At 40.1% G+C, this 72,089-nt stretch overlaps 1 protein-coding gene across 2 annotated transcripts; it reads left to right on the top strand.

Moving 5' to 3' along the window:
- Positions 1-19,259: 19,259 nt before the first annotated feature.
- On the top strand, positions 19,260-66,706 carry LIN7A (lin-7 homolog A, crumbs cell polarity complex component). Of its 2 annotated transcripts, none has more exons than XM_030480389.1 (6): positions 19,260-19,744; positions 38,816-38,934; positions 54,630-54,701; positions 57,086-57,295; positions 62,996-63,208; positions 64,567-66,706. In XM_030480389.1, the coding sequence occupies exons 3-5, from the start codon at positions 54,642-54,644 to the stop codon at positions 63,206-63,208; spliced, it is 483 nt and encodes a 160-aa protein (XP_030336249.1). In that variant the 5' UTR covers positions 19,260-19,744; positions 38,816-38,934; positions 54,630-54,641; the 3' UTR covers positions 64,567-66,706. The 2 variants fall into 2 exon arrangements, with proteins under 2 accessions (XP_030336249.1, XP_030336247.1); XM_030480387.1 differs by having other exon boundaries at positions 19,276-19,744; positions 62,996-63,204.
- Positions 66,707-72,089: the final 5,383 nt, after the last annotated feature.

Below are 72,089 nucleotides of genomic sequence, written 5' to 3'. Positions count from 1 at the left end.
TGTCTTATCAGAAAATTCCCTGTTGTCAGAAGGTTTTCTTCAGATGTTTGCTGCTTTGATTTGATTTTATTAATAACTTTAAAACCCACTCATTATTAATATTATAATAAAATCTGCCAGGAAATTATCAGGCAGGATCTGAATGCTAAATACAGACAGCATACAGATGTTTTATATTACAAGTTTCTTTACTTTTAAAAATTAAAAACTTTGGTAATAGAATAGTTTAAAGCATTCATCTGAAATACCCGAGATTAAAAACACCACAGTAATTAATACAACTACTTGTTATGAGGAATATAAATAGGACCAATAAGGAGATGACGTTTTGTTCCCTCATAACAAGAACTGTATCACTGATCAGGATTTAGAGGGACCTATACCTCAAGAATACAGAAAAAGTAAAGCTATCAAACTTCTATTTCCAGAATTGATAATAAAAGGAAAAGCAGTAATGGCAATCTTAAAAGTAAGTCATATTGACAGATGAGGAAAAATTAGTAAGCATTAAAAATGAAATATGTTATTATTTTAATAAATATATTTTCATGAAAAAATGACATTTGAAAGACAAAGAGAACCAATTACAGTCATTTGTACTTTGCTTTACCATTTCAGAAAGAACACATTAACCTGCAAAACTACAACCAATGTACCATTGAACTTTTAGTTTGAGCCTCATGCAAGATCCACCTTACACTGTGAAATAATACCCCAATGCACTGTGCATTTTATGACCCAGGCATTTTAGGATAGCTGCGATCTTTGTTATAAAAGCCTTCTACAATCAGGGAAGAAGTTTACAAATGACAGATTAAATGTGACTTAAAACCATGCAAGCATCAGGTGCATATATGCAATCCTGTAACATACAGAAAGCTATGCAGTCAGACCTCCGCACATCCTAAACTGGATTTTCTCATCTGTCTTTGACTTGACACCCAATATGGTAGATATTCTCAAAACACACATGCAGAACTGCACCTGGGAAAGTGTGAGGTCGACCCACACCTGAGCTGAGATCCCTCTCAGGTCTCAGGTGTGTTCTGAGCAGCCAGGCAGCACAAGCACACATATAGCCATGTTCAGGTAACAAGTAGAGGCTTGGGTACCCAAAAGGTTCATGGAGCTGGGACTTCAAGCATTTCATGATGCACAAATACCACTTTTACATTCCTGGAGCAGCATGTGATTTCCTTGTGGCTCTATTCTCAACTTCTGAGAGAGATCTGAAGCCCTGTAGTCCATGAAATATGGGATTCTTCCTGCTTGCAGACTACAGTCATCACACTAAGCTACCAACACAGATCTCAGATCTTGTGAGGCTTTGGTCTTGTCCTGGGCAATCTGGAGCCATGGTTTAGTTTGTTTAGCTGTAACAGAAATTACTGAACAACCAGGTGGCTACTATTCTTTAGTTTTTGCTAAGATTTCATAGAATCATAGAATCATTCATGTTGGAAACGACCCTTAAGATCAAGTCCAACCATTAAATGAACTTTGCCAAGTCCACCACTTAACCATGCCCCTAAATGCCACATCTACATGTCTTTTACATACCTCCAGGGATGGTGACTCAACCACTTCCCTGGGCAGCCTGTTCCAGTGCTTGACAACCCTTTTGGTGAAGAAATTTTTCTTAGTATCCAAACTAAACGTCCCCTGGCACAACATTTATAAAATTGTGTGCTGAAATACTCTCATATATTTCTGTAACTAATAGATGACAATAACAAATTGTTACTGTAGGGGGTGAACTACTTTTTATAAAAAAATAATGTAGTATGGAGGAGTACAAGCATGAGATGACAGCAGGGACCTTGAAAGTGTGGGCACAGATGATACTGGAAGCCTCAAGGCTATAAACAACTCACCAACAGTCAACTACTGGTTACTGAAGGAATGCAACCTTGGGAGCTGTGCAAAACCAGCATTAGGCTTAAAAAAACCTTATGCATACCCAGCATATGTAAACCACAACATATATTGCAAACTCAGATGTAAGGCCACATTGCAGATTCATGAAGAAAAAGCAAGGTGTAGCAGGTGCTGGCAAATGCATGAAAATGAGCCCAGGAGTGAGGAGAAAGAAGCCATTAATGTCTCAAAATACCTGAGATGCCAATACCTTGCTGATTTGACTGTTAAGACTTCTATTAGATTAACAATAAATTCTTCTTGATTTTGCATATGAGGTCCTCCCTTTTTCCTGTAACAAGAATTTGAGTGTAACAAGTTGGTGGGACTTCAAGCACCTGCTCTATAACACAAACGCAACAGACTTGGAACAGATTGAGACAGTTTAAGATTGCAAAGGGATGAATGGCTGGAAGAAAGATAGATTGCATCCATGCACCATCACAGATTAAAAGGAAGAGTAGAGCTGCGATTTTCAAACTTACAGAAATAACTTTTATTCTTTGTATAAATATATTTTAAGGAAATTTATATATATGCCTATATTAATCGGGAAGACATTGTTATATGCCAAAGTAACAAATACCCTTTTCTTCAAGATCTGGAGACAGCCTGCTCTGCCAATCACCAAGAACAGCACCAAGCAAGGAGAACTGATTACAGGCAGTAAAAGATAAGGACAAAGAGTTTGCTGGAATTCCTTACTTCACAGATGCTGAATATTTATGTTAACTTATCACTGCAGTTCATATACTCCAAATGCAATCCATAAATTATTCTGTGTGTTACTGAAAAATAAATGGCATTTTCTTTGTAGTGAGTTATTCTGGACACAGTAAGGTAAATTATGGTTAAATAATTGATCTTTGTTGCTGTCTTTTCCTGTGAGTGGTTACTGTGAGCTGTGACTTCAATTTCCCATTTTGATGGATCTCTCTTGCCTGCAGAAGACAGATCAGAGCATGAAACACACCAATTCGGGTAGCTGCTGTGACAAGCTGCATGTAAGATGATATCATCCAGTGCTAAAAGGCTACAAACATGAAATATGCTTTAAAGGTGCATATACCCAAACACCGTCTGCTGTTGCCTGAGATTAGGAACATATGTATGTTGCTTATAGACACTCCAAAGAACATATGTGTGTTGCTTATAGACACTCCAAGGATAATTAGAGAAAGCCCCACAAGTGTTTCCTTGCAATTTTTGCTGTAAACAGGTTACGAGATACTTCTCTTTTTTCCTGGGAGACTTCAGAAATTATTCAGACACTTTCAGAATGAACCCTGAGCAGCCCCTTCACTTCCAAAGCTGTCATCCACACAGTTTAAGTCTTTGCTCAAGTTTTCCCCAAACAGTCCCACGTTTTTTGAACCTTGTTGGACTGCTGACAGGATGAAATATATAGCAGTTCACATAGACATTCCTTGCTTCCCATAAGCTATGTGAAGACAGCAGTATAATTCATGTTTCTTGATACATCCTGAAGTCTGACAGTCTCGAATGTTACAGCAGTTGGCTAAAGCTGAAGTTTCACCTCGTTCAGAGACAAGCAAAAGCAGAGGGAATAGTTCTGCAGAATTTGCTTCCTCTGAAACATCCTCCACTATTGATCTCTCCTGTTATATTTTAAGTCTGTCTGCACCTAAGAAAATCCTTTTGGACTCATTCAGTCTTTCTGGATCCCCAAATATCAGTCAGGGAAAAAAAAAAACCAAAACAAAACAACAAACTATGAGTAATCATAGGATCATAGAATGGTTTGGGTTGGAAGGGACCTTGAAGATCACCTAGTTCCAATCCCTTGCTATAGGCAGCGACACCTTCCACTAGACCAGGTTGCTCAAAGCCCCATTCAACCTGGCCTTGAACACTGCCAGAGACTGGAGAGCCACAGCTTCTCTGGGCAACCTGTTCTAGTGTCTCACTACCTTCACTGCGAAGATAATCTAATATATAAAATAATATCTTAATCAGAAGGTTATAATCAAGTGTGAGCTGTCACTGACACAATGATGCCAACAGTCAAGATAATCAAGCCTCATCCCTGCAACCCAGATAGAAACAAAGGCCCAAAGCAAGCAACTCATCTTGGTACAGCTGCTTCATTCATTTGCTAGTGATCTGCCCCCTGCAGCAATGCTTTCCTGTAACTAGATAGTCATGGCACTCTGTTGGACTGCTGAGTGACCAACGATGGATGCTTACAGGAAGCCCTATGGGATTGGAGAGACATGCTAGATCCAGATATTGCAGGAAAACTTAGCGCAGCTTGAATGTGACCTCTAGGCCTAACACTGACCAGTCCAAAGCAGAAAGCTGATATTTATAATTTCTGAAATCTCTGGCCATCTGTTCTCTAAACCTTTACAATATTTAATTTCTGCACGTCTAAGCAACAAGGCCAGCTTTGTAGCTGAGTCATAATCTCACTCCCTGAAATTACTTTATATTAGGAAAGTAGTCAATAAAAATGGGGACGGGAACCCTTTCCTTTTCAAATTTCTACATCTAACATCTGGAACGTGCCCATCTTTCTTTATGCTGTTCTATATGACTGAAACCAAGTCTGTAATGAATATTGTTTAATGCCTGCAGTGTCCTGAGATTGCACTGGTAGAAATATTTAAATTCCCGTTTTTGAGATAATTAAAGCTTGGCTTAAACAGTCTCCACAACATTCATTTTGTTCTGAACAAAACAATCATTTTTCTCTTTTTTTTTATCTCTCAGTGATGCAAAGCTAAAATGCTTTCCACTGCCAGCCATGTTTTGTTTGGGGGTTAGTGAAAAATGAAGTAATGCCTTTAAAATGCTTAACAGCTGGTAATGAAAGCCCCATCCAGGAGATTCTCAAAACCTGCAGTTCTGCTTTGCCCTAAAGTATTGACCACTTCTGTATTGGAATATTTACTAACTTGCTAATGGGCAGAACACATCTTTGCTTTGCCTAGTCTCTTGGATTTCTTCAGTTCTTCTTCTGTCCTCGTGAATGCTAATAATCCAATCTATTACTAATAACATCAACCCTATAAACTAATGAACGCAATTGATAAATTATGTGTCAAATAGCAGTTGCTATGCTCAGCATAAATGCTAACTGGTCTTTAGTTGTCCACAATGCTGTTTTGTTTAGCTAGCCAGTAAAATAAGGCCTGTGGTATTTTCTTTAGCTGCACTCCATGTAATTTTTATTTGCATGAGGGAACAAGAGGAGTGGCTCTGAATAATAAAAGTCCAAAGCCCAAGAGTTATCCGTGGAAGCATTCCCATACTCAACTTTCCAGGGAATTAGCACAGCTCAATATCTTGCAGCACTAGATCCTAAAACATCCTTCATGCCTCACTGCAATTCATTTGTTGAGTATACACGTACACAGAGTCTCAGCTCCTGCATGTGCCACTTAAAGTGGTTTTAGACTCAATTTCTCAGGGGTTGAATGCCATAGAAACACAGTTGAAAAGCATTTTCTGCACTTACTATTAACAAAGTCCCTTAGCAGGCCAGTCTCATAGCACAAAATCCATTTAAATACACTATTGAAAACACTGTAGTAGATTTATGGATGTAAATAGCCTTTAGCTTTTATCAGAAATACCAACACAGGCATTAAGAATGGTAGCAGTGAGATCTCTAGGTATATCAAACATGGCATCTTAACTGAAGTGGGGGAGCAAGGAATAAAAGCATGACTAGCAATGAAATGGGGGTGGGGGGAATATCAAACTTTCGTAGTCTCTCTCCAGAGACATAATCATAGAATTGAATAGTTTAGGTTGAAAAAAACCTTTAAGATCATCGGATCCAACTGTTCACACACCACTGCCAAATCCACTAAACCATGTCCCTAAATGCCGTATCTATACACCTTTTAAATACCTGCAGGGATGGTGACTCAACCACTTCCCTGGGCAGCTTGTTCCAATGCTTGAAACCCTTTTGGTGAAGAAATTATTCCTAATATCCAGCCTAAGCGTCCCCTGGCACAACTTGAGGCTGTTTCCTCTTGTCCTATCACTTGCTACTTAGGAGAAGAGACTGACCCCCACCTCACTACAACCTCCTTTCAGGTAGCTGTAGAGAGAGATATGGTCCCCATGAGCTTCGTTTTCTCCAGGCCAAACAACCCCAGTTCCCTCAGCCACTCCCCATCACACTTGTGCTCCAGACCCTTCACCAGCGTTGTTGCCCTTCTCTAGACCCATGCCAGCACCTCAATGTCTTTCTTGTAGTGAGGGGCCCAGAACTGAACACAGTGTTCGAGGTGCAGCCTCACCAGTGCTGAGTACAGGCCCAGTCCTACTGGCTACGCTATTTCTGATACAAGCCAGGATGCTCTTGGCCTTCTTGGCCACCTGGGCACAAGCTGGCTCATGTTCAGCTGGTTGTTGAACACCCCCAGGTCCTTTTCTGCCAAGCAGCTTTCCAACCACTCTTACCCAAGCCTGGAGCTTTGCATGGGGTTGTTGTGGCCCAAATGTAGGACCCAGCACTTTGCCTTGTTGAACCTCATACCATTGGCCTCAGCCCATTGATCCAGCCTGGCCAGATCCCTCTGCAGAGCCTTCCTATCCTTTAGCAGATCAACACTCTTGCCCAGCTTGGTGCCGTCTGCAAATTTACTGAGGGTGCACTCAATCCCCTCGTCCAGATCATTGGTAGAGATGTTAAACAGAACTGGCCCCAATACTGAGCCCTGGGGAACACTGCTTGAGACCAGCTGCCAACTGGATTTAACTCCATTCACCAGCACTCTTTGGGCTCAGCCATCCAGCCAGTTTTTTACCCAGGGAACAGTACACCTGTCCAAGCCGTGAGCAGCCAGTTTCTCAAGAAGAATGCTGTGGGAAATGTGTCAAAGGCTTTACTGAAGTGTAGATTGACAACATCCACAGCCTTTCCTTCACCCATTAAGCGGGTCACCTTGTCATAGGAGGAGATCAGGTTAGCAAGCAGACCTGCCTTTCATGAACCTATGTTGACTGGGCCTGATCACCCGGTTGCGTGCTGAGCGATGGCACTCAAGATGATCTGCTCCATAACCTTTCCTGGCACAGAAGTCAGACTGGCAGGTCTGTAGTTCCCTGGATCCTCCTTCTGGCCCTTCTTGTAGACAGGCATCACATTTGCACTCTTACAGCACCAAGTCATGAGACCTGACAGAGCTAGCCAAGCGATATTTATTGAGACACAAAAACAGATTAAAAACTTATTTCTTTATAAGAAAGTGCTTGTTTTTAAGCTCACTTGTTGCTGCCAGACTTTTTGAACCATAGCCACTTTCCAACATGCAAAATATTTCAAGGTTTAACATATACCTGTTGTATCAAATGTTGTATCAAATGACCAGACCAGTTGTAGACCATCTTACTCCTCAGCCCAGAAACATGGTTCAGCAGAAAGAGAATGAGACACCTAATAGACCTCTTCCTTCCTGGTGGGAATCCCCTTCAAAGGGGAAGGTCAGTCAACACATGAATCGTGAGCAGTGTGGTCTCAGGAAGTAAAAAGCTATCATCTTGTAGAGCAAAGAAAATATTACTGCTTTTTGGGCTTCTCAGCCAGGAGCAGCTGAGGAGCCTCTGTGATCTATGGCACAGCAATTTAGCTTGCTTCATTACTCCTGTGGGCTTTCCCAAATTGTTTAGGGACATTCTCCTTTAATTTTAAGATGTTCCTAATGAGAACCAAAAGCAAGGGGTCCTACAACAGCCCAGTTGCATCAAGCCAATTCCTTCAATATAGAACTTGCTCATGGCTGGGGGGAAAAAAAAAAAAAAAGGGGGATTCTTAGGATTTTGGTGTCTCCAGCCCTCAGCATTGCAACAGTATTTAGCTTTATAGCACTAGCAGAGCAACAGCCAAAGTAGAGGGGGCCAGTGCAGGTCCAAGTGGCCAGGAACTCTTCCGTGGACTGTGGGTAGGTGACAAGGTCCCACACTTTCTTCTTCTACTAAATGAAGGAAGGATCTCCCCTGCCAACAGACGGCATTTTGTCATATAACACAGGCAGGGGCTGCCAGAATCCCACCAGGTCTGCTGTCTCTCACTGCAGTTGTATTCCCCAAAGGCAAGTGGGGAGTGCTCGCCTTCATGATCATGAGGTTTAGGGAGGCAGCCATAGGGCAGGGATACACTTCGTGCTGCTCTCTTTATTTTGTTGCCCAAATTGGTTATGCTTGAAACCAGCTCTGGCCTCTACATTATCGGCCTGGAAGCTGAGCAGTGTGTTGTCCGAAAAGCTTCTCCTTCAACAGCTACATAGAATGAAAATGTAAAACACACATAATTGATGGAGGATGGTGTTGCAAGGTCCAGGTAGAGGGGAAAATCCTTCCAGCTCCACACCTTATGGTTCTAATCCTGCACCAGAAGATTAATCTGAATCAAGATCCTAAAATCCCTTGCTCTTCTGAAATTGTGGTCTGTTCATAATAATAGTCCTGTTCCCTTGGAAATACTCTGGAATACAGCCAGGTTCGGTAGTCTTACATAAAGACAGTTCCGAAATCCCTTACAAGCTAGGAAAACAGACATACCTTTTCTTTTGCATGGATACTAAGAATCCACAGGTACCTCTGGAGATAAAAAAGAAAACAGACTTTAAATCCCTTACTGGCCCACCTGTGAGATAAAGTTTCCCTTCTTGCTGCCAGAGAACTCAAACTCAGAATAGTCTGTGCAGTCTCACTTCAGGAAGAGAAGAAAAAATAAATAAATAAACTGCAACACTGAGACTTTTTGCAGGCAGAGAGCAAAAGAAAAAATGACACAGCTAGCAAATTCCCATCCCACAGCCTGCTGATGGCAGTGCCCTTCTCTTGCTATTGTCTTCAGTTTCTGGGCTGTCCGGTGTTCTGATACGCAGTTCTCCCCATTGAAATCTGCTGACATTGCCTTAGTGATGTATAACCAAGTTAAACCCTGCCTGCCCATGGAGGTTTCAAACACAGCGCTGGAGAATGCAACAGAGAGATGCTCAACCCTATGCTTCAGCAGAGCTTATTTTGTTCAGTCTTAGTAAATGACAGACATCACAGAGGCCTCATGCTTCATTCTGGTTAGTAACTCATAAAGGGAGGGTATATCAGGGGACATTCCCCAGCTGGCATGGCTGAACTGGATCTCCTCCTGAATGGAGACAGGAGGTAGAGCTGCTGGACCCAAACTTAATCTGATCATCCAGAGTTATTAAGTTCTTCCTTCTCGCCTAGCACATGAGATATTAAGTGACAAAAAGAGCAGCTCACATGACAGTAAGAGGAACTGCAGTAATAGGCTATAGTATCAGTATTAGATTGGTCCAGGTGTCTTGTAGCTGCATGTCATCGCATATGGAGCCTTTATCCTGCCATGTGTTCAGTGGTGCACCTCCCGTACTCACTGGCAGATAGCAGATGAGGTCAATGGGTATATCTAGTGGAGAGGATCCTGGACAGGGAAACTAAATGTATTCCATTGATGCAGACGAATGAAATGCAAGTGTAACTTCAGGATGGCTGCTGGACCAAGCTATATGTGAAAGGCTTACTCTCAAAGAATGAAATTTTCCAGGTACAGGAAAGGTGAACATAAAGATCAGCAGCACTTCTGCTTTTCCTTGGAGGAATCCTTTTGAGGATTGTCAGGATTCATTCCCCTGTTATATAATCAGTGCTGTTCCTTTGCTGATTTTATTAGGCAATTTTATTAGCTTCATGGCTGGACCAACAGAAGTGGACTTAGCTGTTTTTGCATAATGTAGTATGTAATCAACCACTGAGAGCAGATACTCAGCATGTTTAGGGCAATTGAGTACATGAAGTGCACATGCACTGGGCAGGGTAAAGGTACAGGAAGGCATTGTACCAACAGAAAAATAATTTAAAAAAACCAAAAATACTTAAGTCAAAGGAGAAAGTTGGATTCAGAAAAAACAAGCAGAGCAGTATCAAGCCAGGACATGATTTCTCTCTGATAATTTCTCTCCCTAGCCCTGCCACCTCACTCTCTGGCAAAGCAGAAGGCCTTGGTTAGGGATACTCTTACTTTCCTGTGCTACTGCAGGGTACAGACCACAAAGTAATGTTGGTTCCTATGCCCATGCTTGAGTTCAGTATGATTCCTCAATTCACATAACTCTCACCAACTTAGTTATGAGAGACTGCCTTGTCTCCTATGCCCCAATTTGTCTAGTGTCAGGAATCTAGAGTTTCACAATAGGTCATAGCAGAAGGTCATTTCTGGAAAGATGTTAAAGAGGCCTGTGAATCACTGCCAAACAATGTGTCCTTGAGCGAGACACAAACAACACGCAGCCTGGGGTGACCTCATATGAATTATCAACAAGAACAAGCTGGCAAGCCTCCAGTGGTCACTACGCTCAGCCCCACTGCCTCCAAGAGCTGCTCATAGGGCACAATTAACTATACATCCATGAGAGGAATTTGCTTAACTAGGTGTGGTGGCATGCTCCCCCCACATGCCAAAGGCATAACCACCAGTGGGGGTAGTGATGGCTGCATCCAGCTTACTCTGGACTTTGCGGTATGGGTAGAAACATGGTAGCCAAGGGCTGTCTAGAATAGTGACACAAATATCTTGCTGGTATGCAAACGTGACTGTAAGTCAATTATCTTTATAAATAGTGGACAACCCAGGGCCTGTTGAACTATCCTGCACAGAAGTGGGCTGCACGCCAAGATCTCCCCTTGAGTAGGGACACCTCGCAAGGTTACTCCTCAAGGTTGAGAGATTTCTTGCTGCAACAGATTCTCAGTAAGTGATTAATAGCATGCTAAACTTTGAAATCTCAGCTAAATGATATAAAGGATTTCCTACACATATATAATGCTTTAGACATAAGCTGCTGACCAAGTCTGGAACTAGAGTGGATCCAGCCACACCTAGACTCCTCTCTGAGAAGGAGTCTGGGTCCTTTTTGAACCTCATGACTCAACGGGAGGGCCTCTCTGACACGTTTTTCTGATCCTCTCCTCTATGCAGTAAATACTCAAGTGTACCTTACAATCGAACCTTGTTAAACCACTGTTGCATTTATCACTGAACTTCGTTATCTCATTGTTTTACACCATTGAAGTTATTGTCGCTTTCTCTCTTATGAGTGAAGTGCATGACTATCTGCAACACTAGGGAAAGAGATGCAACAAAAGGTGGCTTCTTGTGCCAATGGAGATGGTATCATCAATTACAGCTTCAGTATGAAGCACTTCCAGGCTCACTGCAGCCACTGACTAGGAGAGAGAGTGCTGACCATTGCTGCAGTGACTAATACAGACCTGGACAAAAACTAGAGGCTCATTGTTTGATGATAGCTATTGATGAGACAGGAGTGCTGCTATAGTGGACCTTGTTCATCATCAGTGGCTGTGGAGAAAGCAGGGCAGAAAAAAAACCCCTGTGACCTGGTGTTAATCCCAGTAGCATTTGTCTATTTCTTCAAATAATTCTTCTTTAAAAAGTTAGATATAAACTGTTGACAGTGCTGCAGCCATTAAGAGTGGAAAAAAAAATTGAGAATTTGTTCTCTGGGCTGGAATGGAACAAGGGTCAACTTGAAGGCAAATTTGATGTCCTTGGATGTGAATGAAGAGCACATTTACCAGAATGGTGTCATCTGAGGGCTCTGAGCAGATGGACAACAGCATGTGTTGGAGAATACCGTTAGTATAGTGCCAAGAGGAAATGTTCCTCTGAACATCAGAAATAAGTTATCCAGAAAATCAGCCAAGAACCTTAAATCTGTACATTTCAGACTTCTCTGAAGGCCTTCCGGGAGGAAAATATTGTATATGTCATTTAATTAGATTCTGAACAGACTCAGGCATGTGTTCTCGCATTAGTTAACTGCACTGAAGCAAGCAAGTTTGCCATGAGAGCAAAGATAGAGCTTGCCCAGATGTTTGCAAGGTTAGTCTTGCAGACTCTTCTGCTCAGGAACCAAGACTTGAAACTGCCTCCAGACAAACAAGTTTACTAAAATACAGGGACTACACACAGTCATATCAGCATCTGTACAAATCTAAAACCCACGCAGGCCCTGAAGCTAGTTTTGCCCCTGGGATGCACAAGGAAATAGAGTACCTTGGCAAGTGAGCATGACTGCATTGCAGTGACCAGATGTGATGTAATTGTTCACAATGTCACACAGATCAGCTCTGAGGTCATGCTGACTGGAGATGCAGCAGTGATCATTAAACTGCTTCTTAGACCAAGACAACTTAATCATATTTGCCCTTGACTCTCTTTCCTTCTGAAGACAAAGTACTATTCTCAACAACAATCATCAGTAGCCCTGACATTCTGGTCCCCAGCAGTACTTAAATACTGTCATCTCTTATAAGCATGTCATTAAAGAAAAAAGAGGAAAGCTTCAGTAATCATTATCTGTCTTCTGAAACCTTAAATAAAATTAATCTTTTCCCTTTTTTTTTCACAAAAAGAAGGACTGAAACAGAAATACTGCTCATTTTAGTCACAACACTTCTTCTCCCAGTTGTCACGGTTTTTTATTCTTTACTGGTTTGTTGGTGCTTTTTAATCCTCAGATTGTCAAACACGGTTGTCTGTGTAGCTTAATCAAGTAATTAATGATTTCAGATAATACTTAACTTAAACCTCATATGTCTTTAAACACATCAGTTTTGCAAGCAGCTTCCTTTTCTTCACTTCCCAATTAAAATCTAAGAATGCACTCTAGATCCAAAAGGGCTTTTTAATCATATTTTAAAATTTTATGGCTCAAAAAGGTACTTACATAGTATACTAAAATCAAGAGTTAATTACAATAACTCCTTGCAATCAAGGTCCCACCCATTTTCCAGTTGCATATCAGAATGTTCACTGATCACACATGAAAATTAACACAAGACAATAGTTATAGGAAACCACAAAGTTTATAGCCAGTGTTATCTGTTACACTGCTCACACTTCCAAATTAATTAGCTGTGGCAATTTTATGGAATTGTGGTTTGTTCCTTGCACTTGTTTCCCTATGCCCTACATACTTGACTATGCACCTCCTTGTAACTATCACTGTAAGTTCACGGCCACATATTCTTTCTCTGTCATCATTCTATATAGGGATAGAATTGTTTTGATGGAAACAATGAGAAACCCAGTGAAGCACAACCAATAAACATATTCACATGGATAGGTCTACTTTTTTTTTTCTTTTTCTTCACTCAAAGAGTTCTTGTTAAGAAATCACATTGATCCAAAATGTATATTAATAGACTGGACAAAGAAGGTAGGTGGATAATTCATTATGCTGGTCTATAAGAAGAGCAAATCAATACTTTTGTTCAGTTGTTCAAATAACTAAAAACACTGTATGAATTCATGCACTACGGGTATGTTAAGACTGCAGATACAGTGCTTGCTTATGAAACCTGATCTGGCATTAAACTAGCTACCTGAAGATGTCTGTGACCTCACAGAGGATAATTTGCACTCTTCCCAAAGGTCCTCAGTACTGACAAACTTTAAGTCATGAACCAATCCTTAAAACAGTCAAAATAAGTCATGGTAACAAAGTGAAAGAGATTCAAGTTTCAGTTTCAAAGGTATCTAAAGGCAATGATGGATTAAAAGTCTGATTTGTAACTGCTTCTAAACTGCCTCCCTGCCTGAAAGAAAAAGTGGACCCTGCCCACCAAGGCACAGCCCACTTCCCCAAACAACAAATATAAGCCTACCAGCAACAGGTTTGCTTTTCTTAGCTTTGCAGTAGTTGTTTTTAAAGACACTACATAAACTTACAGGCTTCTACAGACTATAGGTAGAAGCTCACTGGGCCGAGTAGACCCTCCACCTGAGTTTCAACGTAGCCCAAGGAGAATTTCAGAAAAAGTTTGATCCTGTTCTCCCTGTTGTCAACTGCAGTTGAATCTTTTAACAAAACCAGAAAAAAAGAAAATATTTTGAAAGGCCAAACTTTGAAAGGCCAAACAAAGGTTTCAGTGTTTTGGAAAACAGTAATTGCACTATCTGCAAAAAGTCATCCATTACATGATATTAGAATGTAAAATGAAGGCTGTAGGAAAACACAGTCCTGTAGCACAGAGCGGTACAGGGTAAAAACACTGACCTATATATACACAGCTATGCACCCACAGTACGACTTTCCAGCTCAACCTGAAAATATTATTTGAGATGGCATGGCTCTCCTGGGACAAAAATGAACTGTACTGTGAGTAATGCATAACAGTTCCAGAAAGCACTAAATCACATTTCTTATGGGTAACCGATGCAGTTTCATTTGCCCAATAAACAAACTGCTCTTAAATCATTAGATTTCTCAAATAGCAAGTTCTGCCATGGAAACTGCATGGAAATAACCAATAGAATTTAGAAAAAAGAAAGGATTCTTTCTCCTGTAGATGCAAATGCCACTCAAAAAGCAAATCTGAATCTTCTGAGATTCACAGCCTATATTACAACACTACCTGCAATCTCTGCTTTTAGTTGTGCTGAAGTCGCAAGGCACAAATGAAGCATAAAATGAGAAAAGGCTGAATGCATGTTCTGAATCAGTCCTAGAAGGTGATCTAGGGTATTGACAGTTCTCTGTACCTGGAATCTTCTCTGAAATAACCTGGCGTTTTCACACAATATGCAAACATAACCAAACTATATTTAATGGGGGAAATACTGATACAGCTGATCATCCTGCAAATTGAGTAAGTGGCATTCTCCAGAACCATCAAGTCAATGCAGGAACAGTAATGTGTTGCATTTCACAAAAAAAGACATACATAAGATATATCTTAGTAAAAATTATGTATTTTGTAGCCTTGGGGTGAAATATAGTAGCTGAACAACAAATCTTCCAACGTAAAAGCTGGATGTGAAAATTCCTGCAGCAAAACTCAAATTTCACAGGAAACCTAGGTAGGAACCCCAATGTAAGTACCCAAGGTGAAATTTAGCCCTGACATTTAGTCCAATGACTAATAACCAGAATACAACTAAAGGCATAAAACAGTGCTGTGTAACTGACACACAGATTTAGCTGTGCCCTACCAGCCGCTTGCCACGCACCTCCATAGTTGAACAGGGCTTCCACCTCTGGTAGAGGTGGCTCTGGTACTGAAGTAAATAGCTGACTTTACCACAGTATTCCAGTTATGGGGCAGCATCTTAATTAATCGAGAAGCTCAACATGACCCAGCAGTGTGGCACGTCAAAGCCCAGAAGGCCAACTGTATCCTGGGCTGCATCAAAGGAAGTGTACCCACCAGGTGGAGGGAGGTGATTCTCACGCTCTACTCCACTCTCATGAGACCTCACCTGGAGCACTGCATCCAGCTCTGGGGCCCCAACATAAGAAGGATATGTACCTGCTCGAGGAGTCCAGAGCAGGGCCATGAAGATGACCAGCGGGATGGAGCACCTCTCCTATGAAGACAGGCTGAGAGAGTTGGGCTTGTTAAGACTGAAGACGACTCAGGGGAGACCTTAGAGGCAGCCTTCCAGTACCTAAAAGGGGGCCTGCCAAGAAATCTGGAGAGGACCTTTTTACAAGGCATGTAGGGATAGGACAAGAGGGAATGGCTTTAAACTGACAGAGGGGAGATTTAAGTTAGATATTAGGAAAAAATTCTTCACTATGAAAGTGGTGAGGGACTGGAACAGGTTTGCCCAGAGAAGCTGTGGCTGCCCATCCCTGGCAGTGTTCAAAGTCAGGTTAGATGGGGCTTTGAGCAACCTGGTCTAGTGGAAGGTGCCCCTGCCCATGGCAGGGGGGTTGGAACTAGATGATCCTTAAGGTCCCTTCCAACACAAACCATTCTATGATTCTATGATTCTATGAATCATCCCATGCAAAGCTTAGAACAAGGGGAGATGAGCTGTTCTGGCAGCCAGTGAATGCATTCAGAGTGGTGCTGAGTCTTCCCCACATTGCATTGCACTGTGGCTTTGTAGAAATAATTCTCCTGGCCATTGTAGCATCAGTTCCTTGAGGGAAGTTAAAGGGTCATAAAAGTCATAAGAGTAATAGATCACAATCATTATCTCATCTAAACTTCTGAATACCTCTGCCATTCCATTTTTCTTTAGAAGTTAGATTAAAGCAAGCCTTTTAGAAAGACTTCTGATTTTGTTAAGATTTCAAAACAACAATGAGTAATTGGTCTCTATGTTATCCTTATTGCTCAACCAGTACATCTTACTCAAGGTTAATTTGTTAAACTTCCAGTCACAGGATCACCTTATGTCATAAGACCATAAATCTAAAAAACTATAAATCCCTCCACTGTTACTCCTCTTCTATATGCATGGACCTACACACAGTGATACAGTTCCTTCTACCTTTTTTCTTTGATAAGCTTTGACTGAGATCATTAAATCTCATGCCAAAAGCTGATTTTTCCATCTTGAAAGGCAACACCAGGTCGGGACAGGGTATTCCAGTCAGTTGTTTTATGGATGCTAAGTACCCAAGAAAAGATGATTTCCTTAGTTGTATTTCCTATTCCTCATTATATATCCAAGAATTGCATTAAGCCCTTTTGGCCACATCGCACCAAGAACTTACACTGAGCCTGCTATGCAAGACACCCCTCCCCGAAACAATCTCCAGTTCAGAAAGTAACCATGGCATTCTTTATCACTTGCTAGCAGCAGCATTAGAACATATAATGTTTAAATGTAACAATTTAATCAGCTATTCAGATAATTCTTACCAGTAATTTGGGCAGCTTATTACAGAACCATAGAATTTAAGTTTAAAATGGCCTGAAAAATATCCAACCACTTGCTCAAAACCGGACTAATTTACCAGTAAAATGCAGGTTGCCCAGGCTCTGTCCCAGTCAGGTTTGAAAATCTTGAGGGACTGAGGTTTCATAGCCTCCCTGGACAACAGCTTTCAAGGTTTACCCACTTTCACAGTGATTTTTTTTTTTTTTAATAATCTGTGTTGTCTAAAATCATAGTCACTGAAGCCTTTATATCCACATTTTAGATCTTTGAACAAAATACTAGATTTTATTTCAAAATTTAGCCAGAGAAATTCTACAGCCATCTCATTAGCAATAGCCTTGTGCAGTGGCACCTGATCACTGCCTACATGTTAAAGATCTATCAGTAAGCCAGTCTGCAGTCCATACAATATAAAAATCTGTTAATTCAGGCCTAGTTTCCTTGGTTTCAGTAAATACCATGTGTTATTTAATTAAAAGCTCCAATACAGCCCACGGAATCTACAAGAAGACTGAGAGTCAGACAAGTTGCTTCTGTCTAAAAAGATCCACCTTCCAAGATGGCAAGCAGGCTAGCGCTCATTCTTTTTTACTGCTAACTTTTGCTCTTAGAGTCCACTATTTCTCTTGGGAGGTGGCATAGCAAGAGCTCCCTGCCTCATTCCACCTCCTTTCTCCTTCGCTGAATTCAGCTGGACAACTTCTGCAATTTTCCCAGTTCAGCCTCTGAAAGTATTCCTCAGCTTGGTCTTTAATGTTCTTGAGCATTAACTATGCAGCTATGCTGATTATGAAATGTTTAATTTCAGCAAATGCTGCTTTTCATCTTCCTTGAGTGCCGCTAATACTCCCATTCAAGTCTCTCATCCAAGTGCCAATTAGCCCCTGTGACAGAGCACACAAAATCTGACCAGCCGTAGATAAAAAAGGATAAACCCAGAATAAGCTTATTGCTTTCCACAGGCACCCTGTTCAAGATCAACATTGATTTTTTCTAAAGTTGTATGTTTCTAAAAAACTATGTATTTGGCATTAACACTATGTATTTACTGATAGAAAAGCTACTGTTATAACTGTATTTTGCTTCAAAATGTCTGTTTGCAAGATGGCAGTTTAATAGAGCAAGTCTGAGGGTTATTAAGCCCTATACAGAAAGCAACTTTGTTGGCTAATTAACTTGGCACCTTGCTTTTGATATTATTTAAACATACTTTTATATCTGTAATAGATTTTTTTCAAGTGTCATAACAGTTTGAGTGTTGTCACATTAGGTTGTTATAGCTCCAAATGTGTTCTTCTTCTGTGTTCAGGACTATGAATCCAATACTCGATAATGTGACTACTTAAGAGCTGCTGTTACACTTTATGTCAATCCAGCTACTATGCAACTACATAAAATCTGCGTAATAAAAATCCTTATGTTAAGCTTAATTTTAAGAACTGACTGCTTGCCAGGAACTGATTTCTTGACTGATATTTTAGCCAATTGAAACATCTTCTTGCCAAGATACCCAAATGGGCTACTGTTTATTGTTTATTAGAGAAATTTGTGCTGAATTCATTCTATCAGAAGAAGTGTGGTTCATACATATTATTTTAAATTTCTCTAATTTTAAAATGGCCAAATGAATTTTTAATCTGCTCTGAAAACTTTTAATGGCAAAGTTTCCACAGCTTCCCTCATTATCTATACTAGTGCTTAAATACCCTTGCACTTGAAAGCTTTTACTGATATGCAACTGTACTTGCTGTACTTTCAAGTCTTCTGTGGCCTGTCTGGTAGCTAAGAGTGCTACTCCCCTTTGGAGTAATGCTGCACCCCATCCCAGCGCTCCCTGGGCAAACACAATACCGCAGGTACTACAGAGGGCAACAAATATTTAAAAAGGATGCCATTCTTCACTCAGTCATTCCTTTATACCATTGCCCACCGTAGGGAAGGCAGCAGAAACTCTGTGGGACTCTGCCACACTGTTGCACCTTTCCCAGATGGCAGCTGACCAGGTTCCTTGGACTTCACGTGAACAACTAGGGCCGACAACCAAGAGAGCTGCTGACAAACCTCGCAGAGCTCTGGCCTGGAATTCCACCTTCACAGATTGTCTTCCTCAAAGGTCTCCACGCTCACACAAGCTGCAGCTGATGCGCAAGAGGAGGCCACGACGTGTGGTCACCACACAAGACCAACCTCTTGCTCTGTGAATGTGAGGACTCAACCCCACACTGTGGAGGCACGTTGGGTTTGCCTTACAAGAGAACTCTGTGTTTCTCGAGGGTGGCCAGGCTTTACCCAGCAGTTAGAAAAGAGGTGAACCGGGACTTCTGATGAAGCCGACAGTGCAATCCATCCAAAAGGGCCGTTACGGGACACGTCCCTTTGGCCAAGGTTCTTCAGAGGGGCCAGGTACCTCCTCTCCCGGCTTCTTCCGCAGATTTCCATCCCCTGCGGCCAGCCCTCGAGGCAGTGCCTCACCCTGAAGTACCGTCCCGCCTCGCCGCCGGCCAGCCCCCCATCCCCAGCGCAGCACTGCACTGCACTGCACTGCACTGCACGTCCCGCCCCACCGCCCCCGACCCAGGCGAGGCCGCGCCGCCGGCTCCGGCCCCCGCCCGTCTCCCCTCCCCGCCCCGCTGGCGCTGCGGAGCTCCCCGCCTCACCCTTCTTATCAGCCGCCGTCGGCCGCTGCGCATCCGCGGGGAGTGGGACCGGCGGCTGCCTGCCCCAGACCCCCACGTACGGCCCCGGCTGCCGCGGGCCCCTGCGGGCTCCGGACTCGGCCACTGAGGCAAGCGTGGTGAGGGGGGGGACATCACGCCAGGCCCAGCTCCGGCGGCGCAGCGATGCCGGGCAGCCCGTTGCGGGCCCCGCCGGGCCGCCCTGCGCCCCGCTGCACCGCGGCGCCCCGTCTGTGCCGGCCGCCCTCCCCTGGGCACCTTCTCCGCCCCGTTCGCCTCCTCCCACGGAGCCACCCTCCTCCTCCGCCCCCTCTCCCTGCCAGCCTCCTCCCCGCCCTTCCCCGCACTCCACGCCGGTGCCGGAGCCGCGCGTCACTCGGGCTCCAGCCCCGCCGCAGACATGGGCGACACTGACCGCGGTCCAGCCGCTCACGCTGTGACAGAGGTAAGCGCAGCCGCCGCCGCGCCCCGCGCTGTCGCCGCTCCCCGCCGGGCCGCCCGGCCGCCCTGCAGCCTTGCGCCTAGCCCGAGGGCCGCCGCGGCGGAGCGGGGGCTCTCGCCCCGCAGCCCCAGCGCGGCGGGCGCTGCTACCGCGGCGGCTCTGCCGGTAGCGCCGGCCCCGGCGAAGGGCAGTGCGGAGGCGCCTCCCCGCGGGGCTCAGGTGGGAGTCAGAAGAAGGCTGAAATGGAGGAAATAAAACTTTGTGCGGGCAGGGGGTAGCACTGGCATCCCGCGGGATGTGGCTTCGCTGCCAGCGCTCCGCTCCGCGCCGCTTTGCCGGGCGCCGGGAACCGTCCTCGGTGCCGCTCACTCCCCTGCCGCCGCCCCGCGGGGCTTCCTGTTGGCCGCCCCGCCGTGCCTCGGCGCCGAGGGCCCCGCGGTACCGGCCCCGCCCGTGGCTCGGTGGCGGTTGCTCCGTGGCGGGGAGCCGGCAGTACCGGCAGCGAGTTGGGAGCGCGCACCTCCCGAGGAGACGGGCGTTTGAGGCTGACTGCGGCGTTCTGGGCGGCTGGCGAAGGGGCGAGGGGTGGTGTGGGGAAGGGGTCAGTTGACTGCGACTTCTCCGTCCGCTGGCGTTGGTGATGTTCCCCAACCTTGCAGCGCGTCTGCGTATTCATGTAGATGAAAACTACCCCGGTAGTCCGGGTATGGAGAGCTGTTGGTGCTCTGCTAGCCTTGAGAGTGTGTCAGTAACCTCACCAAGGTAATGCACGAGGGTGCTGAAATCTTGAAGTCATGTTAAAATTCAGCTTTTAGCTCCAGGCTGTAAAAATTGGATCTCTACCCTGCGGTGCGTTTGTGCCCGTGATAAGCCTCTGCAGAAATGTTACTAGGTTTTTGTGGGTTACCGAGGAGAGTAACTTGCTGCTCTGATTTGGCTTGCTCCTGCGGCTCCATCAATTAGAGAGGCCCAACAGCTTCTGATACATTATCCTGAACTGTCGGGGTGTCCTTCCTAACTTGCATCCAGAGGCTCTGAGAGGCTCCTAGCACATATAAATCTTGTAGTCTTGAAAGCATGATTGAGGCGAATGCCTTGTTTTTTAGTTCTTTTCCGGAGGGTTAAGATGGGCTTTTGAAGCAAGATAGAGAGCTTCTTGCTGTAAAACCTGTGCAAAAGAAACCTGATGAACTCTGTTTCAAAATGATAAAGGAGAGGTAGGCACCTTCTCTGGAATCTAATTGAGAGCAAGGCACCTCACAAAGTACTCTAAATACAGTTTTCTGGATGGCTTAAATTCCAACATTAATAGTGGAGGAGAATCTGAAGTTATTTTTACTGAAATAACAAAGTGCTTTAAGTTAAACTGCTCAGAAATCCTCTGTGTAATCTACAGTTTCACCCTAATACTGTTTTCAGTAAGTGGGACAAATCTATTTCCTGGCAAAGGGTTGAACAGATGGCAATCCATTAGCAAACCTGGCTTTTCAAAGGAAAGTATTACTATTTCAGAATTACACATTCCTTTTCATTACTAAAACTGTGCTTTAAAAAATCCACGGTACACAGAAATGCAAATGACTCCCAATTTAAATATAAGCATCTGTTATCAGTGTCCAGGATATGTCTAACCGTTTGGCAGGGTTACATTACAGTCTCCCTGGTTGTCAGCCAGGGCTGATATTAGTGTGAGTGAGATAAAACATTACTGAATGATAGGATGTGATGTGCAAAAGGAAAATACAGACCAAAAAAAAAAAAAAAGATTTAAATACTGCACCTGGGCTGCAGAAGGCCATTTCGTCAAAAGGATGTACTTCATCATCTATAACGTGTTGCTGCTATGTCAACTGGAGAGGGTGGGCTGAAGCAACCCCAGAAGCAGCTATACCAAGCCCAGTGCTTCCAGGTATTTCCTCTGTAGTATTTATTTCACAGAAGGAAAGAGCTACATGGTGAGATTTTCCAGATTTCAGTTGGTTCTATTGAAACAGATGCAGCTATGTTTACTGTCACTATGATTTGCACAGATCTGCTGTGATCTAGGCGCAGCCCTGGAAGGTCTTGTACACTCATACCCACTTTGCCATGTCCCACGGATTGCTCAGCACAGCAAGGAAACAGCGAACGTTTCAGGAGACTTGGCATTAATAACCTTGCATTGCTGGGGGAATTGCTGCTTGATCTCTGTCCAGGAAGCGTTCTGCATTTCCCCTTGCTAAGGGGTCACTGAAATGGGTACATATAGGTACATACATCATATAGGTACACATGTCAGAAATCTGAATTATGTTCTGACACGGTCTCCTCCTGGATGAAACATATACGCTATATTCTAGTAAGGAGATGGGAGCTTTCTTAAAGCCTGACGTAAATGGCATTCAAAACCTGTATGGTAAAATGAATTACCATTTAAAGGTGAAGGGCATGTTTTGTGTGAATGATTGAAAGCCAATTACATTCTGAAAGATTACTTCAGTCCAAAGCACAGGAATTAATTTCCTTAATTCCTGCCATCATGTGCATTTCTACCTGCTGAAATGTGTGCAAGTTCCATTAGGGCTCTTTAATATGTGGAACAAGTTCACAAAATAATGGAAATTTTAATCACTTACAATTTAATCTCAAAGGCTTTTGCCTGATCTTTGCATGGTTGCTCTGCTGGGAGGAGAGGAAGGAATCAACAACTGATTCAAGAAGGAAACATAAACAGATGGAGCTGTATGTGGGTGCCATTTAGGGAGGGTGATCCTGGAGTTTGGGACCTTTGGAAGGGAAAAGAACCTGCCTGCTGGGTGTCTTCCAACAGCCAAGTAAGTCTTCTCCCTAAAAAAGTGCACCCTTCCTACGTTTATTGCAAATGTCTTACATCCTGAATCTGTACCACCCCATCAGTAATCTCCAGTGTCCATCAGAGCTAACTGGGGCAATTATTTATGCTGATTCAAAGCTTAAACCCTGAAGGTGTAGGGAGTTTTACCTTGTTCAGGTTGAGATGGGAAGTTACAGTGCTGTCTTTCATAAAATGATGAGCAAAAAAAGTAAGGTTGAGTTTGATTTTTTGGTTTGGTTTTTTTTTCCTTTATCATTTTATGTTCAGGGTTATAGATTTTTAAGTATGTTCCCAGCTTAATTTACCTCCACTAAAAAAACCTAAGTGGTCACTCCAAACCAAAAGGGAAATGTTTAAAAACAGCTGTACACTTATTTTTCACTTCTTCCACAGGTATGTCTTTGATAAGAACATGGTTGACACTGATTTTGTTCACAAAAACCAGAGAGCTCTGGTTGCAGTTAGTTGGCATTTTCCAACAGTATTTATTTGTATTAGCATACCACTCATCACATCTTGTATCTCGTCCTTCTCTATATGGGCCAGGCAGTGCTGTCTTTGCCTCTCCTCTCAATGTCCTTTGTCTTCCACAGAGGCGTTGCCTCGGCCTACCCCATGACCAACAGTTGCTGCCTTCCCCTTCATTGTCCAAAGCCCCACATCTCCCTTGCATGCTGTCTTCTGTTGCCTTGCTCTTCTCAAAGCTTCAGTGCAGTATCTCTGTGCATTGCCCATAATTCTTACCATTTTCACTGTTCAGCAACCCAGTTTTCTCCTCTAATCTTTTCTTCTGCTGTCCATGACCATCAGCACCTCACCAGCTTGACGCTGTCTCAAATGCTGCATACACATCCAGCGGAAATGTTCTGCTTTTCTCCAAGTGCGGTGTCATCTTGCCCAGCCAGCTTAGCTTCCTCACGGTTCTCCTAGGACCTCCTGTGAGTTCCTGTGTGCTGCAGGTACACATTGTGAGCAGTTAGAAACTAAAGGAAGCTTGTTGTGGGTGGGATCACTTAAAGGGTGTGTTCGGACAGTCTCATGGAAACATTTTCTGCAAGTACCATTACGCTCCCAGAAAGATGTTGGGAGGGAATAGATTGGCACTCATTTTAGCAGTGATATGGAGGCCTGCAAATTGAAGCAGACGTCTTTCTAGCTATGCATAATAGATGTTCCTCTCTATCTGAACTTTCTTATTTTGCTAAACGACTGGCAAATTTTTCATAAAGCTTATCTTACCTTGAATTTTACTTGTGCTTTTCCTTCCAAGATGAAAATCTGCTTTGAAAGAAAACTGCTCAGATTGCTGCAAAACCTCAGTCCCAGTTCCTCTCTGCAAAGGACCAGTAAAGTGGCAGCTTCAAAAGGGCACTTTTCAAAAGTTCTTCTTGTTTTTGAAAATGTTATGCAATTAGCCTGTGCAAAGACCATCTCATTAAGAGCAAGGGAATATCTTTTCATGTGAAGGGGGGCTTTCAACTGTCTTTTGTTAATAATCCATGACCTATTATGTTTTTCCTTATATAGTTACTATTCATGTCACTAACGGTTTCACTTCTTCATGTGACTGAGGATAAAAGAAGACATTTGAATAGGCTGAATATACAGTGGTGATATTTTAATCCCTGTGAAATTTCATCACAAGGTCATAGCTATTGGCTATTGACAACCAAATTTCTCTCACTTTCAAGTATGTCCTTGGAAACTGGAAAGACTTCTTGCTGTTTGGCTGTAACGTAGAACTAAATTCTGTTGGGCTTTTATGAATGCAAGCAAATACTTTTCCAGTGGAGTGGATGTCCCAAAACTTCCTGAAAATCCTTTATAAAGCACCATGTTCAGTGATGATAAGTGAGAATATGAATGGGCTTGGAACTGCCATCAGCTGTTAGAGGTGGTAGACAAACTGTCGGATGTGGTACTGGAATACGCCTGACCATTAATATACATTGGTACTTGCTAGAGTACTCCTTCCTTCCTCTTCATCTCCTCTTGTCATTTTTCTTCTCATTACATCCTCATAGCCTACATAAATGGGGATTTTTTTCCCCCATCTGTGCCCATATGTATGTATATAAGAGAAATCGTATTGAACATAAGTTGCGGTAGACTGTGCATATATTAGTATAATGTACATTATCTTGGGAGAAAATATATAACGTACTCATGAGGAAGAGAAAATCAGATTCATAAAGTGTGAAATACAGTCCTTGACAGAGGAGCAGCAAAAGGCCAGATCTCTCTCACACGGGATGAAGCCCTGTGGAGCAGTGCTAAGTGATGTGCTGCTGCCTGCCTGGCTCCCTGTCTGTCACAGGGATGTCTTCTCTTACGCTTCAGCCTAGCATGCTGAAATTGCGAACTACTTTGGCAAGTGATGTATGCGTTAAGTCTTAACATTTCTCTGTTTGGTATGCCAACTGAGGACATATAAATATCCAAATACATTCTTCCAGTAAATTTAAAAGAAGGCCTATTGTTTGTAGGAACAGAAGAAAGTGATAATTCTAGTCACAGTCTGAAATGTTTGGGGTTATTTTACATCAGTGTTTCAACATTTATTAGATTTTTTTAAATGTGTTCTTATGAAGGGATGGATTAAGGTAGGCAGAATGAGCTGGTGATTTATGGGTGATGACTGGGATGTTTTGTGAGGATCTATGCAGTTGAAGTGTTGGTTAGTTAAGTGTGCAGTTCAGCCGTGCCTCCTGGATTTCTGGAGGTGGAGTAGTGGCAAGTACCTACATGTCATCTTCGGGTTCCATAAGCAGTGTAAAAATACGTGGTTTGAAAACTTAAATGCACAGGTACAGCTTAAATGTCCCTGGCAGTATGGGCCTGACCCAGAAGAGGTGCCACCATGCGGCCCAGCACCCAGAAGAGGTGTCACATTTTGGGAGTGTAGAGGGGGAATTACCTTAAATTTCCAGTCATGTTTCCTTCAGAAACACGGAACTAATAAGGCAGAAGCTGGATGTGTGGTCAGGAAGTGTTCGTGTGGCACCTTTGAAAGAGTAGCCAGCCTTGTGGCTGACCAACAGCTATGCAGGGACCTTGTGTTCCTCCTGCTCCTGGGTGAAAATTTTCCTTAGACATGGTAGCTCTGAAGAAATTGGTTTAGTCTATCTGAATTTATCCTGTGTAGAGCGAAGTGGTAAGCTGGGCTCGCCTGTATGTGTCCTGCTCCTTATGCCTCAAAGGCGACCTGCTCCTGCAGCTGGGTGAAGTGGATGGAGGCTTCGACAAGCTCCTGCACTGGTGTGGGATTCACCACTTGCCAACAAGTTGCAAGAGTGTTAATGATCAGAAGGCACAGGGGATGCTATTTTTTATGTAGTAAATGTATACTCTGTACCTGCAGATGATGTTGAAAAAGAGAATTTGTATTAGAAATAGCATCCCTGTGCTGGAACCTACAAACTTCAGTTTCACACTGATGTCCAAGAGACATTTGTATAACTATGGAAAAAAAGAAGTGACCTCTTAATGTAATTGTAGGTAAACAATTTGCTTAATTCCATCGTATCACTTGAGTTGGACCCTTCTGATGATGTTACCAGACAGAAACTTATTTTGAAAATGTGACAAATTACTGCATAATTTGTCCTTCGAGCTTACTGTTTCAGGACATGTACATGCCCATCTCCCATTAAAATAGATGACTCTCAAGCAAGTGCAAAAAGATATAAATGCAAGCTTTTGGCCAACCTGTGTTATTCAGATACAAAATAATGTTCTTATAGGTAATGCATAAAGCCATTGCTTTTAGTTACTTATTAGAAGGAAAAATAAGAGAAATTGAGGATTTAAGAGGAAACCAAGCAAAGGCACATAGATAGTGTTTTGAGAAGCATGTAACTGTAAATTTGTAAGTCTGTTTTCCATCACACATGGCTAATTTGTTTCAGATTATGCATTTTTGACATTTGTAAAGCAATACTTAATAATGTGCTGCAAACTGTATGTGCATGTGTAAATCCAGGCATTTTCAAAGTTAATCTCAGTCAGCTTAATTTTCTTTTGAGACATTTGCTGGGGAGTTAGCCTCCGGATGAGAAACATTCAACTGTTAATTCTCTATTCAGATGAAAAAATTTGATTCAGAATTGCACATTTACCTACTAGCGATTTTTTCCTAAGTATTTAAGCCACAGGCTTGGATCATAGATATGTTAAGTATGGAAGGAGGTCTATGTATGTATATGGAAACTTGTTTCACCAGGGTCTAAAATGGGATGGTTAAATAACCCCTAAGTTTCTCAAATGTAACTCAGCAGGAAGTGCATACTGCTTCTCATAATGCATTGTTACCCTAGTGCTACTTCATAAGAAGAAGAGAGAAAAAAATCTTGATTAGAAAACTGTGTCTCGAGAAGCGATTAGAAGACTATTGTTCTTTATTATTTGAAAGATGGAACAATGAAATATCCATGAATACATAGAGCAGCAAAGCATTGATTTTAATTGCTTCTGTATAAACACGGGTAATTGTATAAGGAAGAGTATTGCCCAAAATAGGCTCTAATTTTATTTCTTCTGAACCAAAATTAGATTTTTACTGGTTCTTTTCAATAAAAGCATATGTTTAATCACTAATCGTTCATATCTGCTGACTCTTTCAACCATGTTTTCGGAAAAAGTGTGAATCTCCTAGACCTTAAGGTATCAATCCCTTTACAATCAGTTAAGCACTGGGGAAGTGCTTGAAATAGATTAGGTGAACGGCCTTGGCCATCAGCATCAGTCTTAGTCCTCAGAAATTTATGTACCATCATCTCTTCACTTATCAATAGATTTGGCAGCAATGTTTTTGTTAAATGATATTTACTGAATCAGCACAGGGACAAAAGGGTTCCTTGTTATACAGAGAAACTTGTGTAACAGACCAGAGAAACTTGAAGAAAGCATGGTGGCTTTAAAATCTGTGAAGCAGTCTTTGGAAAAAGAGGTGGTTTTATGTCTGATCCCCTCTGTAGCCTGCTAGTCTTGTAACCAAATAGTAATAGCTCTGGAGTTTCTACTAATCTATCCAGCACCTTTTGCATCCTAATGGTACAGACATGTCAAAGTATGCCAAGTGTGCCCCTTGTATCTTAGGGTAGATAGATACCTTGTGAAATCAGGCTGCAACGCGAGATGAGTTCCAGTTCTTCTGCTCCTATTCTCAGCATCATTCAACATGTAGAACACCAAGGAACAGCACCGCAAAGGGGAGTGACGGTGAGCTCTCTTGTTTATCAGAGGGGTTTTCTATTTCATAGAATCATAGAATGGTTTGTGTTAGAAGGGACCTTAAAGATCCCGTTCCAACTCCCCTGCCATGGGCAGGGACACCTTCCACTAGACCAGGTTGCTCAAGGCCCTTCAAAGTTTTGTTTGTAACTTGCAGCTGCAATTCAGCATAGCCACAGCTTTCTTCTATCATCATATTTGTTTCAAAGTTGAAAGTTAATGGTGGTTAGTTCTTGACATCTACCAGCAGCATATCTATACTGTGTAGTTTTGCAGGGGTTTATTAACAAAGGATTTTATTTATATTGCTTTCTTCTCTCTGTTGTAGCTTTTCACATACACACTTTGAAAAAACAGGGTTTTTTTCTTCCCTGACAGATGACTAGTATGTAGCCAGCTACCAGAGGGATTCAATGTGCAAAAAGCAATTTCCTTAAATCCACTAAAATTGAAGAGAGAATATTAACTCTCTTCTTGTTACCTGAGCTTGCAGATAGTCATGTTAGCTATGTGTACGTAACAACTACATTGCATCCATTGTGTTGCACAAATGTCATCTTTTCACTGTTGTCTCACCAGAGTCTCAAACCACTTAGAAAAGTGGAAGATAAAATTGTGATGCTTGACTTCAATTGACAATTTTTATTGTCACTATGTACTGTTGCCAGGAGCCCACAGCCATGTTTCTCATCTTTCTGGTAATAACAGAAAAAGATTTAAGACTAAGATTAGCTGGAGAGATAAGAACTGAGGAGAGGCAGCAGGAGACTCTAGTAATGACATACGAGCAAAGAAGAAAGTGAGAGTTACTGCTTTGGCTCAAACACGGTGCCTGTTGTGAAGGAGAATTAGCATCCCTAAGTTAACCTTACCTCCCTTTGCGAGACACCTGTTGGGGCCTTTTTTTCCCTCTTCCTGTCTTCTTTCCTGCCAACACAAATCTCTCTGATGCAAACTAAAAACACACACAGTGTGGGAAAGGCATGAGGTTGCCCATATGGCCAATACTGTTGTTCTGTGATGTGCACATAAGACACATAAATACTTGCTTTTGCTTAGGCGGGCTCACAGGAGAATGGATTTCAGCTAAAAGAAAAGTATTTTAGCTGAAAAAAAACAGGTTTTCATCCTGTTTTTCTTTGTTCAGGCAAGCTTATTCCTTGTCATTATTTCTATTTCTGTTTCTCTAACTTAGTCAAATTTCTAATTCCTTCACTGATTTTAGTGTTCTTCTCTATATGTTTGCAGTTTAAAACACAAGAGCAAGTATTCTGTTAAATAGGGTCCTTGGGGTATGTTAATATATCAGCCTTTCTTTCTTTTAGTCTGGGATCTGAACCTCTAATGTGTTTACACTTGTAGTTTCAGCAAAGTGTCCAGTGTGCTTTTGTCTAGTGTTTAAAGCCACTCCACTCCAGCATGGTGGGTGGTGTCTGCTGAGGCATAACTGATCCTACAAGATCAAGTGATGCTGTGATCAGGAGGCAGATATGGCTGGTGGAGAGTTATCAAGGCATCTCTTTACAAGACATCAATGGCTACATGAGGCAGTAGGCAGCTTCCTTGCTTTCACATAGTTCAACTTGTAGGAATTTACTTCATTAGGGCCAGGTCTATTCACCATACTGAATTTCTCAGGGAGTTACAGCTTTGCTTCAAAGGATTTGCTTTTTGCATTCCATAGTTTCAGGAAGTCAGACAGATCCCCATTTTATGGGTGCTGTGTAGGCAAATTACTGCTTTAAACACCTATCTCTCAGTTAAAAAAATGCTTACAGAAAGACCGAGAATTACAATAAATGGCACAAAGTCTGAAACTACAAAATATCCTGCTTCTTGCAGGAAACAGGTTAATTTTTTATTTAGGAAATGAATAAATGCTGATATGTTCATTATATATAATATATATATTTATTTGAATACAAAATAAACTTTTAAAAATATGTTGTCGTTTTTATCATAATTGTAGCTGACCACCCCAGTCAAAAAAAGGACCAGAATCATGTCTCATCTGTTCTATTCAGCAGTAAGTGGCTAGCTATAAATCATAGTTACGATCACAAGTACCAGGTATAATTAAGCAATATAAAGTCAAAATTATATACAAAGGGGGGAAAAAAAGGAATTTTACCTTCCTTTCCCCTTTCTCTGCAGCTCATGCAGGGGAAAATGTATGACATTCTCTTTTAAGTACTGTGTTATAAAATACCATCATTTTCAATAGTCATCTATTCTTTGCATTTTCAGGTTTATTTTCTAATCTTTTCTCTTAAAGGATAATTTGGTAGCTTGTTTTCACACCAGTGCTACGTTCAGTGCCTTCTATACAAAAGCAGTAGGTGCTGTCGAACGTAAAGGGTTGGTGTATGTGTAATTTCTTGATTTCTCACAGATGGCAAAATCTTCTGGTGAAAATTTTCAAACTCATTTATTCACCTGCTTATCCTGATTGCTTTAGAAATTGCAATGAAACTACTAATTTGGAAGAACAAAAAAATATATCTGTTTAAGAATGATTAGGTTTTAAGGTTAATTTTAAATGCCCGTCTTTGAAAATTCTGAATTGCATTATTACTCTTCAGGCCTCAAATTAAGCCAGTGAAACTCATTGAAACAATCCTGAATAACCCATTAATCCAAACTCTACTGTTATTTGATTTATTGTTATTCTTTTAAAAAGCAACAATGGAAATGTGACAGTACCAAGCTGCAAGTACCTGATGAACTCTGAATAGATTAAGGAGCTCTATAGATACATCTCTGACACACACACAACCAAACAAAACCTGAAAATTCCTGACAAAGATGCTTTTGTGATGTCAATTATGTGAAGATTTCAAGGAAAAAATTGAGGACAGGGTCTATCTATGTACAGCAATGAATATGCTAAGAAGATTGACCCAAAGTAAAGCAAATACAGTTCTCTCAGTTGGCCTTCCTGGTAAGTTGAGGCTTTGAAAATCCCTAGTTGAGGAGAATAGAAATCACTAGTTAAAACTTAAGAGAGTGGGAAGTGGAGGTGAGATTACTCAAGATATTGTAGACATTGTCAGGTTCAGAGAACAGAAAGGAGCATGGTTTTTCACTTAAGGGAACCTACCTTTTGAATGTTGCATTTGAACAAGCTAAGCAGAGTATTCCGGAGCAGTATGCCTGAAACAGTAGTACTTAAGTATTTCAGGCAGAATGCCTGAAACAGCAGAAGTGACTGAAATTGCTAAGGAGAACCTTGGCGGGCTTTTGTGCTCTTGAAGATGCTGGGTGGAGGGGTCTCCCCACAGTTTGCTGTCTGTGTTTAAATCGCAGGTGGCACTGCTTTCCCTGCAAATAACCTGTGTCCTTTCTATAAGTTATTTCACAAAATGTCTCAGACCTTTGCTCTCATGTTCAGCTGTTCCTGCCAAAGCTGCTGGGAAAACTCATGGTACATAACACTGCCATGGGTTTTGTGTGCAACAGCTGGGTCACAAGGCTCTATGTCAGTGAAACAGAGAATTTGGATGCCTGTGGTGTGCCTGAGAAGCTAGAGCCACACAGAACCCGAGTGCAGCTCAAACACATAGAAACATATAGACCAGAACACGGTCCGATGAATAGCCAGAGGAAATGACCCTGCCCCAGACAGTGGGGGAATGTATTTAGAAATCCATGAGGCTATGCCATTAATGTCACTGGAGGCAGTCATCTCACATCAGGCAAAACGACGCAGACGAGATATACTCAATCATATTTCAGAGTCGATTTTTCTCATACATTAAGAAAAAAAATTTATAAAATCGTTGGCTAAGGCATTTTTAAAAGCTTTAACTAAAAACCATATTAGCCTGCCTGCTGACAACAGTTCTTGTTAGATATAACTGTTCTGAAGTACAATGTCTCCTGGACCACATGAAGGTAAATTTGCATGAGTCATTTGCTGTATATCTGGCCAGTAGGAGTAGGTTTCATCATGCTGATGTAGATATCTGATATGTAGGATGCAGGCATTTACATCTGAGCCAATCATTGAGTCTCCCTTTTTAGTCAACAAGGGAACAGGCACTCCCAGCCTATGATTCATCTTATCTAAAATAGGTCAGATGAATTGTAGCCTCAAAGCGTCTGTTTTTCCTCATTGACTGTAACGGCAGTGTAGGGTGAGTTGCTGAGCTGTTGATGTGTACATCAGAAGTGTGGATTGAAACCCTCATCACGGGATGAATCATGAGACTTCTGTGTGATTGTTATATTTGTTTGTGCTTTCATAGTATTGTTTAACCACAGGAGTGTAAAGTGTCACTGCATTAAACCTGTAACTGCTACCCATATCATCTAACTTAGAATATGAAAGCACTGGTAGTAGTATTCTTGCTATAATTAATTTGAATAGACCTCACAGATACACACTATAAAGTGTTGAATAGTACTGCTGTTTTCTAACAGCTTAGCTCATTGCTCCCTGCACATCAAGTCTGATTTACCGTGGTGAAGTATACCTTTATGCTTCCTGATTAGCATGAAATTTTGGACAAGACAAACATATCAATTTAAATGGGGCAAAAAAAAAGGCTGCTCTTTGCCTCAATGTTTCTGAACTCTTCAGATTAGATTAAATAAACAATTAATGGGAGAGTTATCGTATTTCAGAAGAGCACTGTTCTGATAGTAAGGAACTGAAGAGGTGAATGGAAGCATATTGGACAGTCTGGTATTTGACACCAGACTAAGAATTGCCATGTTGTACAATTCATGTACAATTCAATGTCAGCAGCGACTGACAGTGGAGCTCTAGTAGTACGGAAAATTTTCAAAAGATACGCACTGAAAATTTTCCAAAGCTGTTGCTTTAACCATGAAGTCACATAAATAGTTTGATACTAGGCCTACTAGCTATGAATTATGAATGAACTTTGCTAATCACCACAGAATTCTGATTGCCCAACCATTGATTACCTGCTGTCATTTGATAGTGTTTGGAGAGGATTGCTAAATATATAAAGCATCCTGTGTAGGCTTTTGGAATTATGATAAAAAATTGACAGAATAACATTAAGAATTCTGGAATATATTCTCATGAGCTTAAAGGAGTAACTAAGCCTGAACAAAAGTACCAGAGGAATGAAAAACTACTGACAATTATAAGGACCTGTTCTGTCGTGCAAATTCTTCACCTTCAGCCTAATTAAAGGTCTCAAGCACAACAGAAGAGACCTCGAAAATTGCCAGGATTATTATTCAGTAATGCCGTGGTGAAGCTAGTGAGTATTTTAGACACTTCCTGAGTGTCCTTGCTGTCAATTTATAGTGATGTTCCACCTCTTCAAGGTACCAAAGGGTGGTGTTTATGCAGCACGTTTACTTTTGCTAGTAACTGGCATACTAATGCAGTGAAGATCTCCAGAATTAATAGGAATGAGGCATAAAAAAGAACTCAAGAAGATTAGAAACCTGTTCTTGTTAATAAAAAAGTGATCACCATATTTTGGCTTTGAAAGCAGCCCAACATGATTCAAGAATAGTTGTCGGAGTAAAGAAATGCTGTCTGAGTAATTACTGTTTGAACCCAAGCAACTATTACACAGCATTGTAGCTACTATTAACTGCCTAATATTCTCTTGACTATTAGGAGGTAATATATTTATTCTAAGGACTGCAGGCCAACTGACTCATAAACTAGCACAAGAGAGAAAGGTTAGACACTGGTAGATATACAAGGGTTTTCACATTTTGCAGTATAAATCATGCATGAAAGTTCTTTTTCAAGAGGTACTCTGGTATTAAATGGGGCATATTTAGCATGCTAAAATAATTTGCTACATTTTTCCTAATGCTTTTCAGCCTGTCTAAACTGAAACAAACCCTGCACAAAATCTACCAGACTGAAACCCCAGACTGGACAACATTCACAGAGTGCTGGAGCCTGATCTACCCAATTTTAACAGTAATGTGAAAGAGCACCAAGTTCAGACCAGCCAGGAGTCCGTCTGTGGATTCATAATTTGCTTTCAAATTGTAAAAGCTGAATTGCAAAGTACTGGAAATAACATTTTCTTTTCAGAACATCTATAGCAAATTAAACAGGTCAGTCTGTGTTGTGCATTGCTAGATATTTGAACAAAACCCGGCAAGTGAAAACAACATATAACAGAACAAAGTGATAACTAAGCCAGATGACCTTTTTTTCAACTGCATTATGTTATAGGGCTATGTATACATGATTCAACTTTGCTTAGTATAGCATGGGAATGTTCCACTTGTATCACAGATGGTATCTTGCTAGTTCTATGTTTTAGTGATTCCTCTCTTTCATAGGGTATGTATAGTAACCTCCTGCTTGTTTCTTACTAGCAATGCAAATGAAACTTCATTCAAATGAAAATAACAAGAACTCTTGAAATGAAGTTTTTTTTCTGAAGGTCATACTTTTCTTTTGATGAGTGCACTAGATAAAATGTGTTCCACTCACCCAGAGCCCTCTGCCTTCTGTGTGCTTCGCTGACATGACCCACCATACTGAAACAGTATTATTTCCTGAAAGGCTGTAGGCAAACACAATGATGAGAAGACAAAAAGGAAAGTGAATGTTAAACAGAATGAGAAAGAAATTGTGCATAAGGAAATCAGAAAAAAAAAAATTGTAAAAAGAATATGTGGTTAGAATTGGATATAACAAGGAGGTAAATAAATGCATGTTCCTTTTAAAGTGTATGCATCATAGAATACAGAGTAATAATTCTACCCACATCATTACTCAGATTTCCCACCAATTTCTGTGGGATATGAATGTGGGAAATGAAGGTAAATTTCAATGACGTTAGCATGAGTTTAATGTTAGTATAATGGAGTTCATATTTTGGAAAATGTTTGAGAGTAGGCAAAACAATTCTTTTCAGAAGTTGTGTCTAAAAATATCTTTGCTTAAAGGAAGGACAAATCAGAAATAAAAAGCAGGTGTATTTTATTTACATAGAACTTAATTTTTTAACATAATTCCAGGGATTTTCTTAACATATATCTATATAAATACACACATGCTTTTCATCAACTTGCACTTTGTATAAGTATGTAAGAAAATGATATTTAAGAACAATTCCTTGGCAATAATGTTTGCAAGCAAAGCTAGTTAGATTTGGAATCAAAGGAGGATTGGGGACAAGAAAATGATCCCAGCAGAGGAATACCAGTTCTTCTCAAACATATGACAGTATTCTCATTTACTCCGACAGGGATGGCTTCCCTGCTATATGCTTTCTCCCACTGCAGCTTTGAAGTCTTCCTCGTTAGCAGTAACATCACTTCTTTGAGCAAGCATTTACTTCAGTTTTAGCTGGAACTCACCTCAAATGAGTACTTGTGCGCTGATAATTTTCATTTTTTAACCTGTCCTAAAGCAACTGTTTGTTCAAGTCTTCGCTTAAGAGTTATTAATGGAAGTAAATACAGCCTATTTCATGAGTTCATATTTTATACACTCATGTTTATACATTTTTAGTCTGATCAAAATCTTCTGTTTTGTACCAACTGTTACATTTTGCTCCTGAAAAAGTGTCAGCTGGTAATAAACAGCTTTGGCCCTGAACACATGCCTCATTTTCATTCTGTAATTTTATCCCATGAAGTGCTTTATTATTCTATAGTCTCTCTTCCGTGAGCAATATCCCACAAGTCATTGCCAAACTGAACAAGCTACAGGCTTAATTGTGACAGGAGAAAGAAGACTGCTTGCTGTTAACAGATATGGTAGGTGAATAATAAATCAAACCAAGAATTTGGGCAACAGCATTCATGTATTTTAGCATTGTGGGTGAATTTGGAAGTGTGGAAAATCAGAATGTTCTTGAGATATTCTGCTTTTTCTTTACCCCCAGCCACTTCTAGTCACCAAATAATCTAGTATTGGCAAACAACAATTTAGTGCCCGTTTTTGCCTGTGAGACTATTTACTAAACACCCATGCCAGACTTTTCAACCAGAATATGAATTTATCATTTGTATTGCAATACTCATTGCTTTAGAAGTAATTAATCAAGATCTAGAGTCTTGTCCATGCCCTAGGGAAATGTTTAGGCCTGTCCTTAATTCTTTTAGATTGATTAATGTAGCTAAAGCTAATTATGTTGCCTTCTGAATCAGATTTCTCAAGTAGTACAGTATTTTCATGGAATACCGTTTAGTTTAGGACCAGAGCATGTGGGGTGATGCGCAGAATTTTCAGGTGTGGTGATGAAATTTCTAAGCAACTGCAAAGTAGGGACCAGTCTGTCCTCTGTGGCACTGACCTTCTACAGGTATAGCTGGAGAGAGGGAAAGACAGTCAGAACTTAGGTGAACTGGCACTGAAAAAGATCCCAGTCTAATTTAGAATATTGGAATAACTATGTGCATGACATTAATTTCAGAGGCCTTATCTGATCTATTATGGTAGGCTGTTGAAGCTTCTTCAGAATAAATCATCCTGACGCTTTGTGCTGTATGACATACCAGTTTGCACCAACTTGTACTGATAACTGGGGAGTGTGAGTTTAGTGTTTAGCTAAATGCAAGTCTTGGGAGACAATACAGGCTTTAGAAGAAAAAATCCAAGGTAAATGGTTTGATAGTCTTGTTAGAAAATCATTGTGACATTATTATTACTGAGAACATTAAAAATCATGTTTGTTGCATCATACTAGGTTTCCATATTAGGTTTCCAACCTAAACAATTCTGATCCTGTGATATTTTATTTAATGCACGGACATTCTTTTGCACTCTGTTGAAATGGTTCTTGCTAAAGAGTGTACTTACTTCTTAAATATGAAAACTATCCTCTTTAATTTATTAGTTGCCATCAGTCATATTCTTCTTTCTAGAATCTTTTTTTAACTTGAAATCCATGGCCGCCTTATTTCCCAGATCTCCTGTTAGCTTGCTGATCATCACCACTTCAGTAAGTGCTGTGGAGGGATCTTTCTTGATACACCTCTACATCATCTCTTCCGTTTTTTATTTGCACATACGGCTCCAACTACTGTCTCCACACTTGCGGCTCACAAACCTGCTTCACTAATCCAGACCTTCTCTTTCCCATCACACCAAGGTCTCTGTGTCTCTGATGATGCCTTGTGAACGATACTGGATGTATCTCTACCAGCAGATAGTGTGGAGTGGAGAAAGCAAGCAAATAGCAGTTGAAGCACTGCATGGAGCAAAAACACAGCTGCAGTCTTTGAATGCGGGGTTAGGGTTAGTTTCATCTGAAAGTTCATGAGTTCCAAGACTGCTCTGCGATGCAAACTACACCTCTAAGTGGAAACATCCTTCTGAAAGAAACACTGCCTACTGTCTTCCGTGTTTCCTCTCATACTTACAGCTATCTTTTGGCAGATGCCTATAAAAAAGCATGGTAATTATTTGGATGTTAATCTACTATGGCACAGCCTACTGTGCTGACCAGTTGTCTGCCTCTTTCAATTAAATTTTAGATTTTCTGAGGTGTCATCTTCTGTTTTCCTAACGCTGATGCAGCTGGATAGTAACTATTTTCTTATAAATGCAAATGCGCGATTATGTTTTTATTCCTATTACAGCTCATCTACTGTCATCTCTTTTCTATTTCCAGAAGACTTCTCATGGCTTTGTTGTATAAGACATCTGGTCAGTATAGCTCAGCTACAAGCCAAGAATTGTTAAGAAGTGTTTCAATTAGCATAGTCTCCCAATCACAAACAGTACAATCTTTGTCGTTGGAAAGGAGAATTATATAAGGTTGCTGCTAGCCATTGTAGTGATTTTGGAGTTGTGTGGTTGGGGGGAGGGTGTTTATTTCTTCTTTGTGCAATTAAAGCACAGCATTAAAATGCCTCCAATATTGTTTTATCATTTAGTACTACGCATTCATTTCATCACTAGGATACAGACCTATATTTAGTAGAGTGGTATAACTGGCCAGTAGTGGCTCTGGTGGCTATGAAAAAGATGCTAGGAGATATGAAAATGACCACATAATCAAGACAACAGCATTGCCAGGTTCAACTATACCAGCTGAAAAGCTGCAAGGTGGTGTTAAATGACACAGGAGCAGAAAGCCCTCCGTTCAAGCTCTGTCACCCTGAAGACTGACCAGGATATGTATCGCTCAGTTCACTCCTGCCCCTAAGTCAGCATGTCCCTTGCTTGACTAGGCTGTCCTCCATGAGACTGGCCACTACTTCTTGTGCCCCTGTGTCCCCAACCATAAAGGATTGTTGGGCATTTCATGTGTTGGGTTTGTTGGCTTTTTGTTTTGGTTTGGGGTTTTTTGGTTGCATTGTAGTAGTAACTGTAAATTAGGAACTAGTCTTAAAAGGAAAAATATTATGAGAATGAGGGTATGGGCACTGTTTAACTGGACCAGATTCCTGCCCACTGCACAATATGGCTACTCACTTAAGCTTAAGCCCCCTGGACTGCTCATCAGAGACACTGAAGTATTTCCCTTTACAATACACAGGTACTTAAGGAAAACTCGGGCCACCAGAAGTAATATTTTGTGTATTTCTGTGGGTTGTACGGGTTTCGAGTGGGAGATCAGGTCTTTGGAAACCTAGACAATTTATAAGAAGAAAAGATCAAGTATTTTTCTTAAGTGCTGTCATCATGAGGGTGCTTACATAAGGACTTGGCTTAATTCTTTCAGACTTTCTGAAAGTAAGCACCATACAGTTCCTGTGCTGCTTTCTCTAATGAAGAAAGTAAGAAATAATTTAGGTCTGCTAATATGGATTAGCTGCTGTGAACTGGTAGCTTTGTTCCAAAGAATGTTTGCAACTAAGACTGAACCACTGTGTGTGTGTCTGTTGTACGTGTACATGCATGGTTTGTCCATACTTTGGGATTTGGATCTCTGAACAGCTGTGTTGTTGCCTCTCTGAAGCTGGTATAGCACAAGGTTAATACAGTATCTGTTGGTAAAGTGGATTTTAAATTTAAAATGACCATCATTGTGCCCCTTTTAATCACTTATTAGTCACTGGTTATACTAATCTGTATTCCTTTCTTTTTCCGCACTCAGATGTTGCGAGAGCGATTGAGTTACTGGAGAAACTGCAAGAATCTGGAGAAGTACCAGTACACAAGCTACAGTCTCTAAAGAAGGTGCTGCAGAGTGAGTTTTGTACAGCTATCAGAGAGGTATGAAATTGAGACTTTCAGTTATTTCCCAGAATAACATCCTTCTCCTGAAAAGTATACTTGCCTTTTAGTGCTGGAAAAGCAGGAGTACCTTATATAAAGGATGATGGATGTAAGATGTGTCTGTAGTTGCCTGCTACCATGCAGAATGCTGAAGTTGCTGAAAAGCAGACACAGAACAATTGCGTCAACAAGGCATCAAGCCTGAGGCGGTTAGTCTTGCTAAGGGGAAAGGGTGATTAATTAGTACTTCAGTATTCTGCTCATACTGTTTCAGAGTCTGTGCTAACCTGTGCAGCACTGTGCTGGGATACAGGGACATGCCAAGTTGGGTCAGTGCAAGCTTAAATGCCTGTTCTGTGAGTTCAGGTGTGCAGTAAGGATGTGCTGATAAAATCAGAATGCTGTGAGAGACAAACAGTGCAAACACTGAAGTTAACTGCAGCTGACAGGGATCTTGCTGTTGAAGTCAGTGGTCACGTCCCTGTGGGCTTTGCTCCACATGTCAGAAGTCCTTGTCGGACTGCTGAGAACTGTGATCATTATGCTGCCAGCTGAGGTCAGAACCTTCTTAAGATCTGCCCAACAGTAGATAAATTATGATTGTTTTCTTCTAGTTAAGCTAGAGAAGCAGCGCCCCACTTCCCACATACATATGAGCAGTATCCTTAAAGCAATTAAATTACAAACACTTCTGTTAGAAGTTTCTTAGACAGAAACCATGAGATAATACAATATTGTGTCAGACTTCTTACCTACTATACTGAGTGCTGTTAGCTGAAGACAGAAGCAGCTCTAAATGCCCTCATGAAAGCAACATTTTTGCAGCAGAAAATCTGTAAGAACTTCTGTTTCAGTTTATCTGTCTACTGCCTGGAACTAATCTGCCTTCACTGAAATCAATGGTGAATCTAATGTTCCCTCGATGGTAGCAGAATTGGACTCCTGATAACTAGGCAACAGCAGTGCATTGATTGAGTGGACTGCTGGGTGGCTGAAAGGGAGAAAGAGGCAAACAGACATTAGTTTAATAAGCAAAATGCAACAAGCTCTTTGTTTTATGGAATATATTCTTCAATGTGAGAAACAGAGAGAGGCTTCTACTTAATTAAATGGCAGTTTTCAAAGATTTTTAAAGGGAATAGTTCCATGACAATAAATAATGGCACTATGTACCCTGAAAAGCTGATATTCTGACTAGTCCTTTCATTTAACCAACTAAATGCTTCTTTAATTGACCACAGAGTATTGAAAAGTTGTGGGGTTGTGTTGCATTTGGGTTTTATTTCAGATAGCAGAGCCCGGTACTCAAATTGTTAAAAGCAACTATTAATCTTTGCAGCATCATCAGAGAAATCTTCATCTCTGGAATATAGTCTTAGCAGTAGCAAATACAAAGCTTGTTGAAACAGGTGCAGAGCCTAGGAAATAGGAAACTGGCTTAGACAAATGCACTCTCAGTTCAGTGAACTGAAAATAGATTTTGACAAAATCATCTCAGTGGTATGAAAGGTCTTTATAGAGTGTTGTGTAAAGACAACCTGCACATGACAGACTATCTAATTACTGTTAGATTCTCACAACAAAATAATAGTCGCTTTCAGAAGCCTGAAGCTAGTTGGTACACAAGAATGTGTAATGTGATGATGAATGAGCAGTTAGATCAGCTCTACCAACTTCATAAACAAAAATAATTTTTTGTTTAAAATATTTAATACATTGTATATATGTAATATAACCTATCTAATATGTCACTATCGGAGAACAAAATTTCTACGCCCCAAAAAATTGTTAATGCCATTCACGACTATGTATGTAAGTTTTTTATTAGAAGAAATCTTCAAATATAAAAGGCTCAGTAACAAAACTTTTCATTTGGGAAGAGTGGGAAAATTGACATATATACATTGCTAGTACTTAGTGTTGTTCAACATATGGCTCCTCTTTTCAATTACTTACATTAAGCCCTTGACAAATATTTAGACTGTAACTCTCTTTTTTTCCACCGGTTGAAGAGTTGTTGGAAAATTGCAAAAAAAAATTTCCTCAATTTAAAAAAAAAAACTAATAAGAAAAGTATGGGATATTTTGGTCACATTACATTCTTAGACATCTCCAAACACTGCAGCAAGGGCTTGGAGGATATCTGAGTTGGGTCGTGCCATTAATCAGAGATGCCCTTCTTGCACGTCCCTCATGTACACTGCAATTTATGAAAGACTGATAGCTACTTTATTGAACAGTACAAGCTTTTTCTGAGCATATTTGAGCTTAAGATAGCTGAGGCTAGACAGAAATCTCCCTGCAAATGCCATTGTTTATCTTCTCTGGCAAGTGCAAGACATGGGAGTGTGGCGACTAGCTTTTAATTTCCTCTGTTAGCACCTACATAGACTGGAGGAGAAAAGTTGTTGACCTTACAAGAGAAGGCACTACAGTCAGTTGGAAGTCACGAGAAAATTGGGTGGTGGTTGGAACGCAAGTGCCTTGTTGGAGAGTGCAATGAAGCAGACTGGGTGTGAGCAGTAGATAGTAGTAATCGAAATGGGATGAGGAGCAGTGGCAGGCAGGCTTTTTATTAGTATGCAAATTCTGGAAGATGCTGCTTATTATCTGTATGCAGAGATGCAGAGCGCCTCACTTTCTTTCGTCGAAAAATCTAGTAAAGAGGTTAAGGCTGACTCCTGTAGTCCTATAAAATCTGTAATGGAGGAGCTTTGGAAAACAGCCAGGTTTTTTTCCAGTTTAAGAAATTATGGACAATTAACTATCCAGTGAGTTTGTTAAAATATGTCCCAGAGAAACTCAGTTTTAGAGGAAAGGATCAAAGATAAAATATAATCCACACAGTATGGACTGAATGTGACTTGTCCTTTCTACAAATAGGAATTCTTTAACTACATAAACAAGAGGTTGCTTTTATGATCAATTAGCCTTTCAAAGTATGACATACATTATTAGATTACATATATTTCAATCGAATGTGTAGGAATCTATTAAATTGCTATAATGAACTGTATTTGTGGGAACTTATTTAGTAAATCACCCATCAGTTCAAATCCCCACACTAATATCCTATAGAAATAAAATCTTTTTAAAGTGACTGAGTGAATGAAATTTAAATAGAAGTACTTTGGCATTTTTTCTAGGATGCTGTCAGGAAATGGTGATTAATGGTTCTCACTTAGCTAAATATAAGTACCACCAGCTGAAATATTCTGTCTGGCACTAGGCAAGAATACGTATTAGCTCTGAAAATAAGGGAAATAATTGAAGTATGTAATGGCCTCAGTACTTCCTTTTCACCTGAAGACCCCTAGACCAGAAAACAAATTAACCGAAGTCTGGTCACAGTAAAATTGAGTTTTGAAAAAAAGATTTAATTGTGTTTTAAAATTACTTGTTTTAAAAGCTCCCTAGCTACATGAAGATTAATTAGCTTTCTATAGCCTTGTCACTTGGCAAGAGAGGCATGAATCTTGTCCATTATACCATTAAATCCTTTATCCTTCCATGTATTTTGTTGTTTATTCAAAGCTGTTGCTATCTTATATAGTCTTCTAATTCCCAGGGGTTTACTCGAAGAGGTGAAGGGTATGGTTGTAAAAGTGAATGCTTAATTGCATGACTGAGAAGGTGTATTCACATGCAACATAAAACTAGGAAACCTGGACTGATAAAGTTACTTTAATTGCTGTAAGTCAATAAAAAGGATGTTATGAGAACTGTAAGATGAGGTGAGCTGCTCTGGCGAGAAACCTTAAAGAGCTGTAGGCACAAAAACCGGAATAAACAGTTGAGCAAAACACAGTGAATCATCAACAAGAAAATGTGGCATGCCTTATCAGATTATGGGAATTTCATTTACTGTTAACATCTGGTAATTGGTACTGAAACACGAGGAGAGTAATGATGCAGCTTGATAAACCCATTCATCTCCTGATGAACAGAAGTTTTCTTTCAGGTTGATTCTCAAGTTTCTATTTCTATATGTTAAATGTGTAAAATTCAGGTGTATCATGCTTTCCTCCCAGCCTTCCTTTACTACTCTATTTTCCATTTCAAGATTAAATCTAGTGTTTTTCCCTGTGAATACTATTTAAAAGAAAATCTGACTGGTAAATACTTATGGGGAACCATTTATCAATACCAAAAGTAATCAGATCAGGAATTCCTCATAAAAATATGGTGTGCTGATCAGACACACAAAACATAACCATTATTTCATTCTGTTATCTTATGACTTCCAGCAAAATACTAAGTCGTCACAGAAGAGCACTTTAGCAGGACTAGGCCAATGATGACCATTTCGTAAAAGGAGGAGCAGTCAACACAAAATATTCTGCTGTTGTGTTCTGTATAAAATTAGTTTGTGAAACAGCATGTTGCCATTGAAAATATGTTCCGTTTCTACTTCAGTAGTTTAAAGCTTTTAAATGTACTGTAAAATTATCTTGTGAATGGATCATCCTAGACATTTAAAGAGCACTGACCCATTTCTGATGAGGTCTGGATGATGCCATTTACTTTAGAGATATATTTGAGATATTATATAATATTGAAACCATAGTTTAACTATATGCTCTGTACGGTAGTTCAACAAGCCTAGGTGGTATATGAGAATTATTTCCCATAATCAATAGTTTTCATTTTCATGCCACAGCGATACGAACACCTGGAATCCCAGTGCTGCTCATGTGTAGTGTATTATTATCTGGTCATTTCCTCAAGCTGCCTATCTGTGCTTTTCATTATTAACCCTGATATATGTCTTTGCAAATATTAGGGAACCAGAAGGCTACTGGGTGGTGAAAGCTGAGTCTGGTGATGCTGTGCTCATTACTTTACTGTGATGGAGTGTGTGACAGCATGAGGCGGGCTGGAACCCTTAGCTGTTCACTTCAGCTATCCCAGTACAGTGGTGTGCTTTTGAAGGGCTGTACTAAATATAACAATCTGGGTATCAGCTGGACTCAGGAAAAACTTCTCATTAATTCCTTTATTAAAATTACTCATTTAGTATTTTAATGTAGGCTTCATTTAAAGTCCTGGTTTTGTGGTGTTTTGAGAATCTCAAGATTTGTTTGTTCAGTTTGCAGTATAATGCTATTCCTCCACCTCCCAGACCTAACCTCTGAGAGCAGAGTTCCATTGTTTTCTGCCTGATGAGTCCCATTCTCTGTAAAAATAGAGGTTCACCAGGCCAAATTCTCTTGGTTGGCACTACGGGTAGCCCCAGAGTTCAAATCTTGCCCTGGATTACTCTTTCTTTCACTGGGAGAATATTTGTTACAGGAGGAGAAACACAATTCCATTTAGCCTCCCATCTCCACAGGGTGAGCCCAGCTTTTGAAGTTTTTAAATTATAAGATAAGATGCAACTGGGGGGGGGGGGGGGGGGGGGGCGGAGAAAAAGTATATGTATTGAGAAGACTTACTGCTATAATTCACAGCACAGAACTGTGACTGAGGCTCACTGGGAGGCCTGGCATCTAAAGTGCCCTACTGTCAAATTTACCCGTGCAAATGGAGGTGTTGGTCAGGATTAAGCAAAAGTGGTATGTTGGATTTGCTGATAAAGCAGTTAGTAAACAAAAGGGCAATAGGACAACTCATAAGAGTAAAATGAGCGAGCTTCGTCAGCTCAGATTTGTAACTCAGGTCATAAAAGCAGTATGGTTTACGTTAGCATGATGCTTCATTAGACTGTCTGAGAAGCAAAGTTCTCCTTAGGCTAATCTGATACTTCGTTATACCTTGTTCTGGTATTCCAGATAGCTTATTCAGAATTACTTCACCATTAATTTAGCAGTAGCGTTTATGCAGTAGCATACACAGAATTGTGCAAATTGACCAGATTCATTCAGATTTTCACATGCTTATGCATGGATTGATTTGTACCTTTTCATTAAAATTTGCATTCCTGGATGCTAATTGTAAAGTTTCAGCAGTTTATCATTTTTTAGATATTGGGGTGGATTATAATGTCAGCTGAACCACTCCAGTTTACCTTAATTCTGGGGCTGCAGCATTTGCAAGAATCTTTTGCTATGTTTTTCCATCCCTTTTCCATTACCATTGTCACAGCAATGAAAAGCCACATAAAATGATGATAAAAATTTCCACTAAATGAGTACCTCCATCACTGTTCAGAAAGGGCATTACTTAGCTTCATTCAAAGATAATGGTATGGCAAAGTAGTAATGTTTTCCTGTTTTACAGAGTTTGCTTTCCCTCTCCTGGTTACAAGTACTGTATCTATAATGATGAGTTGACAGAAGGATTTGTAATGTATGTAAATTAGGGAGAAAAAAAAATTTCTAAAGACGGGCTGCCTGCTTTTTGACTTGCCACTGTGCTGCAGTAGCCATTGAGAAAGTTCATCAGAAAAGCTTTTTAGCAGTAAACACAAAAAATAGATTTTTTAAATATAAAATTACAGTACTGTGTTAAAATACTTGCTGGTTTTTAGAGTGAATGTAACCAGGAATTACACACAGTTTGAAAAACGATGAAGTTTCATTTACCACTTTACTATAAGTGACTGAAGCATTACGCTGTTGCTTGCAGGCCCTGGATGGCATGAAGGAGAACTTTTAGAATTATTACCTTGTCACTCAGCAGATGGCCTTCATTAATGACAATTATATGAACTTACCAAGCTGCCCAAGCATTATCTGAGAGAAGGCATTAGTAAGTCTCTGTGCAATTACTACGATGTCCATGACTTCACTGCAGGAGATTTAAAACAGCTGCTCTTGTCACTTTTTTTTTTAGCTGCCTACAGCTAAATACATTGATTTCACACATGTAGTACCCCAGAATCCAGGGCCAGGCTGTATCACTGGTCTTCAATCAGTTTTCCTCCACTGGTTTTGATTAAAGATCAATTTTCAGAGTTGGTTGATGGCTGTACATCTACTCAAATTTGTGCTCTGCTTGCATAGTTGTGGCTTTCACAAAAGATAAGTTATTCTAGTGCTGCAAGAGTCCTGCAAGGTATGGAATCAAAGCGATGACACATTTTGTTCATGTTACAGTTTGTCTGGATAGCAGTACTGTATTTACTAAAACTCTGATGAGTGGTGCTCAGGCAATGTTCTTAGCTGTGCAAATGGCTGCAGTTGTATGTGCCGCAGGAGGTGACTCCAGCGGAACATGGATGGTGTGTCTCAACATCGTTTTTGTTTTACTCACATTATCATTTTAGTCTATTGTTGCAGTATCATATTTGATTACATAAAGCTCTCAAGAATAAACAAAAGAGCCTCTGTGGCAGTTCATCTCAAGTCTGCTTCTTCCTCTTGAGACAAATCAGCAGCAAGGTGAACTCAGGAATATTTATGCTGACAGGTTGTTAGAAGCCACTGCGCCACTGCTTCTGCATTGATGGAGCCCCAGTATCCCCCTGCTTCTGCTTAACTGGTGTCACTGATGAGACTCCTGAGAAATGCTGCTTAATCTCAATTTTTTAATTGTGTCTTTAGAAAAGAAAAGTAATTGTAAAACTGTCTTAAAACTTCATTTTAGCTACATTTTTTGTTGGTGTTTAAACGAAGAAACATCAGCAGTTTCCTTCTGTCTCCCTGCCTCCTAGCTCGATAGGAACACTTGAGATGAACTTGCATGATGGGCTCAGGTTATCCCAGGTTTCATCCAGGTGCTGATTTTGTCAAGGTTTGCCAGATCTCTTAGGAAGTTTGGAATATGGCTGTTGCATAGGGCAACCCCAACAGCCTATATAGACTTACTGATAAAGTGGAAGAAATTAGTGTTTATTAGTGGTTGGTGTATTTTTGAACTCAAAAGTAACTGGCAGTGAGGTCTAAGAGAGTTTTAAATTATAAACTATGAATTCCAAGTGGTTTTATGAGAATTAAGTAATCACACATGTTGCTATTTCTTTTGATCTCAGATATTGCTTCTTTAGTAAATATCCTGCAGGAACTTTGAAATACTTATAATTAAATTCTGCACCTTTATTGTCTTCTGTACTGAGTGATATTTTGTCCAAGAGACTTTTAGGACAGTATTTTGCTAAGGTTTAGTAATTGCAAAGAATACACTTTCTGAGACATCTGTAATGTTGTCTTCAAAGACACCAAATCATAGTTGCCATTGACTTAGAGCAGAGTAGAGAACAGTGTGTAACGGACATGAAATAAATTAAATGACCCAATCATATTTTTATTACTCCTCATATAGGTAATTTCTATTTGCAACTAGAAGTCTATTTTTCATTATTCTTAAAAGGGTGCCAAACAACCTCCTATTGACTTTACAGTGTAAGAGTGGTGTTTCCAGGCATTGGAGGGAAGAAGAGGGGGCACACCGAGGTTTTGTGTGTCCTAACAGCAACACTAGGAGTGTTTTAACTGACTCATCCAATACATGCAGAGATGTGACAGCATGCATTTCCCAGTGCATCTGCTCTGTTTTTCTGCTCACACAGATGGGAGGAAAGAGATTCTGGCCCTGGCCTGTAACCCCTGTTGGGTTGTTTCTTGGACAGGCACAGCCTCATATGTCAAGAAGTCAGGGATCAAATCTTGGTTCAGCTTTCAGACAGCAACACAGACACTGTCAGAGCAGAGTGTGCACCACCCTTTTCCACACACCAAAAAAAAAAAAAAAAAAAGCCAGAGCAAGTAATATTTTGGTATTTTAACTGGAGCCTTTATAAAGTATTCCACCCTAAATTAAAATAATACACCATTACGGTGATGACAATTTATTTTTAACATATTTCAGGCTTGTGCTGGTATTTTTTTCCTACTGCTTTAACGATAGCTTAATTATGCATCCAAGATTCAAATCAGTTTTTTCACTTTGGTAAAACTGACCTAGTTTCCTCCATAACTCCCACCCCCCCAAAGAAGGAAACTTTTAAATAAAATAGCCTCTTTGAAAATGTAAAAGCCAACATTCATAATATTTCTTCCACACATTCTGAAATTAAAACTGTCTCATCTCCTCAGTTTGTTAAATGAGACTGAGTTTCATTTACATGTTTGAGCTTTTTAATGGGTTAGCTTCCCTGCTGCATGTGGCAACATCCATGCAGTGTTACCTCATGGAAAGGGATTGTTATGGCAATTGTGAAAATGATACAGATGTTAGGTTTTGAAAATAGACACCACCAATTTTCCCAATGCAAACATATAGCTGCTCACAGGCTAATGGAAACTTATCATGTAAAAATATTCAGAATGCCAGGAACCTTGAATGACCACATTCTGTCAGATAAAAGTAGCTCATTAATACAGACTGGTTGTCACAAAGAAGCCTTTTCTGCGAGGTGTCCAAATTCAGTAGCTGTAGGAAATAACTTCTGTAATACAGACTTTTTGGTACCTTCAGTAAGCCCTATAATATATCACATGCCTTCCTCTCAAAAGTACTTTCCAACCATTTCAACCTTCACCGTACTCATAGGCATCCATTGACTTGTCCTTTTGACACTGACAAAAAAAGACCTCTTGTCAGCTTGCTCTCAGGGACAGAATGAAGACGATGTGTAGTATACACTGTGAACATGGATGTGAGATAGCCTAATTCTGCTTCTGTCAAGATTAATCAAACACATGGCATAAGCCTGTAGCAAAATGGGCCTTTATGATTCAATTCCTCAATCTTATATAAGAATAATAATAATAATAAAGAATTATAGTTAAGAAGAGTAATTATTAAGTTTATTGTAACCTTCAAGTTGTGGTGTGTATACAAGAACACAGTGTTCTTCCACAGCCAGTGTTTTTCTGATGTTGTCGATGTCCCTCACAGGGAGTGCAATTTAGAAAGAGAGTTTTCTCAAATTCTCTTTCTCTTTGGTCATCCAGAATAGTCCCTTCCCCATTTTTAATTAACTACCAAAGATAAAAGTAGCCATTAACACAATGAAAACACAATGTTAACGTTGGGTGGTTTTTGTTCAACTTCATAGAAAAGAAAATCATCCTGCTTTCAACTTCCCCATGAAACTACTGCTTTCTGGACTATGGTTTATGACGATGCTTGGTACAGGATCTTAGCTAGAGGCTTTAGGTCAGGTGGAGAAAACTTGCTTTTATGATGTAGCCATGCTTTTCTGAGCATGCTTATCACATGAGAGAATTCAAAAAAGCAGAACACAGGCACAAAACCAGAAATTCCACTTGATATTCAAAAGATGCAGAACTAAAAATGCCATCACTACAGCTTTTCTGTTTTCACTGAGCTACCACAGGTTTATGGCTGAATGGAAGCACTCCACTGCATTGGTTTTGACCTTAAGTAAGAGACAAAAAGTCATTATGAAAGAGGAAGGGTGGTCTGGTAAGCTGCATACCTCCACGCTGCTTACATACACTTTTGGTTGTGTTTGACTTGTTTTGCTGCTTTTGTGTCCTCATCTGTTCAGGTGTCATCTTACATGGTCAATTAGATTGGTTTGTGGGTTATTTTGTAGAAAAGCAAATACTGTTTGAAATCTTGATAGACCTATCATAAAGGGCATAGATATCCAAAATGAGATAAAGACCTACAAATACTTCCAGTGGAGAAGAAAGAAAGATTACCAAAAGAGATTAAAAAGACCTAATTATATCAAACAGTTATGATTTTAAATTGGACACATTTGTCTGAGAAATAATCCATTTTTAATGGAAATGCTGTTAATCAGTTGATCAATTTCCGAACCAAGCTGGAGGCTTGAAATTCACAGACCTTCCTAAAGACTCTGTAGTTCAAGCAAAACTTAATGATTGGTACAGAAATTACCAGATGAGATTCCATGGTTTATGCTGTACAATAGGTTAAGGGCGACCAGAGTCCTTCCTGGTGTTTGTAGCATTTAAAGCATCCTTGTCCACTGATGTGGTAGAAGTATGATCTGAACCGGGTGCTGAAGTACAGCTCTGGGGGTGTCTGTCCAGGCATATGAACCAATGCATTTCCTTCCACAGACAAAAATGTATTGGATTAAGAATGGAAAATACATGCAAGAGGTTATGGGGAAGGAAATAATGCCAAACGGAATGTGAAGAAGTAAAAATGAGGAAAACAAAGTAGAGGGGGAAAAAGACTCAACCTGTTTGTGCTGGGAAGAGAGGAGGAGAGAGGCCAGCAGCAATGCTGAATAAAGCACATGCACGCAGACGTGAGCTCTTCTTTCCATGTAAAAGACTAATTGAGATATTCCTTTCTACTGGATATCTTTGAAGGGAGAAGTGTTTACTTCATCCTTTCCAACATATGAAGGCAATTAGGAAGACAGGGATTCAGCATAGTTGATGGCAGAAGCATCATACTGAGGTGTAAGTAAATAACAATTCTCTTTTGTAGCTTAGCCTCAGTTCTGCAAGGATGCACACTTGCATACTATTCCATTGACATGACTACATAAATGCAGTGAAACCAATTATGTCTTCCTTGTACTGGTTATTGTCACGCTAGCTTTCCCCTCTGTACTGTCAGGCTTCTGTCTTCCGTTCCTTGAAAGACTTCTTCCAAATATAGATATACAATTCTCTTCTATGTTGAAGCAATAAAAACCATGGCAGACAAACTAAAGAAACTAAACCCAGATGATGCCAATGTATGTGTTAAACATCATCGATCAATTTCTTTGCAACTTGCTCCTTCATTCCACCCTTTAACCTGCTTATCTATGGCACTTAGGTTGTGACTTACATAATATTTCATCAGGGGATGGAGCATTGAATACCTCTTACAAAGTTAATGGAACAGAATCTTTTAATTAAATTGTAGCTTCAAGAATTCAGCAGAAAAGATGCTGCATCATTCAGGTTGTAAACAGAATTCTGGTTGTAGCCACCTTTATAAGACAGGCTGCTAAGTGCACTGTTATTTCTGGACCTCCTCCTAAAGCTTCACATTGACTTAAATAGGCCAGCCCAGTACTTGCTGCTTTGTTATGAGTCTGTATGGAGTACTTTTTGTTAAGAAGCTAGCTCCTAAAGTACCTGTAAGGCAGCCCCCATTCCCATGCTTCAGTAATGCTAAACCAGCTGCTTTGCCTCCCAGCTGAATGCATGGAGATGAGGACCATTGTCATCACAGTAGTACCCACTGCATCTGACTCACTACAGCTCCTGCTGTAATAAAAGGTACATTTCTCTGTGTCAGCAAGAGCTGCCACACTACAAGGAGGAATAATTTCCAAGTTCAGATTTTCTATTTGTAATTTTCCTCCCTCACTCTTTCCGTAGTTTTTGAGTACTGTGGGAGAATAACTTCAGATTACAGTGTCCGAGAAGACTACCTGCCAAAGCTGAAAAAGTCTGAGATCTGTATTCCTGCTTTCAGGAGTATTTCTTGATGGGAGCATTTTATTCTCTGCACCACAGGAAGGAGGAAACAAAGCTGAATCCATCTAGCTCCACAGTGCAAATGAGAGCTGTGTGAACAAACCCGTCTGCAGCATGCTTTTACTCAATGAATGTTCAGTGAACAGACACCAACAATCTTAGTAGAAATAACTGAAATTACCTGAAACATTACGATTTACCTTCCAGCTGCAGCTTTGCATCTTGAAACATTGACTTTTCACCTGTAATTTAATCTCTATAATTAATGAATTGTGGAAACTCTTTTCTGTAGGCACTAGACCATCACACTGTGTATGGAGTCTGTCAGCAAATACTACAACTAAACACCCATGAAGTCTTTTAGACACTCTAAAAAGAAATAGTTGTACATACAAAAGTAGATATGCAGCTCCTTTTCAAACTAGTAACATACAGTAACCGTGTAGATACCATCACGAGCAGCTGGCTCTAGGTGGCCCTGCTTGAGCAGGGATGTTGGACAAGGTGATGTCCAGAGGTCCCTTCCAGCCGCAACCAGCCTGTGATCCTGTGATATGTTAATTGTCTTTCTTCAACTCATTCATATTACACAGTGACGTCTTTTGAAGCAATTCATCTGTCATAATCAACAAAGATCACTGTTTCAAAGATTTCTTTAGCAAATATTCTAAAGGATATTTCAAATACTTATCATTAAATTCTGCATCTTTGTCTTCTTTTGTAGTGAGTGATATTTAGTCCAAATAAAGAAATCTACAGAAGCGCTTATAAGGATATCTGACAAATGACATTGTTAGATCCAGGAGAATCACTATACGTTAAAAATGTAAAAATGTTGTCTGTGATTAGATGTACAGACAACAGTAGGCACTGAAAGGAAAGCTTTTATAAAACCATTTCAATTACTTATCACGTGCAGTGGATTGAACAAGAAGCTATATTCCACTCTGAAAGGATTTAAATGCCACTGTATTTAGTTTGAGAACAAAGAGATTTTCAGTTTATCTGTTCTGTGTACACAGAAGAGGCGGCAGAATGGATTCGTTGTGCACAAATCATGGCTAAGGTGGTGCTGAGAACAGCGTAGATAAAGGGGTTAGTGTGGCTTACAGGCAAACAAGAATTATTTATGGAGTTCAGTGGACTTTTTGTGCGTTGCTAGAATGAGCAGTGATTAGATCTGAACCCTACCAAGAGTTTAAGGGGCTTGGTGGAACAGGTACAGTTAATCTGTATTTGGTTGCTAAACTGGCTTAATAGTAAGTTATGCAGGTGTATGTGTTATCCTTAAACTCAAGTTACATTAAACACCATGTAACATTCAAATAGGAGAATTAGATTTACAACTGCTTTGAGCAGATACTCAAGACTGGTCACTTCTATTACTTATAGAGAATGAGATTTAGCATGCAAGACTTCTTTTCCTAAGAATTGAGCTATAGATCTTATGATCACTGATAACTCTTTGCAGAACACCATTTTAAATCTGTTAGCATTGAGAATTTACAAATGAACCCAAGGATTATATGACATTACTGATCATATTTTTCAGAAGTTTTTGAGTCAGTTTGTTCTTTTTTAACATATTAGTTTAATCACGCACTAGTGAGTTTGTTCTTTCATCAGTATGGAAATTAGTTATCAGAATATTGGATATCAGTGAAGCCTACCAGCTAGATACTGGTAGGATGCAGACAATATGGAGTTCTATGACATCAAACCTAGCAAATAATCACATGAACGTATCATTATCATCTCATCTTCGTGACACTCCACCTTAGTAATCAATATTTTAAAGAACTTTGTAGTACCTATTCCTATATCTGACATATTGTGACCTGTTTTCAAAGCAATTTAATGTCATAATAGATCAATAATTAAATATATGCTTTTAGACATTATAGAAAACCACAGCATTTCTAGCTGTGCAAGCAAAATCAATATGTGCAATCTGCTCTTATGCTTTAAGATGAAGAGGAACCTGCAAGTATCAAGAATAATACAGTAAATTATCAATGCTTCAATACATTATGGGTTTTGAAGTAACAAGTATTTAATGATTCATTACTGCAATTACACAGTATTCTTATATAAGGTAGTAGTTGTTCTTATAAAAGAATATGTCCTACAACATAATGCAGTAAACCTTGAACTGATCTAGAGTTCAGGATAATGCTGAGTATGTAGACTCAACCCATTTTTATGATGGCATCATCTAGTACAAAGACAGAACAAACAAGATGCTTTAGAGGGTATAAAAGAGCTTTCTTTTTCCATGTTTTTAAAATTAAGGGCAAAATCCTGACTCTGCTGACATCAATGTCAATTTTACCAATGGAAGCAAGATTTAATTTCAAATGGAGAAAGCAGGAAACTTTTCAGCATGCTCCCTTTGTCCCAGTTCTCTTAATGGCCCAAGTTTTTTCTGAATTCAGTCATAGAATGACTTACGTGCTGCCAATAGTCAGACCATCATTTCGCTGTAGTTTGAAAGTGTTTAGCATATTTCAAATCTCTAAAATGGATTGCATTTGTTATCTCCTTTACTTTTTTGCCATTCTGTATTTTTTCAGCTAGAGTGTGATAAATCTAGAGAACAAAGTGTGAGAGAGCCTTTTTCTTTCTCCTTACTGAAGATGTTTAAAAGGGAGAGTTAAGGACCAGAGAAAGTGGGCCAAGAGTGTATACAAGGAAAGAAAAAACCAAACCCAATAGATAAAGTTGTACATACTGGCAGTGTTGATTTTATGCTATTTATGTGAATGTACAATTCCTTTCTAAAGGATAATCTTACCCGTTGTCCTTGTCTGACCTACCAGACTGCCAGCCCTTTTTGCCAATCCTAGCTGTGGTTGATGGAAACCAGTACTGTGACGTTCCTCCAAAATTTAATTTCACTCCCATTCTTCAGAATCTGTATGCTGAGTAACCTACTTTTTTTTTTTTTTCCCTAACGTCAGTCTTCTGAATCTTTAATTCATAGGAAAGTTCAAAGAACAAAGAAGCCATTGTTGGAGATGAAGATACCACTCAAATCAGTTCAGATCATTTGTATTCAAATCAGTTGCCTAGAGACACTAAGTTTTGATAATACAGAGCCTACCTGTCCTGGTTTTGGGAAATGACTTGCTAGAAATGGGAAGGGAATCATGTTGGAAGATGTACAGTTAAGTTTGCAAAGTGTCATGAGAAACACAGATTGATGTTCACTGCAAACCTAAGCATGCAGAAGTTTATCAGACACTTGACTATGCAATTGCATGAATATAACATTAATGAAACATAGTCTTATGAGGGAAAGAAACTGAAAGAATCCTGTCTGGATTAATATAAAGTCCTTGTTTTGCTTCTATAATTAATTTCATTTTATTTTCATGAACATTTTAGGTGTATCAATACATGCATGAAACCATAACTGTTAATGGCTGCCCCGAATTCCGAGCCAGGGCAACTGCAAAGGTAGGATACGTGCAACTGTTGAAATACGTGTTACCAAAGTGACCTAGTAATTGACTGTGCGCGTGTGTGTTTCAGGTATTCGTGTGTACACTGTAAGAAAATTTAGACATCAGTGGCAGCCCAGAGTCTAGAACCAGTGCTACTTCCCAGGTAACAATCATAATGGCAAATTTCAACCTTTATGCTGCTTCTGTAGCTTAAGAAAAGAGAATTATTTTATGAAATCTGATGCTTTTTGAAAAGTTGCTTTGCAAAAGCAAATCTACTGGTTCATTCTGCAGAAGCCTGCCTGCAACAACCAATATCTTAATGGACTATTTTCCCATACAGCTCATCCAGAGAGGACACAATGATTTGGGAGATAGATAGATAGAAACTAAACAGTCAAAATCCCACTTTTAACTAATGGTAACTGTAGGTATTGAGCAAGTGATAAGGGTGAACATTGGCAAAAATAGCCTGATCGAGAGACTCCACAGCCAAAAGCAAGCCCATTTTTTCCGATGCATTACCTGTTTTAATAAAATGTATTGGCTCTTTGTCCATGTGGACTCGTCTTTCTCATATCCTTAGACAATGACATTACTGCTACTAGTAAAATGATAATTTTCTAAGGCAATTCACACAACCATGGAAGAATCCATTCTATGTGCTAGTATGAAATAGGCTCTGTATTTCCATGACATGCACAAAGAAAGATGCTTCCAAACAGGGAGATCCACATGGTTTTGGTTTTCCCATCATCATTTCGTACTCAACACCATCTTATAGGGTGTTATAGCAGATTCTATGCAAGACAGGTAAACCCACAAAAGCCATGATTCTGTTTTAGACATACTTTTTATGGGCCCACTCCTGTGAAGTTAGTAATAAAACTCCCTGAAATCCTAATGGAACTAAGATTTTAGCATTATGTATTTATGTTAAGAGATTTTAATTTAAAGTTGTATCAGAAGATGAAGGTTGGGAGTGTGTTACAAAATTATTTCTACAGTGCTTTAGAGAAGCAAGCTGTACAATAGCCAGCAGATAACATACACTAAATTGTAGTGTATTTTTCCTTGCTAAATAGAATATTCTTTTCTGTAGGCTGTTCTTCAGATTTTAACTTTCTTCTGATTGAAAGTTAATGGTGAATGTAAATTTGTAAGGTCTATGGTTCTATATAGAGAAATGTGTGTGTGAAATCCTGATTTTTCTACACTGCAGGTAAACATAGAAATTTTTGCTATGTTGTATAGTAAACAACACAGAGAAATCCAATTAGTGTTTGCCATTCTCATTTCTTATTCATATAGAACAGCAGGTTTTCAGAGCAATGTTTCAATATCGCAATATTTCCTGGTTATTTCTGGGCTGTCTGCATTGCATTCTCCTAGTGCATTCATGTCTGACATAAAATGTATGCATGATGACAAGGTCTGCATGTGCAAAAAACATGTAACTGACAATGATCCATTATGTCACATCATCCACTAGCTTCTATTAACCATAACCATTATTAGGATGCTCAAAAAACATCAGCGTAATGCAGAACTGTTTGAGCAGTTTGGATTACAAACACACGCTGAAAAGGATAAAAGATTTTCTTATTGTTTATTTAATGGTTTACTAGGATCTATAAGTACGAAAATACTTGTAGTGAAAAATAAAGTGTAAGATGTAGTATTTTTCTGGATTCAAGCTTTACAGTTTGTTGCTCTTTTTTTTTTTGCTAGAGTAAGATTAACAATCCAGGATTTTTCTGATTGATTTGTAAATCCGTTGTTTTAAGATTTAATTTTTCAACACACATTTTGATGCAATTATATTATAAAAACCCATGTTTCTGTTTCAGGAATTATTTAGTTTGCAAGATTTCATAAAGATTATAAATTAAGCTTTTCACAATAAGAATATCTTTTTAGGATTTTTTTCTGTGCCCAAAGAATAAAATAAATAATTCCGTACCTCTGAAAGCAGAGAAGAGAGTTAACAATTCCGTTTATGCACTTTGTTTCAACTAGGAACACAGTAGAGATCATATTATGTTACCTCACAGTAATAAATTTTCTCCCTGTGAAAAGGCAAATAAGAAATGCACTAGTGATCATAAATGTTCACCATCACACAGTCAGGCTTCCCGGTGCCTACTTGTAGCTCTGCTGCTAACTTGCTGTGTTATCTTTGACAAGTCACCTAAACTCTCTACTCCTCTGCTTACTCCTTTATCTCAAAAGCATTGGCATGGAACTTAAGATTTTTAAAATGCTTTCAGAGAATCAGAAAAAGCCAGAGTAAGATACTGAAATGTTTTCACAGGAATTAATTCTTCCTGCAAATGAACAACAGAACTGTTAGCAATGTCTCCCTACATAGTCAAATCACTTATTTTTTTCTTCCAGGCAACAGTTGCTGCTTTTGCTGCAAGCGAAGGCCATTCACACCCACGAGTGGTCGAACTGCCAAAGACTGATGAAGGCCTGGGCTTTAATGTCATGGGAGGAAAGGAACAAAATTCACCTATTTACATTTCTCGCATCATTCCTGGAGGAGTGGCAGAAAGGCATGGAGGGCTCAAACGGGGGGACCAGCTGCTTTCGGTCAATGGAGTGGTATGTGGCAATTTGATAGTTTTCATTTTCATCTGGATTTTCATTTTTCACAGGTGTTCTAATACCATGATTTAAAATGCAGCCACTTGAAACAAGAATTAGCTCTGTGAGAGACCTTCAGTGTGCATTTGTGGTGCAGTGAGGCAAAGCTGCATCGACAACTTTGTGCCACTATAGTTTCTGTTGCAATGGACGGTGCTTGAAGAGTTTCATTTCAAATCCACACCACATGCTTAATTTCCAAGGAAGCTATGTCTTTCTTAATTGATAATTCTGCAAATTCCTTTTGCAGTGAAAGTGTAATACCAGACTCATTCTTGCACTTAGCCTCTGAGGCACACAGCCCTTTCCATCTCAGTAATGCCTCAGTGGCACTTGTGCAGTCTTGTGACCTTCAGAGCCTTTGAACACACAAAATCACAAGAAATTTGGTAAGCCCGTTTGGTGCTGATTTACAGTGGAAAGTACATTCCAGATTTTTTTCAGTGACATTCATCCTGCTATGGTATTTTAGTTAGAAAAATTCAGCTGTATGAATGTACACATACAGGTAGCATGTATTATCAGTAAAAAGGTACATTTTTCCCATAGTTGTTTTTCATGTAAGTCAATACTTCAGGGGCTTTTTGCAGCATTTTCACTGTAAATGTCAATATGGTGGCAAAAATAAAAGGGCTGTTGAAATAGAGAGGAAAAATAAGGCTCTGACTACATGATATGGATCAAATTATGCCTTTCATTTTGCTTTTAGTTCCCTTTTACAAGGGAATGTAAAGTACTAAAAAGGTAAGAATACTCATTCATATAACCCTACACTTCTCTTAATGAAAACATAATCCTTTTTCTTGCAAAACCCCCTTCTAAACTTTGTATTTAAATGCGCCAAAGGCAGGTAAGAGCAATTCCCGAATCCAGTCGTAAATTTAAGACTTTCCAACTTAAACTTCTTTGTTGCAAAACCATAAAGAATGGAGGAAATACTGTTTTCTACATGCTTTCATGTTGTCATCTGTTTCAACAGCAGCTGTTCCTTTCCTCTTTAAATACAATATCAGTGCAACATTTTGGGCTTTTTGCCACTTCTTTTATCAACCATCATGTTCTCAAAAGAGAAATAATAGGTCTGAAAGCTTGCTTTTCCCAGAACACAATGAGAAAGAAAAGATACAAAACAAAAAAGAAAAGCCACTGAAAAGATTATTTAGTGTCAGGGAAAAAGAAATCAATTGAACATTTAATAAAGTGAATTGCCTGAACTTCACTGATTGGGAGTAGATCAAATAATTTTGTTGTTGTTCAGCACTTGTTTCAATAGGTGAATAAAAAGGCAGGGAAAAAAAGAGTTTATATTCACTAATTGATGGATGGTTCTTGAAAAATCATTTTACTGTCAACAGCATCTAGCAAAACACCAGGGAGGAAAGTGGTGAACCTTCAGGTGTCAAGATATATTGAATTTAACTCTGTTGTGTAGTTTGAAGAGAGAATGTATTTCATGATACTCTGTTCAAATAACTTCATGAAGTGCTCTAGAATATATATTAAGCTAATGTAGCAAAAAAACCCACAGTATAAAATTCCCAATTGCATGTAGGCACACAAGAAAGTTGAATCAGAGATGCAACAGAAATATTTTTGTGTTCAGAGTCTAAACAACAAAATTTGAAGCTTGAATTGCGGTTGCGTACTGGAAATAATGCCTATGAGCAACTGTTCATAAACCAATCTTGGGCTGAATTAAGCCCATGCAATATAATTTGTAAAAAGGCAAAATTGAAGAAGTGGTAATGTGTTTGCAGACAGCTTGAGACAGGAGGAAAAAGGTCTAAATTTAACATTGTTCGCTGGGACTAGTTCACTCTGTCCTTCTCTTAATTTAGCTGGAGAAAAGCAAATAATATACAGTATGTACAATACAACAGACGGCTCAGCAGTGGAACATGAAATGAAAATGAAATATCTGTAACTTGTTTGTGCTCAGCAGTTGGTGGTTGTCCAACTTTTTAATTATAAACATAAAATTAGTGCTGTGTGTTCAGAATCCAGATTCGGTATCCCAGCATGACTGGGATGACTGTTCCTTGAGCTGTTTCACTGGTTGTTAAAAAAAGTGTTTTCCCAATATGGGAAATGGGGATTTTGTTACATACTTTTGCCCCACACCCTGTGAAAGTAAAGGAAATTGAAAGCAGTAAGCCCTGCAGGTGGCTCAGCAAAGGCACTTGCTGGTGGCTTTTCATATTTGGCAAAGATTCTGCATTTGTCAGATACCTGGTATGAGTCAGATACAGAAAGGGATTCAAAATAGGTTTATAACAGCTAATTTGTCACCCAAGCATTTGTTTACAGATACCTAATAGAAATATTCTTCTCGGTTTCTCAGCTTCTTGGTTAACAGTCAGATTCTCTTTTTTGTCTGCAACAGTGTAGGATTATTTTCTTTTATATTTATGACAAGTCTGTGAACCTGGATGCAGTAATGGTTGGTGTTTCCCCACACCATATCTGCAGTTCTTTCAGCTGTTCTTGTCTCTGCAGTATTTTGCATCCTTCTCTTTGATGCAATCTGCCAATGCAATAATGGAAATAAAGGTGTAAGTATATATAAATACATGTAATCTAAAATTACGTATGAAAGATATACATTCCAAAACAAATTCTTAAATCCCATGTTTGGTGGGGAATTCTAAAGTAACATGAGTGTCAGAGCCTCACAATGTCCCCAACCAGCATAATCGAGTCAGCAAAATCCCTTATATAGGCATGACTGATGCCAGCAAGAGTCCTTCACCAGCACAGACTCAGAGGTTTGCAGAGGTGGAAGAATTCAAACAGCAAAACAACTTCTTTTTTGCTGATAGAAGCTCTATTCCCTACTCCAAGGGGCTCTGCTATTTCAGTTGTGCAGCTACCACTATGCATGTGGAGCATTTGGAGTGCCTTGGAAATACGTGTGCAAGCAGCAGTGAAGTTTTTAAGAGCAAGTATAGCAATCATATTAATAGCAGCTGAAAACTGTAGTTCTTTAGACCTGAGGTAGGTATGTTTGGAGAGTAGGATTCATATTTAGCAGCACTATCTTCTACTTTGCTTTTGTTGTTTTACCCTCTTTGGTTACAGTTCAGAGCATTAGGCTTGATTCTGTATCATTACTATTCAAGTCAATGGGGGTTTTCCATTGACCTGGATAGCACAAAGTCAAAACATTAATTTCTAATTAGAAAATACTGGCTGTAAAAAGAACAAGGCTGGAGGCAAATAGAAAAGAAAACAGGCAATTGTGAATTAAGTACAGTTTACTAAATTGTATGCAATATTGAAGTACACCACCTTGTTGCTCCCCTGCAGAACGGATACAATCATGATTGCTTATTGATGTCAGAACCATCCAACTCTTTGAAAGCAAAGGCGCATTTTAGCTATTTCATGTAGCTTGGGAGCTTACAACTTTTGTTCATAGCCTGTTCTAAGTTTGTACTGTTGCACAGCAAAACTGATCATAACAACAATGAATACACTGTCATTTCCTCTGAATGTCCACGCCATGTCATACTGACCACAATTTACAAGCAAAAAAATAAAATATAAAACAATGCCAAATTGTATACAGTTCCTCTTAAGATGAGAACAGTATTTCCAAAAGACAGTCACAAAGCAATGAATTTTAAAAGATGGCTGGTTACAGGATGTGTTAGTTATGATCGCCTCTTCTACCACTGAGCAGTTACAGGGTAGGGAATGTGGGGAAAGAGGTTTTAATTTGTGTCTGTGACTCGTTCATTAAAACAATTTTACAGATATCCTGTGCATCTATAGCCTTTTATTTTAGCTTTCTTTGGAGCATTAGACACGTTCACTGTTTCTTATGCAACAACACTTTCCTCTTTTTCAAATATTTGTAAGGAAACTCTTTTTTCCTCCAAATTACTTTTGGGTAGCAGTGCTTGTTCAGCAGACTTATCCCAGTCACAAGTCCTAACGAACCTGGTCATCACAGGTTATTCTTGAAGATCTTTGAATAGGAGACCTACGGGAGGAATTCCATGAACACACAGTTCAAAAATATGAAGTCATTTATTTCAACAATCAAATGCATTATTTAGTTCAAGTTTTTCTCTGTTTCTGGTAATCATTTCAGCACCTGGAATGACATTCATTATTTCTCTAAATCGAATTAATATTTTCAAAGCATCTTGACATTTCTGTAGAAACTCGAGTCCAGTTATTTAACCCAGACATGAAACAATAATTTGTGTTAATGTGTTGAATGCTATTTAAGAGGAGAAGGAAGATAAATAGAAAGGTTTTAAGCTTGGATTGTGTTATTTATATTATTAATGTAGAAGTGTACTGTGTATGCTTTTTGAAGCTTTTAAATCATTATTTCTAGCTCATTGTGCACCACAGAAGTAGTTCTTATTCAGTGTTCTTGCACAGTGCTACTCAGTCAAATGAGAGAGGTGAAAACAGAAAGTATTTTCTTAATTACAGTTGCTATAACAATGCAAAGTTATTCTTTCTGTGTGAATTGAGCTTCAAATATTTTTAATGCTGCTGCTCTTCTTTGGAAGCCTATGAGCATAGTTTCATTTTAAATAGTATGGCATACATGAGTTTTAAAGAGTTATAAAACACAGCATGTAGTAAAACTTCAGTTTATTTCATGTGGGAAGAAAATCACTTATTTTTAAATGGTCTAAAATCCGTGTGAAGATCTCAGTTGTGCAGGCTGTTTGTTGGGTTGGGTTTTTTTTGTATGCAGAGATGATTTTGTTTGTTGGAATATATCCTACAACACATGTAGGCAGTCATACACCACTAGAAAATGTCTTCCTTTCTCTTAAGGTGTGGAATAATCCATATGCCTGAAAAGCACCCAGTCAGTCAACTTAATGGTAGAAATTAAATACTCCTTTCACAGTTGAGTTGCCTCCCTCTATTGGAAATTTACTGTTGCAAACAATGTTAACATGGAAATCAGAGCTTGAGCCCTTTTGGGAATACTTTTGATTTCACAGAAGATATCATCTTACTATAAAACGTTTTCCAGAAAGGGAGGGAAAATATATATTCCCTCAGCAAGAACTTGGAGTGTTTCATTTGTTAGTGTTTGATTGCTTACAACTAACCAGATAAAGACTAGTTTACTTCCAACAGAGAACCCGTATCACATCAATGGTAAATGCATGAGCAACATCATTAGCGGTCCAAGACACGGGTTGTCCGTGGGAGCAGGGTGTGCATGCTCCTTTCAGCAACTGCTTAATCACCACGTCATTCCCCTGCAGGATCCAAATAGGGAGAGGGCAAAAGAAAGGAATTGCCATTTCAAATTTGCAATTTCTTCATTTCTTACCAACATTTAGGTAGGATTTTCTTCTAGTACATTGCAAACAGTTTGTTTGGGTTTTTAAAGATTATTTTTGTTTGTATAAAGGTTGTTATTTCCCCTCCTTTTCACACAGGTTGGGAATTAGGCTTGTAACAGAACCTAAAATAGATTTGGGTTATTTAAAATATAAAAATGAACTCATTCCCAGCATGCATAAATCTTACTTAACATATTCCCTCAGCAGTCCCTTGAAAAATATAAGGTGTGGAAACTTCCTAAAACCCCAACAGCCTTTCGGTATGAGAAGAGGACAGAGCCCTAGATCAAAGCAGCATTTTTGTTATTAAATCTGTTCTCTCTGCTCCCAGAGCGTGGAAGGAGAACACCACGAGAAGGCGGTGGAGCTGCTGAAGGCGGCCAAGGACAGTGTCAAGCTGGTGGTACGCTACACGCCCAAGGTGCTGGAGGAGATGGAGGCTCGCTTCGAAAAACTGAGAACAGCCCGGCGCCGGCAACAGCAGCAACTGCTCATTCAGCAGCAGCAGCAGCAGCAAACTGCACAGCAAAACCATATGTCGTAGGTGAGAGGATCCATTGGTCTTCCCTAAAGCCCGCTGACAGTACCCTGCCTGGGCCAGCAGTTACCTGGGGCCCAGGGGTCTGTCAGGGCAGGGCCTGGCCCCAGGGGTCATCCCAGCCCCAACCAGGAGCAGGGCAGCCAGGTGGGGGGGGCACTGGGTGTTGGGCACCTCCCTGGGGACAGGGACAGGCCAAGATGCAGGCCTGGGTCAGGGGGACCCATGGCTGGGCAGGGCAGGGCTGTGGGGAGCTGGAGACCAGCCCTGCTGTGGTGTCCCTGGGGCAGGGGCTGACGGCCCCAGGGGGCAGAAATGGGGTGCAGGGCTGTGCACCCCAGAAATGGGGTGCAGGGTGAGGGGAGCCCCAGGGGAAATAGTCAGGGGACTGGAGGTACCTCATGGCCCTGTAAGGCATTTACTGTGACAAGGGATGAGGAGAGCTCATTCTTCAGTACATTTCCACATGGTCTGCCCAAGTAAAAATGCATTTTGAAAATAGGTGAAAGGCCCTAAGGAATTCTAGAGCCAGTTTCCAACTAGTAACCTCAAGATTATAATAGCCACTGTGCAGCTCTGGCTTATCTGCAGGCAAGACTGTGTAAGAAGTCTGTAGTTACTGGGAACATTTTTTAAGTTAAAAACCAGAGCATTTATGACGAGGAGGTATATGCTACCAGAGTTGGACACAGTTCAACTAGTCTGTTACCACTCTGCAACAGATCATCGAGATTTGCTGCTAATATGTGAAGAAAAGTCTTCCTAGTCCCTTCTCTGCTACAGGAACCCCAAACTCCACTCTGTGGTTAACCTGCAGGAAACCTGCGAGTCCTTATTGCTCGTCTCCAGTTTGGTAGGAAGTATTTCGTTCTCTTGGCTGACATTCAATATGACAATAGCTTCCGAGAGGCTTGCAGGTTTCCCAGTGTAGTCAGAACACATGGTATGTGAGGTAAAAAGATTCTCCCTATATTCAGTTTTTCTGAAATCAGTGGGAGTTTGTGACATGAATACATTTAAAGATAGGCTCCATTTGCCCAAATGAAATCAAGTAGGAAGCACGTCCCAACAACTTACGTCACAATCCTTAGGCAGGAGGTATAAACAGTAGCATTTAATGATGTAAGTTTTGGGTTTCCATGTGAAATAAGGCCATCGCAGGAGACAAACAGACGGCACAGACTTGTGAAGTTTTTCATTTTTTCAGTTACCAAAATCTTTTCCTTAGCAAGTAAGTAAGGTATTTTTACTGATATAAAATTTTTCTTTAAACTGAAATGGAAGAAAGGCAGGCAGGAACAGCCAGCAACTTAATTCCTTAATTCCTTCAGCTTGCTCTGAGATATTTGTTTCTTTAATTCTAGGTTATTCTCAAGAAAAAAAAAGCCTCGATCAACAGTTCAGTAATCAAGCAACCAGAGCTGTCCTTCAGTATTCCAGAAAAAGGAAACAACTACAGGAACATGAAACAGAATTCATCTGGAGAATGTGCAGTACAAGAATAATATAGTTAAGACAGCCATAGGAAGGGTACCTTCATGATAAGGTTTTTCAGCACACGGCAGTCACAGATACGTACTAATTCTGTGACTCTATTCCTAATGAAAACAGGATGATAGGTAAACCCTGTGAAACAGAAAAGTCCAGGGCTTCCAAATAACTGTGTTTGATCTAATCTTGCACTCCTTACTCTCAGAAATTGGCCAGTTGGCTTTCTCTACTCACTGAAAGTTTTATTTTAAGGAGATCAAGATTGGCTGCTTTTGGGGACAGAATCTTTCTCTAGTTATCTCCAGAAATGAACCACCACATCAGTTCAAAATTTTGCCACAGACATCAAAACTCATACATCATGCTTCATAGCCTCTTTGTACTATATATTGTAGAGCAGTTTTAAACTAACTTCCTGTTTATAATTTTTGATTTTCCCTCTGGAAATAGCAATTTACTATATTTATAAAAGTATTCCATTTGTAGAAGCAATTGGCTTTTTACTCTTGGTGTTTCCATATATTTTATTATGCATCAACAGAGTGACAAAGTTTTAGGTCAACTTTAATTTTATTAGTAGTAAAGTTAGGGAATCCTAGAATGTATTTTTAAACGTAGGTATTGCTTGTATCTATTATAGTTACTATTCAGAAATCTATAACTGGATATATTATATATTTATTCCATAAAATATATATTGTCTGAATGTACCTGTTAGAGAAGTAGGGTCTTTGCTTAGCATGCATTGCAAATGTAGTAAGCTAATGTTAGCAAAAGACCAAGCTTTGTGTGGCAGATATTACTGTGATAGCATAATCTCAGCTTTTCTGTATTCTTTATTTTCCAGTCTAATGTTAATATATTTTAAGGAGGAGGAAATGTAAGTTGTTTCTTTTAAGACTTGCACATTATCCTTTAAATCAGTTTGAAGTAAAGAGTTCTGACTTTTTTTTTTTTTTTTTAATCAAACGGAATTGGAATGTGCAAACAAAATATATAACTAAGTTCTTAAGTTTACATGTCTGCTTTTCCAAAGAAAATAGTCAAAGCTAAAAGGCTATAAATGTCACCTACTTTCAAGAACATGAGAAAAATAGAACCCCCAAATTCTAGAAAAATAATAATTTTCAGCATGCCTTCTATGCTTCATTAGAAAAGATTGGGGGAGAAAAGGAGCTTAGGGGAGAACTTTGCAGTCCTTGCATGTTGGAAATTCCAGCTGATGTCAGTGGAAGTTTAGTAACGGGAGGAATGTAGAAATGGTCTGAACCCGTGTTCTGGTTGTGAACTTGGAACAGAATCAGAAACAATTAATACTTGTTTCTGACTAAAATGATCTATTCTCAAACAGAGCGAGGCAAAGCAAAACAGGGGAAATTGGCAGTATCGCAGCATATGTTAGAAACTAAATGCAGGCTAGCCAACAGTTTTGACAGTGTTTGATTAGTGTACGTAGCCATTGAAGGGAAATAACTGTATTTTTAAAACCAAACAGCATGAATTCATCCAGAGAAGCTCATTTTATAAAGAGAAGTAATTCTATCCAGTGCTCATTGGTGACAATATCAATTAAGATAGTTGAGTTTGAGAACTACCAGAATTAAAGAATAAATATATTGTATTGTGCTCTGCACGGTGTCTTTTTATACTTAATAAAATTGTACGTACCTATTTTAAAACTGTATTCTCAGACACTGCTATTAATATTGACAGTATATAAATTGTTATTACGACTGCATCCAACTGTTCTGTATCTCATCAGTATGATATGAATTACACTGATAGCTGCATTTTCAGACACCAACTATTCAGATTGTCAGCCCACTGTACTGCATTTTTCCAAACCATCTCTCCACCTTCTCCCCTCCTTTTCCTCAAAAAATTTAGGTTTGATGGAGTGGAATGTGCTGATTAATAAATTTCAATAATAGAATATCATTCATATAGAGAAGCATATCAAATCCATTTTCATATCTTATGATTCAATAAATTATTTACACATACTAAAATTAACATTCTAGTCTTTGCCAACATTTAAAAATAAGGTCAAAGAAAAATATAAATGAAATACAACTGTCAATGAATTTCAAGTGGAAGCAGGAAGAAATAACTTTTTAAAGGTCACTTTTCATGCCCCTTACTGATCAATAAAACATACAGCCACTTAATCACAGAATAATCTATGTCCCTAAACCTATCATCCACATTTAGTTGTACATAGTCTTTTCCTTTGTGATTTAAATCTCTTTGGTCCTGATGCAGTAAGGCACTTCTAGACATGTGTTGCTGAATTAGGACCCAAAAGAAGTGCAGGGAGGAAGACACCTTCACAGGCCTGCAGGTACTTATGCATCACGTTTTAACTAATTGGTCGCCTGGCATTTGCTGTTTCACCACACTGAATTGATATTCCTTCAGTCACCTTAGTGAGTTTATTGCTTGCATTTACCCTTGGGACTCCCTCTTTTTTCTCTGCACTGTCAGCAAACTGAGGTAGGAAATCCAAGAAGTCTTTTCAGTCTCTTTATTACAAGAACTAAAGGGATGCCATGTGATTTTTACAAGCTTGTACATCATGTTCACTTAATGCCAAAGATCCAGCGGTAAGATCTAATAATAGAGATTCAAGGTTGGTGGCACTTACATACTGAAATTGATGGCTCTGCTGTGCTACCAATAGTTTTTCAGTTTGTGACATTTGATCTGACTGGCACTTTATAGGGGATTGAAGGATTGTATAGCCCTTGATAAAGTGAAAAGCTCACTGGCTTGCAATTTCCTCTTTTCCTTCTACAGCAGCAAATCATACACGAAAGGTCAATGAATGAACATGAGTGTGAGAAATGACATAAAAATCTACCTGCAGTTCCCTGGTGAATAGTACTGCAGACCTGTTAGTCCTATACATCGTATCTTTTGCATGTATTTATCACAGCCAAGCTTCCAATCTGAATTTGGAACCTTTTGGAACTCTTGCAGAAGACACGATATTATATACCTCGTTTGCAGCAGAAGTGTTTATTCATCTACTAACTTTAGGGATTTCAGTGTTCTAAATAAATTAAGATCTCATGAGCAAACAAGGTTCTTAGAATTAAGAAAAAAAAAAAGCTAAACAAGAAGGGGGGTAGTTTTGCCTGTGTTTGAAATCATACAGGAGTTAAAGCATAATTTCTGAATTTAAAATAGTTACTATGCTCATAGAAGATGTACTTTATTGCAGGATGAGACAGTGTTTCAGAAAGTAGCAATTCTTTCTGAACCTTTCTGATAATTGGATGATAAAAGAAAACTAATCAAACAATCTCCTAATGCAGAACTGTGTTTAGAAGAGCTAAGGAGATTCTTCCACATATAAGCAGAGGATTATCAGTCAGCTATGCATAAGCATTAGTGAGACCATTTCCATAACCAACATTCAATAAAACAAAACGAGTCTCAGACCCAGAGAGTACTGTTGGTCAATTTGTAAGAATGTGCTGCCTGCTGCGATACATATCTGATAATACAGAGCCCATTGTGCTTAACCGTGGAAAGGTCAGGACAAACTGGGGATGTGTTCAAACAAACAGCCTTGCAAGCAGGCCCAAGCTCACCCTGCTTCTCCATGAAGTGAATGCAGTCTGAACTACCAGAAAGCTTTAGACATGTTAGATGGATTCATTGCCTCTACCCTCAGCTGTGTGAAAGCAAGCTGCGGAGCCTACGCTGAGTGTTTCCACAGTCAGCAGAGGGTTAGAGGCATCCCTCGAATGCCATTCATTCCACCCGTCTCTGACATATATCTTAAAACAGGATAAGGCATCCTGTGGAAGGTTTATAGGCAGAGCCACTGTCTAAACAGACTAAACTACTAGCTTGAAGTAAGAAATGTCTTTTGGAATTTTTTGCTGCTTCACTCATACACAGCTGCCTAATAAATAAATAAATATCCAGCCCCTAGAGTTTGAATTCTCTAGTCTAAAACCTCTACACACAGAGATCACGACTAATAAGCCTTATACATGATGTGGATTTTAAGAAGGTTCCTGTTGCTACAGATATCTGTTCTGAAACATCCTAAAAAATCTAAGAGCTCAGCACAGGTATTGTTGGCAAAATGCTTGGATTGTGGTATAGTCAGGGGCAGACTACAAGAAGCTTCAGCCTGTGTGTGCTAATAGCAGGGCTCTATACTACCTGCCATAACACTGGGCTAGCATGTGTGCATTTTACAATACCCGTAGCCAAAAAAATGAACAGTTGCTTTTGATTTTTGTTATAGAGATGCACAAAAACAAAAGCCGACATAGGAATTTGTGATACCAAGAGTCATAGCAAAAATTGGCCAGTTCTGAAATCTAGAAGCCTGCAGCTATCTAGCATTAAATAAGAAGGTTACAAAAGCAGATGTCTATAAGGAAGAGCCAAAATCCAGGAGAAAAAAATCCCACAGGGGTTTAATCTCCAACCTGCTTTCAGTTTACTTTCTCACAGTTAGTTTCACTCTTATCAACTCATCTGACCAAAAGCAAATTGCATGATTCAGCAATTGCACTTACTCTTATCAAAACCATAAAGAGCTGATAGGATAGATGAATACTTCTTCCATCCATTCCTCCTTCCTTCCTCTCTCTGAGGCTTGGGTGAAGCTGGGTTCTGTATGCAAAAGGTGATACCCAAACACACCCCAGTGCTATGGAGAGTTTCTTCATTAGTCATACTACAGTTCCTCCCCATCAGCACTTCTCAGTATGTTTCTTCAAAGTGGGCATGTTTTGTAGACCTACAAATTCATGTTTATTTCAAGGAAAACTCGATGTTAAGCCTGAAGCTGTAAATCTCGCCCAACCTTTTCATTTTGACATCCCAAACCAGACCAACTATTGCACTTGTAATAATCCAGCTGGGAGCCTGGGATTAGCTTGTAAACCAGTGCAATTAAAAACTGTCTCCCAGGATTCACTTCTCAAACACCTCTGTTGAAAGAAATTTTAAAGACAAACACAAAGTATAATTTCTGAAATACAGAGAGTAGCCAGTGCAGTGCTACAGAAAAGGGAAAACACTTAGGATTTTTCACACATGCATGAAATCTTCTCCAGGAAAAGAGAACATCATTTTTCTTTAATTAGGTTACTTTTCTATGTTGGGAGGACAAGCCAGTTCTCTAGTAGCGGGTTTTGGTAAAAGTAAGGCAAGATGCCTAGCTAAAATGAGAAACAGTGTGAGAAGAATCCTGGGTATGTTAAGGTAGCCATGAACAATTTGATGGGTGAGCGTGAGTTCAACTCAGGTGAGAGTTATTCAGAGATACTTCTCCCACGGATCTTTCTCCTATCCCAAGCCTACTTGTATCTAAACCTCCCTACTTTTTGCCCCCCAAATTCCCTTTGACTAGAGCCCAAGTATCACCACAAAGCTATTCCAACCCTCCCACTTCAGTATTCACCTCGCCTTCTTTCATGCCACGTTTTCTCTTAGCTGAGCAGTGACACTTATTAACCACATGCAATCTCCTCTGCCAGCTGTGACATTTAGGCTTTGCCAGGTCTACCTTCTGGAGTGCTCTGCTACTTCGCTTGCACTCCCTATCCATCAGCTGCCCTCTCATGGCCACCATAGGCAGCCCTCTTGCTTCCCACACACAAAGTAATTTAACTACCCATGAGGAATACAGGGGGAGAAAAAACACTGAGGGGGAAGAAACATGTTAGATAAATCTTGAAAATACAAAAATTGTCAGTATGCACTGCGAATGGTCCATCTCCTGAGTCAGTCCCTTTTCAGCAGGTGATGATTTTCACCTTCACGTAGCTCGCTGCTGACAAAGCGCTATATAGAATCATAGAATTGTAAGGGTTGGAAAGGACCTTAAGATCGTCTAGTTCCAACCCCCTGCCATGGGCAGGGACACCTCGCACTAAACCACGTGGCCCAGGGCTCTGTCCAACCTGGCCTTGAACACCGCCAGGGATGGAGCATCCACAACCTCCCTGGGCAACCCATTCCAGTGCTTCACCACCCTCACTGTAAAGAACTTCTTCCTTATATCTAGTCTAAACTTCCCCTGTTTAAGTTTGAACCCATTACCCCTTGTCCTATCACTACAGTCCCTAAGGAAAAGTCCCTCCCCAGCATCCTTATAGGCCCCCTTCAGACACTGGAAGGCTGCTATGAGGTCTCCACGCAGCCTTCTCTTCTCCAGGCTGAACAGCCCCAACTTTCTCAGCCTGTCTTCATACGGGAGGTGCTCCAGCCCTCTTATCATCCTCGTGGCCCTCCTTTGGACTTGCTCCAGCAGCTCCATGTCCTTTTTATGTTGAGGACACCAGACCTGTACGCAGTACTCCAAGTGAGGTCTCACAAGAGCAGAGTAGAGGGGCAGGATCACCTCCTTCGACCTGCTGGTCACGCTTCTTCTGATGCAGCCCAGGATATGGTTGGCTTTCTGGGCTGCAAGCGCACACTGCCAGCTCATGTTAAGCTTCTCATCAACCAACACCCCCAAGTCCTTTTCTGCAGGGCTGCTCTGAATCTCTTCTCCACCCAACCTGCAGCAGTGCCTGGGATTGCCCCTACCCAGGTGTAGGACCTTACGCTTGGCTTGGTTAAACTTCATGAGGTTGGCATAGGCCCACCTCACAAGCGTGTCAAGGTCCCTCTGGATGGCATCCCTTCCCTCCAGCGCATCAACCGAACCACACAGCTTGGTGTCGTCGGCAAACTTGCTGAGGGCGCACTCAATCCCACTGTCCATGTCGCCGAAAAAGAGGTTGAACAGGACCGGTCCCAACACCGATCGCTGAGGGACACCACTCGTTACAGGTTTCCAACTGGACATCGAGCCATTTACCACAACTCTTTGCATGCGGCCATCGAGCCAGTTCTTTATCCACCGAGTGGTCCATCTACCAAATTGATGTCTCTCCAATTTAGAGACAAGGATGTCGTGCGGGACAGTGTCGAACGCTTCGCACAAGTCCAGGTAGATGACGTCAACTGCTCTGCCCCTGTCCATCAGTTCCGTGGCTCCATCATAGAAGGCCACCAAATTGGTCAGGCAGGATTTCCCCTTAGTGAAGCCATGTTGGCTGTCACCAACCACCTCGTTGTTTTTCATGTGCCTTAGCATGTTTTCCAGGAGAAACTGTTCCAAGATTTTGCCAGGCACAGAGGTGAGACTGACTGGTCTGTAGTTCCCTGGGTCTTCCACCTTCCCCTTCCTGAAAATGGGGGTTATATTACCCTTCTTCCAGTCATCGGGAACTTCACCTGACTGCCAGGATTTTTTGAATATGATGGACAGTGGCTTAGCAACTTCATTCGCCAGCTCCTTCAGGACCCGTGGATGGATTTCATCAGGTCCCATGGACTTGTGCACGTTCAGGTTCTTAAGATGGTCTCGAACCTGATC

Source organism: Strigops habroptila, chromosome 3, assembly GCF_004027225.2.
Source record: "Strigops habroptila isolate Jane chromosome 3, bStrHab1.2.pri, whole genome shotgun sequence".
NCBI lineage: Eukaryota > Metazoa > Chordata > Aves > Psittaciformes > Psittacidae > Strigops > Strigops habroptila.
This window is presented reverse-complemented; position numbering and strand designations above follow the sequence as displayed.

Excerpts from the sequence above, each read along its gene's own strand:
- LIN7A (XM_030480387.1), top strand. The coding sequence starts at position 54,642 with ATGCATGAAACCATAACTGTTAATGGCTGCCCCGAATTCCGAGCCAGG. Across the intron at positions 54,702-57,085 it reads GAGCCAGGGCAACTGCAAAG|GCAACAGTTGCTGCTTTTGC; the intron begins GTAGGATACGTG and ends TTTTTCTTCCAG. Across the intron at positions 63,205-64,566 it reads GCACAGCAAAACCATATGTC|GTTATTCTCAAGAAAAAAAA; the intron begins GTAGGTGAGAGG and ends CTTTAATTCTAG.